Below are 72,089 nucleotides of genomic sequence, written 5' to 3'. Positions count from 1 at the left end.
CGCCTTTGACTATTCAATATTAATTGACTAACCAATATCAATGTCACCCACAATAGCGTTTCTTTTAAATAATAATTACTTTCCAACGCAAATATGAAGGAACATGTACGTTTCAGTAAAGTCCAATCAATTAATCTATTTCGTTGATTACATTCTTCAGTTCTTCTAATCAATAATGGAAAAGATTAACAATTATTTGCCTTTGCCTAATTCAATCTAACTATTCCCAGCACAGAGGAGATTATACCGAGTTGTATCTGCCAAAACAATTATTGAAGATGAGGAGTTCATGAGAAAAAAGGAAACAGAAACCCCAGTTCAGCATCACAAACATATCTGAACAGAAGTCAACTGCAGATTTTTTTTTAAAAAAACTAATCACTTGGATCCCTCTGATTTGATGGGTAACCGTATCAGTTTTGCTTTTCTCACATTCCTTTTTTTAAACAAAAATCTTAGGCTAAGGTTGGCTGGAGGTTTTTCAACATAAGTCCCAAAAATTTGCATCAGAAAAACCTTTAATATATGTAGACACATGGAATGCTTTTAAACCATATTTCTGCAGCTTGCAACTTTATTGTTGGTTAACATGGTTAGCTCCTATGTGTTTTTGGTGTAGCTAAAAACCTCATACTCCCAAGATGGAAAGAAAAATGTTCACCATCCATCATTCCATGGTTAGAAGATCTTACATCTTTAGCCACACATGGATGTATGTCCATATAGATGCCTACTTCACATAAATGTATTTTGGGACATATTATCTACTTACCTTAATGTGTACACAAAGCCCATGTTCTGTCATTTCTATTTCTTCCTGCCTTTTTGTATGTGTCAGGAACGACTTGAGAAACTGCAAGTGGCTTCCGGTGTGAGAGAATTGGCCGTTTGCAAGGACATTGCCCAGGGGATGCTCAGATGTTTGATGTTTTACCATCCTTGTGGGAGGTTTCTCTCATATCCCCTCATGGGGAGCTGGAGCTGACAGAGGGAGCTTGACCACTCTCAAAACACCAACCTACTGGTCAGCAGTCCTGCCGGCACAAGGGTTTAACCCAGTTTGGACTGGATGAAATGATCCAACCCCCACCCATTTAGCCCTAGTAATTGGGATGTGAGATAGGAATTAACAGTTGGCCGCAGTTAAGAACTAGGTTTTTTTTTTTGCATGGATTTTTGGCATCTCCAGCTAAATAAACTAAAGTAGCAAAGCTCAACCAATGCCAGACAGACTATTGGAGGCTTCCCATATAGCATAGCCATATGTCCTCTTTCCCAATGCACTCTCAGTTTGAAGTACTGTCAACTCCAAGATGGGTTGAATGATCAAGAACCAGAAGAATGGAGAGAAAGATCCCTGAAGCTGGCTGTTATCATTGAGTGTCTGGACTGAGCAGGCGCTCAGGTCATATCACCTGGTTGAGGTTTTCTCTCTTATGGTAAAGTGGATTCAGTTTCTATATAGCTAAAAGCCATAATTGCTAACCTTGCACCTTTATATGCACACCTCAGTTACTAGACCCTCTGACAGTGAAGCTCTTATTTGCACCTGCACAGAACCCCCCTTTCATCCTCTGGATTTCTGGGAGTTAAAGGCCAAAACATCTGGGGACCCATAGGTTGAGAACCACTGCCCTAGAAACTCATCAGAGATCAGCAATCAGTAACTCAGAGATCAGCAGCAGTTTGTGAACCATTGCTTGGGCCACCCATCTAACCTATCTTCCCAAGGAGCTGTGGTGGCACAATCAGTTAAGTTGAGTGGTTCTCAACCTTCAACTCCCAGAAATGCTAACAGCTGGTAAACTGGCTGGGATTTCTGGGAGTTGTAATCCAAAACACCTGGGGACCCACAGGTTGAGAACCACAGGGTCAAGCCCTTGTACCAACTGCTGCCCTGAAGGTTGTTGGTTTGAATGTACAAGGTGGGGTGAGCTCCTGTCTGTCAGCTCTAGCTTGCAGACATGAGAGAAGGCTCCGAGCTAATACATCCGAGCATCCCCTGGGCAATGTCTCAGTAGATGGCCAATTCTCTCACACCAAAAGCGACTTGCAGTATGTTCTCAAGTCACTTCTGATATGATTTTAAAAATCTATTTTCCCAATTTAGCCTTCATGTCCTTTGGAAAATAAGCAGCATACATGCAAACCAGGCACCATCATATAACTTGGGTGAGCAAGTGATGTTTATGAAATCTTATAGCTTCCGTAAAAATCCAGTAAGATTTTGGGTTGCTGTGCGTTTTCCAGGCTGTATGGCCATATTCCAGAAACATTCTCTCCTGATGCTCAGCCCACATCTATGGCATGCATCCTCAGAGGTTGTGAGGTCTGTTGGAATCTAGGCAAGGGAGGTTTATATATCTGTAGAATAATGTCCAGGGTGGGAGAGAGAACTCTTGTCTGCTTGAGGCAAGTGTTACTGTACCAATTAACCACCTTGAGTTCTTTCTTTTCTGTTGGAAACTGCTTAGCTTCCAACAAACTTCACAACCCCTGAGGATGCCTGTCATAGATGTGGGTGAAACATCAGGAGAGAATGCTTCTGGAACATGGCCATACAGCCCGGGAAAACTCACAGCAACATAGTTACAGCCCTCTAAACTGCAAAGGGCAGAATAAATGTTGTGGGTACCCATGAGCATGCTTAACCTTATAACCTGATTGTTTCATAGTAAAACTAGAACAATTTGGGGGAGAAACCCTCAAGACCACCCTTTTCTTTTGGAAATGGCATCATTTCTCCCAGACTGACCAGTAGGTGGCACTCCCCACCCGCAAATCAGACTGAACTGCATTACATGTTCAATATCACCAGAAATCATTGCTGTTGATAGAGATAAATGGGTAACACACTACCTATGTAACAATAGTTTTTTTTTCCAAAAAAAATTGAACTTTTCATCAGCTGCTAATCATGATTTTTTTTAATGCTTTGCTTTGCATTTTCTGGGGAATAAAACCTCAGGGGAGCCCACTCTTTTGTAGCAAATGAAAGGGCATTACAAAAAAAATGAATGTACATGGATTCTAAATATTTCAGGTTGTATGACTTTGTGTTTGACCTTAGCAGAAGATGAACTAATCCTGCAATATAATAGACTTTCATAGAGATATGGAAAATGGCTGCTTTTTTATCTCTGTTGCCATGGGAACCATCAGGGAGAAGGCCTAGCCGAGATGCAATAGAAGGTTATTAAATGTGCGCTTGTGTATATTGGAAAAATACAGCTTTTTGTCATCCTGTGTCACTCATAGGTCTTTAATACGTAATGTTTAGGTTATTAATAAACGAACACAGGTCCATTTTTAGAGGGAACAACGGGGAATTTAGCTGTACAAAAAAAATTAGTTCAAGTTGAACATTTGCAAAACTCTTTTAATAGGGAATGAAAGGTGTTTAGGTCCCCCCTCCTTTCCTTTCATTCTTTCTTTCTGAACTGCACTTAGGCGCTTTCTCCCATAAGTTTTTCCCCCTCCAATCTTCTCCTGTGATTAAAGTAAAGACTAAAAGATAATTTAAGGTAACGCAAACACAGCCTCACTTTCCTAGTGTAGGAGACAGTAGCTAAGGCAATGTTTTCTGTCTCTTCTTGCATATCCGCCCCAGAGATGGGGACACACTTGGAGAGCTCTGTGTGGCATCTGGAGTTTTGTTTCACCTTTGTTCTGAAAGAGCTTATTTGTAACTGTTATGTGGCTTATTTATCCAGGTCACGGTTTAGTAACCCACTTTCTCCTTGCTCCCTGCCTTTTTCTAGACCAGTACACCTTGGGCATGCTTTATGTGAAATACTCCAACATCCAAAACTGTCCTAGGCATTGGCAAACTTGGGCCCTTCGGGTGTTTTGGACTTCAACTCCCACCATTCCTAACAGCCTCAGGCTCCTTCCTGAGGGCCTGAGGCTGTTAGGAATGGTGGGAGTTGGTCCAAAACACCTAGAGGGCCCAACTTTGCCCATGCTTGGTCTAGATAAGTGATCGCTACCGCCCCCTGTTGGGCGTTGCAGCAATCCAGGGGGCCGGTGATGGCACCTATAAGGACACGGGGTGGTGCCAGGGGAGGGGTGGGGCTTCTTCCCAAGAGCCCGAGACAGGGCTGAGAATCTATACCTCTCCTGAGGCCTTGTTGGGACACAGAGGGCTGAGCTAGGGAAGGGGGTGGGGCCTCCTTCCAAGAGCCCGAGACAGGGCTGAGCCTCTATATCTCTCCTGAGAGGCCTTTTAGGACTAAAGGGCAGGGCTGAGGCAGGGGCAGGGCCTCTTCCCAAGAGCACCGCTTGTTAGAACATGAGGGCAGGGTATAGAGGTTCAGCTCCTTCAGGCACTTGGTAAGAGGCCCCGCCCCCTCCTCTAGCCCCGCCCCCTGTGTCCTGGCAGGAGCTGCAGGACAGGGATAGAAGCTCAGCCCTGCCTCAGAACTCATAACTTCTCCCATCCCCCTCCCAGCCCTGCCTCTTGGACTACATTATGTAGATGCAAATAGTTCAAAATGCAAAAGGAACACTTCTGTTCCTAAGCATTGTGAATAAGGTATACTCAACCAATAATTAATCTGGAAACGAGGATTTCTGATCAATTTGGATAATTTGTATGTGTGTGTGTGGGTCATGTCCTGTCTCTCTCCGCAAGTCAAAATGGCCACATCTGCCCTGTAATAGTATTACTTGTCCAAGGCTTTCATGGCCTGAATCACTGGGTTGCTGTGAGTTTTCCGGGCTGTATAGCCAGTTTCCAGAAGCATTCTCTCCTGATGTTTTCTCACATCTATGGCAAGCATCCTCAGAGGTTGTTGACGTCTGTTTGAAACTAGGCAAATGAGGTTTATTTATCTGTGGAAGGTCCAGGGTGGGAGAGAAAACTCTTGTCTGTTGGAGGCAAGTGTGAATGTTTCCATTACTAGTTTTCCGGGCTGTATGGCCATGTTCCAGAAGCATTCTCTCCTGATGTTTTGCTCACATTTATGGCAGGCATCCTCAGAGGTTGTTGAGGTCTGTTTCAAACTAGGCAAGTGAGTTTTATTTATCTGTGGAAGGTCCAGGGTGGGAGAGAAAACTCTTGTCTGTTGGAGGAAAGTGTGAAAGTTTCAATTAATCGCCTTGATTAGCATTAGTAATTTCAACATTAAGATGTAAATCATGAAAATGAATAAAATCTCGTTATCAGTATTTTAAAAACTCTAATTCAGGACAGTAAATAAAAAACAACACTCTAAAAACAGGGGAATTCCAGAAATGAAATAATCCGGGCCAGCTATTTCCCCAGCTATTTCCCCAGGCAGGAATCAGCCAAACTTTGAAGCTGTAAGGCTTTTCAGTGCTAATCAAAGTGATTAGCATTCACACTTGTCTGCAACAGACAAGAGTTCTTTTTCCCACCCTGGATCTTCTACAAATATATAAACTTCACTTTCCTAGTTTCAAACAGACCTCAACAACCTCTGAGGATGCCTGCCATAGATGTGGGTGAAACTTCAGAGGAGATAATGCTTTTGGAATATGGCCATACAGCCTGGAAAACTCACAGCAACCCAGTATTATTTTAACTGCCATGGCTCAATGTTATGGAATCCTGGGCATGGTAATTTGGTGAGGCACCAACCACACTCTTTGGCAGAAAAGTCTAAAAGTCTTTGTAAAGCTATACCTCTCATGATGCGTGGAGTCACAGAGTTGGGAGAGACCACAAGGGCCACCTGTCCAACCCCACAGCATTAGACTATGACAGTTCAAAGTGATAGATGGGGAAGATAGGAGTCCGATTCAGAGCCATGTTCAAGAAGCATTCTTTCCTGTCATTTCACCCACATCTATGGCAGGCTTCTTCAGAGGAAATGAGGTATGTTGGAAACTAGTCAAGTGGGGTTTATATATTTATGGAATGCTCAGGGTGGGAGCAAGAACTTTTTGTCTGCTTGAGGTAGGAGTGAATGTTTCAATTGGCCACCTTGATTAGCATTGCATAGCCTTTCAGATTCAAGGTCTGGCTGCTTCCTGCCTAGGGGAATCCTTTCTTGGGAGGTGTTAGCTGGCCCTGATTGATTCATGTCTGGAATTGCCCTGTTTTCAGGGTGCTGTTTTTTTTATTTACTGCCCTGATTTTAGAATTCTTTTAAATACTGGTGGCCAGATTTTGTTCATTTTCATAGTTTACTCCGTTCTGTTGAAATTGCCCACCCTGAGCTATCCAAAGAGGTTCAGAAGCTCCAAAAAGGGAAAGAGAATCAATTCAGCTTGGTGGGTGGCGGTCCCTCTCATTTCCTAACAAGGGACCCTGATCTCTGCCCCCTTGAACACAGTCTTCTGGAGGAGTAGAAAGAATGCTGTATTCAGGCCTGGCCTGCCTGTCTTACTTTTTTCCCTTCCAGCCTTGCTTGACCAAGCCAAGCCAGCCCAGCTTCCCTCCCTCTTGGCTATGGGGCCTTCTACACAGCTCTGTATCCCAGAATATCAAGGCAGAAAATCCCACATTATCCACGCTCAGATAACCCAGTTCAAAGCAGATATGGTGGGATTTTCTGCCTTGATATTCTGGGATATAGGGCTGTGTGGAAGGGCCCTAACACCCCCTTGGATTTATTTGGACACCCAGGAGTGGCTCCAGGTCCATATTTCTTGGCCAGGTTCCCTCCTACAAATAGAATGGGAAAGACACACTGAATGCTTGGCACCACTTGGCCCCATGCTCTGGAATCAAGAGTGTTGTACTTTCACAAAATCTTCTCTGGCAGTGAATGGGGTGTCAAACAGCATTCATACAACAGAGTGAATGGAGTTTCACAGTCCCTTTTTTCGGCTCCAAATGCCTATGTCTTTCTCCTCAAGATCTCTGGAGAAGAGGAGGAGGAGGAGGAGATGTTGATGATGTTGATTGTGATTATTTTGATGATGATGATGATTGGGGTGGTGTTGGGGGAAAATGGGGTATCTTAGAGGAAGAAGAAGCCATCCCAGAACAGCTGCTGAGCCTTACCAGACCCACGCAAAGGCGCCAACACGCGTGGGCGCCTCCACTGATTCCATGTGCACGCGATATCACGCGCAAAACACGCCAACGCACCTCTGCACTTGGTAGAAACGAAGCGTCCGCCATGAAAAAAGGATGATGATATATTATTATTAGTATTAGTATTAGTAATAATAATAATAATAATAATAATAATAATAATAATAATAATAATAATAATAATTTTATAATAATGTGATCCTTCTTTCTCCTGACCCCTCCCCTCTCTACTTCACCCCCCCTTCCTCCCCCCTCCCCCCCCACCCACCCACCCGGCGTGTGCCTATCTGCCGATCAAACGCGCGGGGATCTGCTCTGGTAAATGATGCATTAGATGCGGTGCCTGTATTTGTTGTGCGAGTTTTGAAAGGGTCCCGATAATCTGGAAGCGAGAGATAAGGAACAGCATTTATTCAGCAGCACTTTGGAACCAATTTTCAACCCTGTTCAACCCCATTCTCCTGCAGCCTCCAGGAGCCCGGGAGATAAGGATTGGACTATTCATTATCTTCACAAGGAACAAAGATTAGCTAGCAGAGATGAAAAATTACTCCTGGATAGTAATAATAAGGCAGAGAACCTCGGGAGCTGCTGCTGAGCCCAGAGTCTCCAGGCTTCTGGAGGAATATATATATATATATATATATATATATATATATATATATTCATCACCTAACCCTCCCCAATATCGTCTTTTATAAAATAGAATAAAACCAGGATTGGAAAAGGTTGCTCTGCCTTTAAAAATCATAATAAGAAAACCTTCGCCAGTCAGTGTCTCCCTACATCTCTCAATATGTACAATGCGATGGCGAGCTGCAGGAAAGAGAGGAAGAAGGAGGTGGGTTTGATTCTCTCTCTCTCTCATTCTCTCTCCCTTCCCTAATTGTCATCTGACATATTTAGTGGGAAATCTAAGCAAAACATCCACGGATAGTAAAACATCATTATTCTACAATGGGAGAATTCCGAGGTGAGAAATTAGGGGCAAGGAATCAAAAGTTGGGTGATTTTGGAATTGGGAAGGTAGAGGGTGGGAAAGATTCCAGGCATGTAGCACCCCATCAGGAAGTGCAGAATCATAATAGCAATAGTAATAATAATAATAATAATAATAATAATAATAATAATAATAATAATATAGGACTATAATAATATATTATTAGTAGTGGTATTAGTATTGGAATTCGGAAGGTAGAGGGTGGGAAATATTCCAAGCATTTCTAACCCCATCAGGATGTGCAGACTAATAATAGCAGAAATAATAATAATAATATAGGCCTATATTATTATTATTATTATTAGTAGTAGTAGTAGTAGTAGTAGTAGGTGTATTAGTATTGGAATTCGGAAGGTAGAGGGTGGGAAATATTCCAAGCATTTCTAACCCCATCAGGAAGTGCAGACTAATAATAGCAGAAATAATAATAATAATAATAATAATAATAATAATAATAATATAGGCCTATATTATTATTATTAGTAGTAGTAGTAGTAGTAGTAGTAGGTGTATTAGTATTGGAATTCGGAAGGTAAAGGGTGGGAAATATTCCAAGCATTTCTAACCTAATCAGTAAGTGCGGAATAATAATAGCAATAATAATAAGAATATAGGGCTATATTAATTTATTATTATTATTATTATTATTATTGGAATTCAGAAGGTAGAGAATGGGAAATATTCCAAACATTTATAACCCCATCAGGAAGTGCAGAATAATAATAGCAATAATAATAATAAGATATAATAATAATAATAATAATAATAATAATAATAATAATAATAATAATAATAATATATAATAATATTGTATAGCCTTAAAACACCTGAACCCCTTCCAGAGGGGTATTTCCCCCAAGGTCTCCAGATTCAAGTCTCTCTACGGATTAACACACTTTCGACCCTTTCCTTAACCCCCCAGCCCCCCCCCCCCCACACACACACACACACATACACACAAAGCCTTGCAAATCATTCCCTGTGCTCCCAATTGTTCAAGGGGGAGAATGCTTTGCTCTTTCCTCCCCTTCCGATTCCTGTACCTGGAATGGCCAAAGGGAGGGAAGACGGGGACGGGGTGGATTTAAACCCTACTTGAATAAATCTGGTTATGTATCTCATCTCCCCGAATGAAGAGAGTGATACAGGAGGGTAATTAAACCAGTTACTTTGGCAATGGGCTGCTTCGGACTGATAAGAATTATCTGCAGCATATCAAGGGGCCCTTTCCCCTCCTGAACCGTCTCACAAAGGCAGACAGAAAATGCCAGCAAAATGGGATTTCTCTCTCTCTCTCTCGTTGCTATTGCTCTCGGGTGTGTGTGTTTTTAAAGAAAACCCCAACATACCATTATGATGATAATTCTTTTCCATTGAAACGCTCCCCTCCCCCGTCTTTCCCCCTTTTCATCATGTTTGTGAAGTTACCCTGTTCGATGTTGTGAATATACCGGTACGCATAAATATATACACACACAGTAATTTACTTCGGATTCAAAATAGGAAGCTGCCCATCCAGAGACGGATCCCATTGAACTCAGTGGGACGTGGGTTGCAAACTGCTGGCTTGGTTAAAGTGCGCCTCGCCTCTGGAATCAGCGTGACTTTGGCTGCATCTACACTGCTGTATAATGCAGATTGGAACTGCATTATATGGTCAGTGTAGACCCATGTATATGCATATATGTAAGTAGATAGGTATGAATATGCAATGACTGCTTGGATAACTATGGACACATATTCTCATAGACAATGTACATTCCTAGAGGGAATATATGTACTGTGTGTGTATATTATAATATACTTACTATACAATGGTATATATAATGGTATATCTAATGGTCTATCTATCTATCTATACAGATACATACACATGGGATTCAGCCTATTGCTTACATTCCGAGTCAAAAGGATCAATAAGGTTTGGAGGATTTGGCAAGATATTTTCATGCCCCTGGAATGATTCCTCGAATATTAACGTTGTGGTTCACGTCCCTTTCACGTCCACCTTCCTAAGGTTGCGCTTTTCACCCTCCTCCTCCTCTTCCTTGAATCAAAAAATAAAATAGGATACAAATGGACAACTGCCTGGTCTGTATTTCTAATGTTAAAGGGACCAAGCCCATTATTGGATTATATGCGATCTGGGCTGGTGGTGGGAGTCTTTTATTATTATTATTATTATTATTATTATTATTATTATTATTATTATTAATAATGTTTCGGAAGCATTATCTCCTGACGTTTCGCTCACATCTATAGCAGGCAGCCTGAGTTTTTGAGGTCTGTTGGAAACTATGCAAGTGGACCTGTGGAAGGTCCAGGGTGGGAGAAGGAACTCTTGTCTGTTTGAGGCAAGCGTGAATGTTTTAGTTAATCACCTTGATTAACATTGAAAAGCCTTGTAGTTTCAAAGCCTGGTTGCTTCCTGCCTGGAGGAATCTTTTGTTGGGAGGTGTTAGCTGGCCTGATTGTTTCTTGTCTGGAATTCCTCTGTTTTTGAGTGCTGTTCTTTATTTAGTGTTCTGATTTTAGAGTTTTTTAAATACAAGTAACCAGATTTTGTTCATTTTCATAGTTTCTTCCTTTCTGTTGAAATTGTCCACATGCTTGCGGATTTCAGTGGCTTCTCTGTGTAGTCTGACGTGATGGTTGTGAGAGTGGTCCAGTATTTCTGTGTTCTCAAATAATATGCTGTGTCCAGGTTGGTTCCCCAAGTGCTCTGCTATGGCTGACTTCTCTGGTTGAGTTAGTAGTCTGTAATTCCTTTCTTGTTCCTTGATTCGTGTCTGGGCAATGCTCCTATGTAGACTTTTTCCACAGCTGCGTGGTAAACGGTATATTTGTGCAGAGGTGAGAGGATACCTCTTGTCCTGAACGTAGCATGTGTAGGATTTTCTTAGTGGGTCTGTAGATAGTTTGTAGATTAAATAAAGAACAACACGCAGAAAACAGGGGAATTCCAGACATGAAACAATCAGGGCCAGCTAACACTTCCCAACAAAGGATTCCCCCAGGCAGAAATCAGCTAGGCTTTGAAGCTGCAAGGATTTTCAATACTTATCAAGGTGATTAATTGCAACATTGACACCGGCCTCGAACAGACAAGAGCTCTTTCTCCCATCCTGGACATTATTCCACGGATATATAAACCCCTCTTGCCTCGTTTCCAAAAGACCTCACAACCTCTGAGGATGCCTGCCATAGATGTAAGCGAAAGGTCAGGAGAGAATGCTTCTGGAACATGGCCATAAAGTCCGGAAAACTCACAGCAACCCAGTGGTTCCGGCCATGAAAGCCTTCAACAACACGTTGTTTGTTTGTTTGTTTGTTTGTTTGTTGTTGTTCCGAGATCTACCTGGCTTCATCCAGAGAGTGGAGGCGGTGGCTTGCCAACCCCTTTCCCAACTAAGCTATTAGTTCCGGCTGACTGGCCTAATGGACCAAGAATTTATGAACCTCAAGATTCCTCCCCTTCCTCCCTTTTTTCGTTTGGGTAACAATGGCTGGCCTTTTCCGATTATCAAGACTAGAAGAAAAGACGTCGACCTTTCCCACCCCGCAAGGAAACCCTCAAGGAAGAAGTTAATACCAGAACTCTTGGGGGAGAAGGAGAGCGATTTTAAGATTGGGGAAGACTGTGAAGGGGATAGCGCTCTTCTTTCCCCCAATTTAAATCATAGGGGGGCCTGAGGAGGGGGTCTTCAAAGACTTGGGAGTTGTCTTGACACTCCCAAGTCTTTGGAGGAGCGGGGGGGGGCTTTTCTCTTTCTTTCTTTCTTTCTTTCTTTCTTTCTTTCTTTCTTTCTTTCTTTCTTTCTTTCTTTCTCCCTCCCTTTCTTTCTTTCTCTTTTTCGGCCTCCCTCCCTCCCCGGCGCGGGTGTCATATCAGTTCCTTGGAAAATATGAAAGTCAAGTCGCGTCGCCCGTGACAGGGGAGGCAACAAAAGGTGCAAGGCGCAGACAATGCGCGGGGCTTGTCGAGATATTGTAATGATGCAAATGAAGGCGAGCGGACGAGGTACACAAATACAGAGCGAAGACAGAGAAAGAGAGAGAGGAGGAGGAGGAGGAGGAGGGAGGGCTCTCCTGTGCCATCTCTGCGTGGCGGGGGAAGGGGAGGGGAGGGGGAGAAGGCGCTGCCAGGTTTAAGGAGGCTCCCCCCACCAGCCCGCCAGACAGCCACCCACCAAACCCACCCTCTCCTCTCCTCTCCTGGCAGCCCTTCTTCCTCGCTCTCTGCCCGCCTCTGGCTCCAGTCCTCCTCCGCGGAAGGGAGAGCAGAGGGAGAGCGGGAAAGGGAGGCCGGCATCCAGCCCTCCTGCCTGCCTGCCTGACCCACGGACAGAGCTCCCCGCTGGGACCGCTTTGGAAGAGGAGGCGCCATCAAGAGGCAAAAGGGACTCAGAGGAAAGGTAAGAGCTGCGCGGAAATGTGGGGAAGGGGGCCATGGAAATGTGGGGCTCTTTGGGGCTGGAAAGGGTCCGGCGAGGTGTGTGTATGTGTGAGGGGGTTTCCGCCCCAAAGGCACCTGCCTGGCATTGCCACCTGAAGCGCTCCCAAGAAGGGAGACCCAGCAGCAGCCTCTTTGTTCCTCTCCCATTCTCTCTCTCTTTCTCTCAAAGACCCTTGATACTCCTACCAGGTTGGCAAATCCAAGGCGCCCAGTCCTAAGGGAAGAAGCTCCGTCCCTTCCCAGCCCTTCCTTGTGTGCTTGTGTGTCTCCAAACGAGTCTCTAAGGAAAGGACCATTCCACAGCAGCCCTTGCTCTTTCTTCCCATTCTTCTCTCCACCCGTGTTTTCAGGTTTGCAGGGAAAAGGCGGGCATTGACCCCTTAAAGGTGATGGAACTTGGACTTTGTGTTGTAGAAGGCTCTCATGGCCAGAATGACTGGGTTGCTGTGACTTTTCCGGGCTGTATGGCCATGTTCCAGAAGCATTCTCTCCTGACGTTTCGCCCACATATATGGCAGAACATCCTCAGAGGTTGTGAGGTTTGTTCGAAACTAAACTGTGGAATGCCCAGGGTGGAGGAAAGAACCTTCCACAGATATATAAACCTCCCTTGCTTAGTTTTCCAATATACCTCACAACCTCTGAGGATGCCTGCCATAGATGTGGGCGAAACTTCAGGAGAAAATGCTTCTGGAACCCATACAGCCCGGAAAATGCACAACAGCCCAGTGATTCCGGCCATGAAAACCTTCGACTACACATAGAATTCTTGTTTGTTTGAGGCAGGTGTGAATGTAGCAAGTAGCATTGAATAGCCTTTTAGCTTCAAGGGCTGTCTGCTTCCTGCCAGGGGGAATCCTTTGTTGGGATGTGTTGGCTGGCCCTGATTGAAGAATGCTTTTGGAACATTGCCATACAGCCCGGAAAACTCACAGCAACGCAATGACTCCGGCCACGAAAGCCTTGGACAACACCTTCGTTGTGTGCTTGTGTGTCTCCAAAAAGAGCCTCTAAGGAAAGGACCATTCAGTAGGAGTCCTTGCCCTTCCTTCCCATTCTTCTATCCACCCGTGTTTTCAGATTTGCAGGGAAACGGTGGGCATTGGCCCCTTAAAGGTGATGGGACTTGGACTCTTTCTCTCTCTTTACATTCCCTCCCCTGTGAATGGGACTCTCCACGTGTTGGTGTCTGCACCTTCAAACAGGGCCCCCCTAAGATGCTCTCTCAAAAAAAAACTATAGGAAACTCTGCCACAGACTTGGTGCGTTTTCTATGAGTACATGTGTGTCTCTATTTTTATTCTCCTGTAAATGTTGATGCCGATGATGACAGTGAGCCAAAGAGGATGGGGAGAAGAGGGGAGATGCCCACCAGGTAGTTTCTGCTGTCAAGGGGAGCGTTAACAAATAGAGACAAAGGTGACGGTGGCTTTGGAGCCAGAGCGCGGCCAGAAGAGAGCTTCTCATGAGCAGCGTTTTCAAAGAAATCAGAAAAGGGCTTAAAGGACAGGCAACACACATAATAAATATTGTTCCCAGCCGGAAACAGACACACGTAGGTATATATACCCCCAGACATATCTAAACATCCGTCTTATACGTGTGTGTATTTATATGCATGTACACACATATATTCTCTCTATATTTACACACATATTCATTCTTTCTCTCTCTATATATATATATATCTATTCGCGCTCACACACATGTATATTATCTATTTACCTTTACCTATATTCATTATCTCTTTTTATATATTCGCGCTCTCATACATATATATTCTCTATTTACACACACATATATTCATTCTCTATCTATCTATATATGTATTCAGGCTCACACACATATATTCTCTGCTCTCACATATTCATTCTCTCTCTCTCTCTCTCTCCATATATATTATATATATATGTATGTATTCGCGCTCTCACACATATATTCTGTATTTACACACACACATATTCTCTCTCTCTCTCTATATATATATATATATATATATTCATTCTCTCTCTCTCTATATATATATATATATGTCTATATTTGCGCTCTCACACATATATATTCTCTATTACACACATATATTCATTCTCTTTCTACATATCTGTATCCAAATATTCGCAGGCATAAACATGTATTCTTTCTCTCTATTTACACACATACTCTCTATACATATGTATATCTATCTATACCTATATTCGCGCGCACACATATATTATCTCTCTCTCTATATATGTATATGTGTGTATGTGTATATGTATATGTGTGTATGTGTGTATATATGTATATTCATGCACACACTGCTCTGAAAGCACATCTCCTCTTCTAAATGGGAAGAAAACCCCACAGCACCCGCACTTCCACACACATTGGCTTTTCAGTAGAGATTTTGAAAACAAAGCCAGGCAAGGCCGGGACTCTCCTTTAACAAAGCGACAAGTCTCCAACTGGGGAGAATGTCTCCCCTTTGATTCCTCCGAGGGCAAGATGAGAAGACAAGAAAAGAATGGTTGACCAAGCGACCGGTCCTTTTAAAGGTTGTTCCTACAAGTTCCTGTGTGAGAATGTATATGAACAGACACACACATCGAGATATATTCAGAACCCAGTCTCACGGGTTTTCAGAAAAATATAAAGCATTTCCCTCGGCTCTCTCTTTCTCTTTTCCCCCCTCTCCCAAACACAGACACACTTCCCCATTGTTCTGAGATTTGTGCCTTTGAAAGGGGGTCCGAGGCGTGCGGGTTTTGCGCGGGTTTCCTCCCCGAAGAGCCCTCGGTTGGGGCCGCTCTTGCACCTGCCTGCCCGGGGAGCCTGGCCGGCCCAGTCCCGTGCCTGAGATTGGCAGGGCTTTGCATGTGTTAAGCAGCCCCCTCCCGCCCCCCTTGCCCCCCTCACTTCTTCCCTTCTTCCTCTTCTTCCAGCACCAGCTCGCCAAGTATTATTATTATTATTATTATTATTATTATTATTATTATTATCCCCTCTCCTATTATGGGAGGCAGAGATCGGGTGAAAACGCCACTCGCGGGAGGCAAGGGCTGCCAGGGTCACTTGGACGGGGTTTCAGGGAGATTTAGGATGGGGAGTCCCGATTAAAAAAAACAAAACCAGATGATTTCATCAAACAGAACCTCGGAGAGATCTTCCCTCGCCATTTCCTCTGAGAAAGATAGGAGAAGTTAAGGCAAGACACGTGCGAGTGTGCCTCCATAGACTTAGCCAAGCAACCGCGGCATTGATATTTCCCCAATAAGAATATATAAACACGAGAATGTGTCTATATTTTCCTCTGAGAACTTATATATTTGAGACTGTGTCTATATTTTCCTCTCGGTGTGTGTGTGTGTGTGTGTGTGTGTGTGTGTGTGTGTGTGTGTATGTATATATATATATATATATATATATATATATATATATATTCCCCTATACTAGAGATATATATCCTCTAGGAAAATGTAGGCACACATTTTTATATATATATATATATGAGAGAATGTGTCTTTATATTTTCCTCTAGGTGTGTGTGTATGTATATGTATGTATGTGTGCATATATATATATATATATATAGAGAGAGAGAGAGAGAGAGAGAGAGAGAGACTGTGTGTCCATATTTATCCAAGCATATAGCTTTTCCTCTAGGAATACACATCCACACACACATATATATGAATGTGAATCCATAATTATCCAAGCAGCCACCACACACACACACGTATATGCATATGTATGTAGGTAGGTATGAATATGCAATGGCTGCATTCCTAGAGGAAATATATACAGTATATGTACATATACTATATATGATATACACACACACACTATACTTTTTCCTCTAAGAACAATCACAATCTCGCCTTGACAATGTAAGGCAAAGCGTTCTTTAAAAAGAAGCCATGCTCACAATATAATTCTGTTTAAAAAAAAAAGGTAACCGAGGAGGCAGGAAATGCAAGTCAGGAAGACTCGCAAATAATGGGAAGGCTTGAATTGGGGCAGAATGGCTCTTTTGTCTGGAGCCTCCCGGTGCCCATCCATCGCGCACTCCGCTCAGCCCAGGCCGCCCTTCCAAGACCAGGGAAAGCGAGTCACGTCTGGACGCAGAGAGGAGTCCAATTCTTCCTCCAATCTAATCTCACTAGTGCACAAGTGACACATTTAAAACTGGACTCTGTAAAAAAATTAAAAATATAACCTAAACGTCGTCATTGGGTCCAGGGACATATTTTAACGAACAATTCTTAAAAAATAAATTCAGGTAAGCCACCCAATAGTTCGTCTCGCCCTCTTAAAGGTTCTTGATTCATTTGTGATCAGTACTACATACATAAAACGTCGTTTTCCAATCCATCTCTGCGGGGCGCTAGGGTCTGTTTAGGACCTTCAAGCTCCTCCGGACTTGTTCCTTGCTCAACCTTCTCTGTCTCCTTGGAACCGTCTCCTTTTTGAAACTTGAAATTTCAGAACTAGCCGAGAGAAAGCGACAAGAATTGTGCTTCGGGTCCCCCGACTCGAAGGAAGAATAGGGCGGGAGGAGAGCCTTGGAGTGGATTTACACTGGGGCATGAATACAGCTTGATGAATGCCACTGTAATTGCCATGGCTCAAGGCTAGGGAACCGTGGGAGTTGTAGTCTGGCAAGGTCTTGAGCCTTCTCTGCCCAAGAAGGCTGCTGCCTCGACGAACTATAGCTCCCAGGATTCCCATAGCATTGCGCCATGGCACTTAAAGAGGGGTCAAGCTGCACTTATTCTCCCCTAGAGATGTATAAAATACTCACAAAAATAACCATGAAAATATTCACAAAAATAATCATGAAAATATTCACAAAAATAATAAGGAAAATATTTACAAAAATATTCACAAAAATAATCATGAAAATAATCACTGATTCTCCCCAAAGATGTATAAAATATTCACAACAATAATAACGAAAGTATTCACAGAAATAATAATGAAAATATTCACAAACATAATAATGAAAATATTCACTGATTCTCCCCTATAGATGTATAAAATAGTGACTAAATATTCACAAAGTAATCATGTAAATATTTACAAAAATATTCAAAAAACGATCATGAAAATATTCACAAAAATATTCACAAAATGATCATGAAAACATTCAGAAAAATAAGCATGAAAATATTTACAAAAATAATCATAAAAATGTTCACAAAACTAATCATGAAACTATTCACCAAAAGCATCATGAAAATATTCACAAAAACAATCATGAAAATATTGACAAAATTATTCACCCAAACTATTCACAAACAGAGCAGCAAATTTATTTATTTAAAAACGGTCAGGTGTATCTGCCGGTCAGGGTTTGAGAAAGGCGGAGGGGAGAGAGGATCAAACCCAAAAGGCAGGGCGACCCACGAATGGAGGAGAGCCTGTCTGTTGTTGTTTTTTCCTTCAAAAAGCTAAGACAGTCTGGACTTCTTTAGCCGCCTTTCTCCTTTCCTTGGGAAGGCTTTATCCTGCCTCCCCAAAAGAGGCCAGGCACAGGTTCATTTCCATCGTGTTAAAGCCAAAGGGAGCCCCCTTGGGGTCACCCGGGAGAAAGTTATGGGATGCGTGGCGAAGGGAAGGGCATTGGCAAGCTGGCGAGAGGCTGGATCCACAGTGCCACAGAGTGCAGCTTGAACTGCATGATAGTGTGGATCAGGCATGGGCCAACTTGGGCCCTCCTCCCTCCAGGACTTCAACTCTCGCCATTCCTCACAGCCTCAGGCCCTTTCCTTTTCCCCCTCAGCCGCTTAAGGAAGGGACCTGAGGCTGTGAGGAATGGTGGGAGTTGACGTCCAAAACCCCTGGAGGGCCCAAGTTGGCTCATGCGTGGTGTAAACTCCTGTCATTCAGCCTGGTGGAGAGAGAGATTTTTTACATCCAAGCCAATACATTGGAGGTCTATGGGGCACCGACAGCAGCCCTCACCCGGAAGGCAAAGAGTGGGGGAAAGAAGGGGGGAGCGCTGTGTACGTTTCTGACGCCACCTCTCTCTGCCTGCCTCCCTTCCTGTACCTGCCTTGGCGGGCTTCTGGGCTGGAGCGCAGCGAGGGGAAGGGAGGCGGACGGAGCAGCCCCGGCTTGGCCCTTCCCTCAGCCAACCCCTCTCTCCCTCCTTCCCTCCCTCTCTGGCCCTTCCTCTCCGTCTCTTTCCTTCGCCCTTTGCTGCTGGCATTGAGGAACTGCCTCGGTGTTACCGCTTCAGGGGAGACCACCCTCCGGCGCCGTGAGTACTATTGGGCTAGTGATAAAAATACGCAGCGAAGACATCTATCTCCTTTGCTGACTTATCGGAGGCGCTTTAGGACTCGGGATAAGACACGCTTGGGGGGGGGGGGGGGGGCTGCTGCTTGGCTTCTTGCCTCCCCCCCACTCTCTCTCATACACACACAACAGGGATCCCTTCCGCTTCTCTTTCTCGAGGCTCGGCAATGCGGATCCAGGATGGCAGAGACAAAAGCGTCGAAACGGCGCTGCGTCTGGGGGTTGAATAAGTGGCTCCAAGAGCAGGGGAGATGGCAAAGTTAGCTTCCTGTGTTGGCGAGCGAGGAAGGAAGGGTCTTTGCTGAGTCTTGGGGGTGTTTTGTCTTGAAACGAGGCGAAAGGACGTCCTTTTCCAAAGCAGGGAAGATATTAGATAGAAGCCTCCAAAGCCTGGCTGGAGATTTGTCCTGGGAGGCCTCTCTTGCTCTAAAACACTATATTAGACTATACTTTCCGAGGCAGGTTTTGGGAGGGAGGAAAGACATATAAGAACCACAGGGGTCTATACCCTGCCTTCCTTAGCAATATCTGCAAATACATGGCGCTACTATTTGCTGGAGGAATAGCCCAGGCAAGGAGCGCTCCCTTGGACCAGACTTTTAAGGATGGCGCCAGGATATATTCCTGCTTCTTGGGAAATCTAAGCTTTTAGGCTCAAAAATAACCTTCAGTTGGGGTGATTTCACTATAAATATACCATATAACCTCAACCTCCAAGGCATCAAAACAAACAAACAAACAAACCTGGACTTCAAGACTACATACCTCCTTCTCTTTGTCTTGTTCTGTTCTGTCCTGTCTCCAAACGGCATTTGAATGCTTACCTGTTTGCCGTGTATGTGTACTGTGATCCTCCCTGAGTCAGGGCACAATATAAATATAGTGTTATTATTATTATTGTTATTATTATTATTGTTATACCAGAGTACCAGCTTCTGCCAACCTAGCTGTTCGAAAACATGCAAATGTGAGTAAATCAATAGGTACCGCTCCGGCGGGAAGGGAACGACACTCCATGACCTTGGAGGTGTCTACGGACAAGGCCGGCTCTTCGGCTTAGAAAGGGAGATGAGCACCAACCCCAGAGTCGGACACGACTGGACTTAATGTCAGGGGGAAACCTTTACCTTTTAACCTACCAGAAGTAAACTTCATAACCAGCAGAAACTTACCCGTGGTGAGCTGGGATAAGCTTCAATGTTTTAGGATGGCAAGAGACTGTGCAGTTCAGGGATTAAACCCAACACTGCCCATGAATGATTTGCAAAGTCTCTAAAACGGAAGGTACATCTCTATACTATAGGCTCAGGCTGCATCTACATTGCCTTATTATTATTATTATTATTATTATTATTATTATTATTATTATTATTATTACTACTACTGTATTAATACCCAGCTTTTTCTCTCCACAAAGAGACTCCTATGCAGTTTGAGCTGTATTGTGCCGTCACTGTAGTGTAGACCCATATAATGCTGTTCAAACTGCCAACCTAACTGCAATGTGAACTCAACTCTAACTGCCATGGCTCATTGCTATGGAGTCCCGAGAGTTGTAGTTTTACAAAGTCTTGAGCTTTCTCTACTAAGTTGCTGTGAGTTTTCCGGACTGTATGGCCATGTTCCAGAAGCATTCTTTACTGATGTTTCGCCTTCATCTGTGGCAGGCTTCCTCAGAGGTTGTGGGGTATGCTGGAAACTAGTCAAATGGAATTTATATATTCCAGGTTGGGAGAAAGAACTCTTGTCTGTCTGAGGCAGGTGATATTGTTTCAATTGGCCACCTTGATTAGCATTGAACAGGCTTTCTGCGTCAAGGTCTGGCTGCTTACTGCCTGGGGGAATGCTTTGTTGGGAAGTGTTGGCTGGCCTTTTCTCTACTAAAGAGGACTAGTGCTTCACCAAATCACAACACCCAGGATCCCACACCATTGAGCCATAGCAGTTAAATCAGTGTCAAACTGAATTCATTCTCCAATGTAGATGCGTCCTTGAGATGGCTATAAAATCCGTGTATGTTTGTGCTATTTGCAGGAAGACGTCACGCTAGATAGCTCCGGGATATGTCTACCTTCCTGCTCAGGGATTATTTGTAAAGTCTTTGAAGCTGTGATAAATCAGGAGGAAGGCTCTTGTCTGAGGCTGGGAAGAGAAAAGGGAGCCCATGTCCTTTGCCTGGGTGTTGTGTCGCCCCTTCCCCACCGCAGGTGTTTTGAGAGCGCCATAGGTCCCAGCCACACAGTTGCGAGTGTGCTCTGTCTGGGTGTTCGTGTGAGTGTGTTTCTCTGCGTGTATTCTCCGTGCAAATACAGAGGGAGGCGGGGTGGGGGGGCTCAACTCACCGGGAGGGCATCACGTGCCCGTCGCAAACAAACAAAGAAAATAGCCGAGAATGGCCAGGCGCCGAAGGGCTCTTTCGACCGAGCTTGCTCACGATGCTCTTTCTGGCGCCTGACACACAAAGTGCGTCACACAGAGTGCCTTTTAAAAGGTGACACAGGCTACGTCCACCCCACAAAGTCCTGAATGTATTAGGAACAAGGCTTTTGCAACTCGGGGTCAAGAAAGAGGAGGGGAAACACGCCTGTGCATCTCGTACCCCTTCCCTCAAACTATAACATCCGTAAATCAACCTGCCTGGTAGGAGGCAGGAGACACGCAGGTAGTGAGTGGGGCAATCGAGAATGCCTTCCTCACCGCCTCCGCGGGGGCATTGACGCTGCAGAATGAATGCTGTTTGACACTCCTTTCACTGCCTTGAAATAATGGAAGTTACATGTGTCGTTGAAGGCTTTCATGGCCGGAACCACTGGGTTGCTGTGAGTTTTCCGGGCTATATGGCCATGCTCCAGAATCATACTTTCCTGACGTTTCGCCTGCATCTATGGAAGGCATCCTCAGAGGTTGTGACTACACAGAGAAGCCCTTGAAATCCACAGGCATGTGGACAATTTCAGCAGAAAGGAGGAAATCGTGAAAATGAACAAAATCTGGCTAGCAGTATCAAAAAAACTCTCTCAAATCAGGACAGTAAATAAAGAACAACACTCCGAAAGCAGAGGAATTCCAGGCCACCTAACACCTCCCAAAAACGGATTATGCACGGCAGTAAGCAGCCAGGCCTTGAAGCTGCAAGGCTATTCAATACTAATCAGGCTGGCCAATTGCAACATTCGCACCTGCCTCAAACAGACAAGAGTTCTTTCTCCCATCCTGAACATCCCCAATTGCCTAGTTTCCAACAGACCTCACACCTCTGAGGATGCCTGTCATAGAAGTGGGTGAAATGTCAGGAAAGAATGCTTCTGGAACATGGCCATACAGCCCGGAAAACTCACAACAACCCAATGGAAGTTATAATTTCACAAGAAGAGAGGCGGGTAAGAAATAATAATAATAATACACTACACTGTGTAACAAAATTTGAAACAAAATTTGTTCCTGGTTTGAAAATGTTATTTCCTGTTTAATTGTGCGGTATTTACTTTGAACGTAGTTGTAATACTCCAAAAATGTCGTTTTTGTGGCTGCCACAAACTATGTTGAATTGGTTGAGACTCCAGCGAAAAACTATAGCAAAATGTGCTGCAGGATGTCCCCCTAAAACAAGTTTTTTTTTCAATTTAATATAACCATGTTTATGATACAACCAATTAGGAAATGACATTATAACCCAGGAACAAAAATCGTGTTACATTGGGCTTTCTCTCCCTCACGAAATTACAACTCCTAGGACTGATAGCATTGAGCCCTGGCAGTTCAAGCAGTGCCAAACTGAATTAATTGCCCCGTGTAAATGCACTCTGAGCGCCCACTGTTCAATGCCCTTCGATTCCGTTTGTCCCAAGCCTACAAAGCCTGCTGACTTTTTTTTCCTCGTCGCAAGACAGTGTGTTTGGAGCCCTCTTTCTCTCTCTCTCTCTCTCTCCCTCGGCCTCCCCTTGACCCATATCCTTCTCCTACAAATAAATAAACAAACCTCGCCGTCCTCCTCCGACCAGGAGCCACTTCCGAGGCTCCCCGGGGAGGACTTGGCGGGCAATGGGCCCTCTCCGTGTTTAACCAGCTATGTGTGAAGCGACTTGAAACTCAGCCACGGGGAAAAGGGGACACGAGAAGGATTAAACCCGGGAAACAAACAGGCTTCCCGGCGAAGGCTAAAGAGCTGCAGATTCCTCCGAGGAAGGAAGGAAGGACGGGCAGGAAGGCTAGGAAAGAATGGCGGAGAAAGGAGGCCCAGGATAGACACGTGTACACGCGCTCACACGCGGCGCTTCTTCCCAAGAATGCCAAGAAACAAGGAACTACCCGGGGAAGAAGGCAGGAAAAGAAGGGGTGGAAGGTTTGGAGGAAGATTGTTTTTGAATCAGAACACTGGTTGACACACATTTTGGTGCCTCAGATGTTAGCCCTGTTTCTGGGGATAGCTGATCTGCTGAGTCCAAAAATGTCTCCAATTTCCTCCTATCAGCTCTAGTTTTTGATATACAGTACCACTTACTCTGCGCTAACAATATTTAAGAAACTAGAGCTGATGCAGTCTATCCAATGCAATATTCTGATTCAGCGTCTCAAAGTCTCAAATAACACCAGGAAGGCGTCTAAAAACCAAAACACCAAGAATTGGTTTGTTGTTGGGCTGTGTAATAATAATAATAATAATAATAATAATAATAATAATAATAATAATAATAATAATAATATAAATAATAAATGCTGGACCACGCTAATAATCACCATGTTAGACTACACAGAGAAGCCACTGAAATCCACAAGCATGGACAATTTCAACAGAAAGCAGGAAACCACGAAAATGAACAAAACCTGGCTACCAGTATTTTTTTAAAAACCATCTAAAATCAGGACAGTAAATAAAGAGCAATACTCTGAAAACAGGGCAATTCCAGGCATGAATCAATCAGGGCCAGCTAACACCTCCCAACAAAGGAGTCCCCCAGGCAGTAATCAGTCAGATCTTGAAGCTGAAAGGCTATTCAATGCTAATCAAGGTGATGAATTGAAACATTCACACTTGCCTCAAACAGGCAAGAGTTCTTTCTCCCACCCTGGACAGAGAAATATAAAACCCATTTGATTACTTTACAACAGACCCCCTCAACCTCTGAGGATGGCTGCCATAAATGCAGGCGAAACATCAGGAGAGAATGCTTCTGGAATATGGCCATACAGCCCGGAAAACTCACAGCAATCCAGTTATTCCAGCCATGAAAGCCTTCGAAACACAATAATAATAATAATAATAATAATAATAATAATAATAATAATAATAATAATAATAATAATAATAATACAGTAATAATAAAATAGGGCCCAGGCTGGATCTATAGTGCCATGTAATACTGTTTTAGCCGCATTATAGAAGAGTAGGCGCCTATAAGGCAGTTCAGTGGTGTTCTCTCCGGGTAACCTGACTAGGAAGGCTTCGGGGGGAGTGAGTTTCCTCCTCGGCCGCCTTCTTAGGGTCTCTCTTTCTCGGTCCATAAATCAAGCCGCTTTGATTAATCTTTACCATTTGTCTTTTCAAACAAACAAGGGCGAATTATCAGCTCGTTAACTGCGATTTTATCACCGGTTTGTAAGCAAACGCCTCCCCCCCTCCCCACCATCCCCACCTCACCCCCTAAAAGCAGGGGGGTCAAGCTCTGATGCAGAGCAGAATTCAGGGCGAATTTATATTTTGTTCCCGGCTTCGTGGGGCGCTGAAACCCACCTCTGCCTTCGTCCTTGGCGAAATTTCCAGCGTGTTTGGTTTCCCTCTTGGATTGACTGTTGCCGAGGCCTCTTTCTTTCATAGAAACGTTTTCTCACTGCGGTTGAAGGCGGAAAGGCTGGACGGAGGAGGGACAGAAATGTGCTGAGCTTGGATCCTGAGCTCGCTTTCTGTCTCCCGCGAAAGAAAGCCTCCCGCGTGGAAAGGCCCTTCCGTTGTATAGCTGCTTCCCCCAGAAAAGAAAACAAAAGGACATTTCCTCTGCTTTTCTTTCCGCGCTTCTCTTGTCCCCTTGACCTTTGGTGTCTGGGAGGGGACGGACACCCTTTCGAGGCGGCGGTTTCCCACTCTGTCCCCGGCGTGTGAAGAGCAGAAGGCAGAAAGCGAGTCCACGCAATCTCCTTCCCTTCCCAATGTTGCTGGAAGCCTTCTATCCCGCTCGCCGTGCCGTTCCCCCCCACCTTCCTTATTGTATTATTATTTTTTATTGTGCTTGAAAGCCCTTTGTGTGTTTGGATGAGACGCGGCAGCTTTCTTCGAAACCCAAACCTGGGGTTGGGAAGGGGATTCCGAAAGGCCCGGGAGAAGAAGCACACAGAGGCGGGTCTGCCCGGTGCTACACCGGGATGCCACTTTCCTTGTCCCCAGGCGGAGACTGACCCTGGAGGACGAGAGAGGCGCCTGCCAGGCCCGGGCCAGACTCCGCGGAGGTCTCAGCTCTGGCGGGGGGGGGGGGGGGATTTCGGGTGTGTGTCTGTGTACGTGTGTGTGTGTGTGTGTGTGTGTGTGGGGGGGGGGTGATGGTGTTGTGGTCTCAGGAGCCCGTCTCCCCCATCCCACCCAGGAGACCTGAAGCCAGGCAGGAAGGAAGGCTCAGAGCCCAAGGAAATGGACCCAAGCCCCGCTGCTTCTTCTTCTTCCTCATTACTTTCTTCTTCTTTTTCTTCTTCTTCTTCTTCTCCTCTTCTTCTCTGCTGCTTCTTCTTCTTCTCCTCCTCCTCCTCCTCCTCCACCTCCTCCTCTCTTTCACCTATTACTTCTCCTTCCTCTTTCTCTCCTCGTCGCTCTTCTCCTTCTCCTCTTGCTCTTTTTCTTCCCCTCCTCCTCCTTTCTCTCGTTTTCTCCCTCTTCTCCTCTCTTTCACCTTCTTCTATCCCTTCTCCTTTCTCTCCCTGTCCTCCTCCATCCCTCTTCTTCTTCCCTTCCTCCTTCCTCCTCTGTAGCTCTTCTCCTTCTCCTTCCCCCTCCTCCTTCCTCTTTTTCTTCCTCTTCTCCTCTCTTTCACCTTCTTCTATCACCTCTCTTTCCCTCTCCCTACCCCTCCTCCTCTTCTTCTCTTCCTCCGTCGCTCTCGTCCTTCTCCTGCTTTTCTTCTTCCCATCCTCTTTCTTCTTTTTCTTCCTCTTCTCTTTCACCTTCTTCTATCCCTTCTCCTTCCTCTTCCTGTCCTCCTCCTCCTCCTCTTCCCTTTCTCCTTCCTCCCCCCTCGCTCTCCTCTTCCTTTCTTCCTCTTTTTCTTCCTCTTCTTCTCTCTTTCACCTTCTTCTATCCCTTCTCCTTCCTCTCCCCCCTCCTCCTCCTCTTCCCTTTCTCCTCCATCGCTCTCCTCCTCCTCTTCTCTTCCTCCTCTTCTTCTTCCCCCCTTCAGGAAGGGGCCTGAGGCTATTAGGAACGGTTGCAGTTGGAATCCAGGACACACGGAGGGCCCATGTTGGCCCATGCCTGTGTAGATGCGCCTTTCTTCAGTTAGGGCCACAAGGGTTGTATGTACAAATCCCGCGAGAGTTGGGGGTGCCCTGTATGTCTTGGGGGGTCTCCTTGCCCCTCTCGCCCTTCTTCAAGAGCAGGGGAGGCTTGACAGCCGGTAATTGGGCGACGGAGGCTGCTTTCTCCCCAGCCGGGCGGGCGGGCGGGCGGCCTCCGCCTCTGAGACGCCGGGCTTCTGACGTCACCCGCCGCGGCCAAATTCGCCAGGAAATGAACTTTTTAATCAGAAGCCTTCCCCCGCTCGCGCTCTCCCAGGCGGGCCCACTTCGGGGGAAGAGGCTCCCCTCCAACCCCGCCGTTGCCAGGCCAGACAAAACAACCCCGGCTTCCACAACAGCGAGGCAGAGCGGGTCTTCCTTGCGGGTCGTCTAGGCGGGGGTCCTGCCCTCTCTCTCCCTCTCCAACTGCGCTGCTTGGATCTCTATGCTGACCATACCGAGCCGGTTCAATGGGCATCATTTGGAAGCCTGTCCAGATCCAGGCATACACCACAAGGCACTGGGGCGCATCAAGGGCTCGTGGGGGTTTGTTGCATGGCCGGCCTCACCTGGAAGGAAGCTATGGAGCCCCCAGTGGCGCAGTGGATTAAACCAGTGGTCCTCCACCTATGGGTCCCCAGATGTTTTGGCCCTCGGGAGTTGTGTGACAAGTACAAAAGCAACAAAATAGCTGTTTGGAGGCAAGCAATTGTTGGAGAAGTCCACTGTGACGTTAGAACAGTAGTGGGTCCCCATATGTTTTGGCCTTCAACTCTCAGAAATCCTAACAGCTGGTAAACTCGCTGGGATTTCTGGGAGTTGAAGGCCAAAACACCCGGGGACCCACAGGTTGCGAACCACTGGGTTAAACCCTTGTTCTGGCAGGACTGCTGACCCAATGGTTCGCGGTTCGAATGCGGGCAGTGGGATGAGCTCCCCTCTGTCAGCTCTAGCTCCCTCTGCGGGACATGAGAGGGAAGCCTCCCACAAATATGATAAAACATCAAACATCCGTCTCCTGGGCCCTGGGTAACGTCCCTGCAGACGGCCAATTCTCTCACACCAGAAGCGACTTGCAGTTTCTCAGGTCGGTCCTGAGGGCATCAAATAGTCAGTGAAGATGAGGTCTTAGAGCAGTGGTTCTCAACCTGTGGGTCCCAGGTGTTTTGGCCTACAACTGCCAGAAATTTCAGCCAGTTTACGAGCTGTTAGGATTTCTGGGAGTTGAAGGCCAAAACATCTGGGGACCCACAGGCTGAGAACCACGGCTTTAGAACGAGGTAGAGGGAAACAAGAAACCGATAGGAGGAAAGTGACAGATAGGGGGAGGACGCTAAAGGAAGAGAAAAGGGGGAAAAAAGAGGGAGAAGGATAGAAGGAGGTGAAGAGAGAGAAGAGGAAGAAGATGGGTAAGAAAGAAGAGGGGAAGAAGGAGAGGAGGAGGAAAAGGGAAGGGCCTGAGGCTGTTAGGAATGGTGGGAGTTGAAGTCCAAAACACCTGGAGGACCCAAGTTGGTCCATGCCTGCTGTAGAATGAATTCATTTCGATTTCCATTGATTGGGGGAGTTGGCAGTTCACCAGGCCTGGAGCCTTCTCTGTCAAAGAATCCTAGTGCCTCACCAAACTGCAATTCCAATTATTCCAAAGCATTCAGCCATGTCAGTTGAAGTGGTTTCAGACTGTATTAATTTGACTGCACATTTGCATAGTATATCTCCAGGTATCATCTGGCCAACTTTCTCACTCACTCTCTCACATACAAATCTGAAGACAGTTGACGTTTCATTACCTTAAACTCTGTGTGTAGGCAGGTAAGCCTGCACCACTGTATGGTTATCAAAAGCTGGTGCCAATCCATAAATCCCGTTCCACCTTAAGAGGCGCTTTGAAAAGTATCTGGGCCCCTATTCCTGATGTCTGGCGCTGGATCGACATTGCCATATAAGGAATTGCATTATATAGTCAGTGTATACTCATATAACATAGTTCAATCTGAATTATATAAGTCAATATATTAACCAGATGATGCAGCATAGATCCAAACAGATAAGGCGGGAAGACACTTCTGCCCCAAGTCTATTAAGTAACAGAATTTCTGTTGTCAAAGTCTTTTATGGCCGGAATCATTGGGCTGCTGTGAGTTTTCAAGGCTGTATGGTCATGTTCCAGAAGCATTCTCTCCTGAGGTTTCGCTCACATCTATGGCAGGCATCCTCAGAGGTAGTGAAGTCTGTTGGAAACTCAGTAAGGGAGGTTTATATATCTGTGGAAGGTCCAGGGTGGGAGAAAGAACTCTTGTCTGTTGGAGGCAAGTGTGAATGCTGAAATTAATCACCTTGATTAGCATTGAAAAGCCTTGCAGTTTCAAGGCCTGGCTGATTCCTGATTTTCTGGCTGCACAAAACTTGTCCTTTTCTAGAAGCAAAAAGAAAGAAGGACGGTGTTCTGCATAGTTGGAAAGCTTGCAAGTTGAAAGCCAACTATCTGGGATGTTTGGAAGGCTGCCTCTTTGCTGTCACAGATTGCATGGGAGCCATATACACTGTAGAATTAATGCAGTTTGACACCACTTTAATTGCCCTGGCTCAATGCTATGGGTTCTTGGAAGTTGTAGTTAAACTATAGTATTGAGCCAGGGCAGTCCAAGTGGCGTCAAACTGCATTAATGTTGTAGCATAAATTCATCCATGCAGACACCATCTGCATTTTATAATTGTGGCTGCTTAGCAAGGGACTTGGACCAGCCTTACTAAATCCTCTCCTTCCACCAAATGTCGAGGGATCGCCCCTCCACCATCCCAGTAAATCCGTTGTCAATAAAAGCACAAAATCACACTACATGTCTGGAGCATAATAACTTCCGGGTCAATCCCAGGCCCACTTGTTGAGCATTTCCTTCCTTCCCCGACCCCAGCCATAGTCTGCTAAGGCTGGAGTTCACATCTGGAACTCGAGGGAAAGTGGCTTCTTTCCTCTTTTTTATTTGTGTTGATGGTGTCAATTCCTACATAGTATGGGAGGGTTAACAAATAAAATAAAATCAGGATATTTTTTGAAGCTGCCACTTCAATTGATAGCCAGCCCGGTTTAATAGTTTATAGGAGACCATGGTTCATATTCAGTCATGGAAAACCACAGGGTGACCTTGGTCAAGTCATTGGGTGCAACTATACTAAAAAAATTAATGCGGTTTGACACTGCTTTAACTACCATGAGTGTTCTCTTTGGCAGAGAAGACAAAGGGCCTTGGAAAACAACAACTCCAATTATGTTATTGAAGGTTTTTATGGCCAGAATCACTGGGTTGCTGTGAGTTTTCCGGGCTGTATGGCCATGTTCCAGAAGCATTCTCTCCTGACCTTTTGCCCACATCTATGGCAGGCATCCTCAGAGGTGTTGTTGTCTGTTGGAAACTAGGAGAATGGGGTTTATATATCTGTGGAAGCTCCAGGGTAGGAGAAAGAACTCTTGTCTGTTGGAGGCAAGTGTGAATGTTGCAATTGATCACCTTGGTTAGCAGCCAGACCTTGAAGCTGCAAGGCTATTCAATGCCAATTAAGGTGGCCAATTGAAACATTCACCCTTTCCTCAAACAGACAAGAGTTCTTTCTGCCACCCTGAACATTCCACAGATATATAACTCACTTGACTAGTTTCCAACAGACCTCACAACCTGTGACTATGCCTGCCATAGATGCAGGCGAAGCTTCAGGAAAGAATGCTTCTGGAACATGGCCATACTGCCCGGAAAGCTCAAAGAAACCCAGTGATTCCGACCATGAAAGCTTTGGACAACAAAAAGAAAGATACAGTAGTTTGAAATAAAGCAGCTACACTTTTGCCAACTTCCAGTCGCCCTGGGATGTTTCGTTTGAGCCGCTTCTTGAATCCTACTAAGAAGGCGATATCGGGATATCTCGGGAAATGTCTTTAGAACAGCATTTTTAAAAACTTGCAGTTTGAAAAAGGGGCCTTCCACACGGCCATAGAACCCAGTATATCAAGGCAGATCCACAATATCTGCTTTGAACTGGGCTATTTGAGCCCTATAATCCAGTTCAATGTGGATTTTATACATCTGTGTGGAAGGGGCCTCCGCGTTCCTAAATCGAAGTGACAAAGTTGATTTATATTGGATTTTTTTGCCGAATATATAACCAAGAGAGCCCTCGTGATGTTGTTGTTTAAGGTTGGCCTACAACTCGAGATCAGGTGTATCTATACTGTAAAATTAATTCAGTTTGACATCATTTTTACTGTCATAGCTGAGGACCCTTCCACGGGGCTGAATAAAATCCCACATTATCTGCTTTGAACTGGAATATATGGCAGTGTGGACTCAGATAACCCAGTTCAAAGCAGATCTGCCTTGATATTCTGGGTTATATGGCTGTGTGGAAGGGCCCTGTGTGGTACGGAATCCAGGGAATTGTAGTTTGGCGAGGCACCAGCAATCTTTGGCAGAGAAGGCTCAAGACCTTGTGAAAAATGCAGGATTCCATTGCATCCAGCCATGGCAGCTACAGTGGTGTCAAGCTGCATTAATTCTACTGTGCAGATGCAATCCAAGGACCCTTCCAGACTGGCCCTATATCCCAGAATCTGATCCCAGGTTTTCTATTTATCCCAGGGTCCTTCCACACAGCCCTATATCCCAGAATATCAAGGCAGAAAATCCCACAATATCTGCTTTAAACTGGGTTATCTGAGTCCATACTCAGATAATGTGGGATTTTCCGCCTTGATATTCTGGGATATAGGACGGTGTGGAAGGGCCCCCAGATTATCTGGCAATGTGGACTCATATAATCCAGTTTAAAGCAGAAAAGCTGGTATCAGATCCTGGGATATAAGGGCCTGTCTGGAAAGGCCCCAAGGTTTGAGGCCAAGGAAACCAACAGATCACACTAGAAATTTGTGGACTGAAGGAGAATGTTATGGACCCGGGAACAAATATTAGGCAAAGAAGGCGCTTGTTGGGATTTTGAACTAGATCTGTCACACTATGCACACATTGACCTGGAAATAAACAACATTGCAGGGCTGATTTCCTCCCAAGTTTGCCTGCCACCCTCTCTTATCTGTGTCTGTGAAGACGCCCGTCTCTTCTGTTGTATCAGATCAAAAGGTGGCCGGGACACTTGAAAGGAGCCATCAGTAAACAAGGACATAAATAAGAGGAGAGGGAGGGGAAGAGGAAAATAAACCTGGCTTTGGTGCTTTTGAGAAGCAAGGAAAAATTCATTCTAGGCGTCGAGAAATCAAATCGGCGGGAGGGTCCTTTGCAGCCGAGGTGGGACATTTCTGGGCGCCTTATTCCGGCCCCAGAGATGAAAGTGGCTTAAGCTCCAGGGAGAGCAAGGCGGGTTTCTCATTAACCGGGCCTTGGAATTAGACGGAAAATGACGCGTTCTGCTCCTTCAATGGAGGCAGACGTCACTTTCCCCGCTGGTGCGGTGCCCATAGGGGAAAGAAAACAGAGCCCGGTCAGCGCTGAGATGACGGCCGCTTTCTGCTTGGGGTATTTTTTTATTTTGGGACGGAATAAAAGAGGAGGCGGTGAGGAGGCCACTTAGCATCCCTGGAAAGGCGCTTAAGCGGCTGAGGGGGAAAAGGAAGGGGCCCGAGGCTGTGAGGAATGGTGGGAGTTCAAGTCCCAAACACTTAGAGGGCCCAAGTTTGCCCACGCCTAATCTATGCAATTTGACACCACTTTGCCTGCCAGGGCTTCATGGTTTCCCCAAGTCTTCTCTCTCTGACCAGGAGTGTTGGTGTCTCACCAATTACACCCCAGGATGCTGTTGTCACATGGCAGTTACAGCTGTCACAAACTGCATTGATTCTGCAGTCTAGATTCACCCTGACCCCTTCTACACTGCCCTTATATCCCAGGATCTCTGTTTATCCCAGATTATCTGGCAGTGGAGGTTCATACCATGCAATTCAAAGCCGATAACCTGGGATCAAATGCTGGGATAGCAGGACAGCGTGGAAGTAAGAGGCCCCGGAGAGTGATTTCCTGCCAAACACATTGAGAGGATTGGGCTGCTCCAAGGCAGAAGGCAAAACTGTATGGAAAGGGGAGCAAAATAGTAGGGTACCACCACAATGTGCCCTATTGTGACCCCTCTGTCTCATACCTTGTGGTGTCCGTGGCCGCAGAATAGAGGCCCGGAAATATAAAGGTCTTTTCCTGCCTTGCTGTAAAAATGCTTTCCAATAAAGGCGACCTGATTTGAGGATTTTCTTGGTCAGAGTTCTTATGGGAGAGTTCATGCCTGCCTTCCTCTGAGGCCAAGAGAGGGTCTTGTCTGAGGTCGCCCAGAGGCTTTCCATGGCTGAGTGTAAACATAGTTGTTGTTGGGTTGCTGTGAGTTTTCTGGGCTGTATATGTGCCAGAAGCATTCATTCCTGACGTTTCACCTGCATCTATGGCAGGCATCCTCAGAGGTGTGAGGTCTGTTAGAAACTTGCCAATTGGGGATGTTCAGGGTGGGAGAAAGAACTCTTGTCTGTTTGAGGCAGGTGTGAATGTTTCAATTGGCCACCTTGATTAGCATTGAATAGCCTTTTAGCTTCAAGGTTTAGCTGCTTAGTACCTGGGGGAATCTTTTGTTGGGAGGTGTTAGCTGGCCCTGATTGTTTCCTGTCTGGAATTCCTCTGTTTTCTGAGTGTCGTTCTTTATTTACTGTCCTGATTTTTGAGTTTTTTTTATTACTGGTAGCCAGATTTTGTTCATTTTCATGGTTTCCTCTGTTCTGTTGAAATTGCCCACATGCTTGTGGATTTCAATGGCGTCTCTGTGTAGCCTGACATGTATTGTCCACACTTGCCTCAAACAGACAAGTGTTCTTTCTGAACATTTCACCCTGAACATTTTACAGATATATAAATCCCACTTGCCTAGTTTCCAACAAACCAGACAACCTCTAAGAATGCCTGCCACGGGTATGGTGAAATGTCAGGAGAGAATGCTTCCGGAACCTGGCCATACAGCCCGGAAAACTCACAACAACCCAGTGATTCCGGCCATGAAAACCTTAGACAACACGTTGTTGTTGTTGTTGTTGTTGTTGTTGTCATATTTCTTACCCTCTTTTCTCTCCACAAGGAGACTCAAAGTGGCTACAGTTGTAGTCTAGAACTTAAGCCACTAGGTCACGCTGGCTCTTTTACTAATTAGAGCAAGAGAAGGCAGTGTGGACTCATACAAGCCAGTTCAATGCAGTTAAATTGCATTCTGAAACTGCATTATATGGCAGTGTAGTTACAGCCCTGGGGGTGGTTTGGCCTTCACAAGCTGCCTTAAACTGAACCCATATTAACTTGTGTGTGGAAGAAGTCTTTCACAAGTATGGCATCTCCTGTCTGATAGATTAAACTAAAGCGAACTAAATTCTGAATTGAGGAGGGCCTTCTTTTGGAGAGCATAATTGAAAGGAAAAAGAGATGGCGGGAAGAGAAACGATGTACAATATGGGTCTAAATACCTTAAAAGCGCTGGATTTTGATCTTAGAAACCGTGTCCCCTTCCCACATCTGCTTTGAACATATGGCAGTGTGGACTCAGATATCCCAGTTCAAAGCAGATAATATTGTGGGATTTTCTGCCTTGATATTCTGGGTTATATGGCTGTGCAGGGTCAACGGCCAACGAATCCCAAGTAGTGTAGGGCCCCTTATACACTGCCATATAAAATCCAGATTATCTGCTTTGAACCGGATTATATTAGTCTACACTCCCATATAACCCAGTTCAGAGCAGATTATCTGGATGGCAGTGTAGAAGGGGCCTAGGATGTATTTCAGAGGAAAGGACTGGCCAATCCTGCTCTGATTATTCCTTGCCTAAGAGAAACCTATGAAATGCATGGGGTCCACCAATCCAGAGGCGACTTGAAAGGATATTAGCACACAAAAACAAAAGTAGAATTATTTCCACCGGGCGTTAAAACGTAAAGATGAGGTTACATTTCAGAGGCAGGTTCTGGCCAAGTCACCTCTTGAGTCTTCCTTGCCTAAGAAAACCCTATGAAACATATGCATGGGGTCGCCCTAAGTCAACAGGCGACTTGGAGGCATACTGTCACACACCAGGATTGAAATGATCCGCGTTAAAATGGGATTAAAAACAGCCTCCACCTTGAGGAAAGAGATCAAAACTTTTCCCCAACTCAAGCGGCCTTGTCGGCCGGAATGGCCAGCGTGGCAGGGATCAATCCGGGCGGGCATCTTTCCATCTAAACGTCCACTGGCATCCAGAAGTGAGAGACAAGCAGATCAGCCCAAGCGGAGGGCGGGCGTGCGGACGGGGAATTCGGGGCTCCCTTCCTTGGTGAGGAAGAGGGGGCGAGGACGGACGAGGGCTTATTTCTACGGTGGAAAAGACTCCCAGAAAAGGCGCTTCACAATCCAATACAAGCCTGATGGAGAAAAAGGCAGATTGAAAGAGCCGCCCGTCGAAGGAGAGAAAAACAGAGAGAGAGGGGTTGATTTAAGGGTTAGATTTCCAAAATGGGAGCAGAGAAGCTCTGTGTGTTGTCGAAGGCTGTGTGTTGTCAAAACATTGGGTTGCTGTGAGTTTTCTGGGCTGTATGGCCGTTTTCCAGAAGCATTCTCGCCTGACGTTTCGCCCACATCTATGGCAGGCATCTTCAGAGGTTGTGAGGTTTGTTGGAAACTACAAACTAGTGGGAGAAAGAACTCTTGTCTGTTGGAAGTGTGAATGTTGCAGTTAATCACCTTGATTAGCATCGAAAAGCCGAGCAGCTTCAAATCCTGGCTGATTCCTTCCTTGGGGAATCCTTTGTTGGGAAGTGTTAGCTGGCCCTGATGGTTTCCTGTCTGGAATTTCTTTGCTTTCAGAGTGTGGTTCAGAGGCAGGAATCAGCCAGGCTTTGAAGCTGCAAGGCTTTTCAATGCTGATCAAGGTGATTAATTGCAATATTCACACTTCTAACGGACGGAAGTTCTTAATTTTCTGTTGGAAACTGCTTAGTTTCCAACAAACCTCACAACCTCTGCGGATGCCTGCCATAGATATGGGCGAAACAAAAAGGAGAGAATGCTCCTGGAACATGGCAATGCAGCCCGGAAAACTCACAACAACCCAGGCCCCTTCCACACAGCAGAATAAAATCTCACATTTTCTGCTTTGAACTTGAATATATGGCAGTGTGGACTCAGATATCCCAGTTCAAAGAAGATATTGTGGGATTTTCTGCCTTGATGTTCTGGGTTATATGGCTGTGTGGAAGGGCCCCCGAGAAGCTCTGATCCGGAATAAACCAAGGCGCCAAAACTGTAAATGGGGAATATTAGCCAGCCTCAGATGCATGACACTTCCAAGGAAAGGGGACATTGTAAAATAGGCCAAAAGAAAGGGAAATAAATAAAGCTCAAATAAAGAAAGGCGGCAAGGAGGAATGGGGGGGGGGGCGCAGTTGCCTCCCCAGATTGTGGGATTCAGCTATTTTAAGTGCAATGTTTGATAGGGGAAGCGAAGTATTTCAATCTCCGGGGCTGAGGGGAGAATCCCCCCTTTTTTCTATCCAGGGAGGGAGAAGTGCTGAGCAAGCGAGTCCAAGCCTTTTCAGCCCGAGACTTGAAAGCCTTTGGTAGCTGGCTTCAGAAGGAGAGAAATCGTCTTCTCTCAGAAACAGGACTGGGAAGAGAGAAAGGAAACAGCCCGAGTTGTGGTTTTAGACACAAAGCGAAGCACGCGTCGAGGCTGAGAATTATGGCTGTGGGCTGGTTTTATGTAAGGAATGAAAATGAGACGCAGCCCTGGTTGGGTTTCTCTTCAGATGGCGTTGGGCTGGGAAGAGTCTCCCTCCCTCCAGGAATGCGAGGCTGGCACCGGATTCAAGGGATCTCTGTCCTTTTCCCGGGAAAAGCCGCTCGGAAACGAGGCCTCCTCTCGGCAGGACTCCTATATGATGCTTCAGGACCCAATATCCACCTTTCCTGTTCCAACCAGCTTTAGGACGCTTCATAATTCTAGCATAGGTCTTTTTCGCTCACTTCAAGACGACTTGAAATGAAAACAAAAACGCTTTTCGCTTTTCGAACTAGACTAGACTGACGTTTCCAACGTTCCAAGCTGTGAATACAAAGACATGTTTCTTTTCTTCTATTTTAAAGTAATCTGGAGCATTGCTTTGGTTATTATTAATAATCTGCCTTGGTGTACATGTTCGGGGTGGGGGGAAAATACGTGATCGGTTCCGGTTTGGAATACATTTGCTTCTAAGGAGGACAACTGATTCGTGCCTCACCGCTGCGAAGGGAATGGACGCAGGAGGTGGTTTCATAGGAGAGGAAAGAATTAAGCACTCAGTGCAAGGATTTATTAAGTTTGGATTCACAGACTCTCGCATTAGCGCCCACTCTTAATTTTCTCGTCAAGGGTTTTTCTTTCTTTCTGGGCTGCTAAAATCGGATCCCCTGAAGTACTTACTTAATGACCCAAATGAAAGTCCAGCCACTCTTTGCTCCTATTTTTTAAACATCGCCTATCCTGTTGTCGAAGGCTTTCAAGGCCGGAATTGCTGTGAATTTTCTGGGCTGTATGGCCACGGTCTAGAAGCATTCTCTCCTAATGTTTCGCCACATCTATGGCAGGTATCCTCAGAGGTTGTGAGGTTTGTTGGAAACTAGGCAAGTGGGTTTTGTATATCTGTGGAAGGTCCACAAGCATGTGGACAATTTCAACAGAAAGGAAGAGATCATGAAAATAAACAAAATCTGCCTAGCAGTATTTAAAAAACCCTCTAAAACCAGGACAGTAAATAAGTATAACAGAAAACAGAGGAATTCCACAGACAGGAAACCATTAGGGCCAGCTAACACGTCCTAACAAAGGATCCCCCAGGTAGGAATCAGCCAGGCCTTGAAGCCGCAAGGCTATTCAATGCTAATCAAGGTGATTAATTGCAACATTCGCACTTTTCTCAAACAGAAAAGAGTTCTTTCTCCCACCCTGGACTTTCCACAGAAATATAAACCCCACTTGCCTAGTTTCCAACAGACCTCGCAACCTCTGAGGATGCCTGCCATAGATGTGGGCGAAACGTCAGGAGAGAATGCTTCTAGAACATTGCCATACAGCCCGGAAAAATCACACCAACCTATGCCTGTCCTGTTTCCCAAGTGAGCATTGGTCTTCCCAAGGAGGACCATCCTGGGCTTCTTTATTCGGCCTCGGTATAAAATATAATCTATACACATATAAATAATTATATAATAACTATAAAACAAAATATATCCTCTCAAAGCTGTTTGAAGTCCCCCTGCCCGATTTGTGCTTCTTTGAAGCACAAGAAGCAAGCGCTGCTCCTTCGGACAGCCCACAAGCAACTGGATCAGAAACGAGACAACTTGATTGAAAGGAAGAAGTTGGGTTGCTGTGAGTTTTCCGAGCTGTATGGCCATGTTCTAGAAGCATTCTCTCCTGACGTTTCTCCCACATCTATGGCAGGCATCCTCAGAGGTTGTGAGGTCTGTTGGAAACTAGGCAAGGGATTTTATATTTCTGTGGAAGGTTCAGAGTGGGAGAAAGAACTCTTGTTTGTTGGAGGCAAATGTGAATGTTGAAATTAATCACCTTGATTAGCATTGAAAAGCTTTTCAGTTTCAAAGCCTGGCTGCTTTCTACCTGGGGGAAATCCTTTGTTGGGAGAGATTAGCTGGCCCTGATTGTGTCATGTCTGGAATTATCTTGTTTTCAGAGTGTTGTTCTTTATTCACTGTTTTTTTTAAATACAGTACTGGTAGCCAGGTTTTGTTCATTTTCATGGTTTCTTCCTTTCTTTTGAAATTGCCCGCATGCTTGTGGATTACAAGAAGAAGTTGTATGAAGGGAATGAAAGCAGGAAAGACAAAAGAAGGAGGGGGGAAGGAGAGAAGAAGAGAGCACGCACGCGCGCGCCCGCGGGCGGGGCCGGGCGCGCGACTCTCTCTCCCTTTCTCTGTCTGTGTCTCTGCCTGCGCGCGGAGGAGTAAATGAGGGGCCCGCGGGCCCGGCTGGGCCAATGGCGAGGCGAGGTTGGAGGCGGCGGCGCTGATTGGCCGGGCGGAGGTTCTTAGCCCGCGCGACGCCCCTCGCCCCTTGTCTACTGAACTGAGTCCAGCTGGCGCCAGGGCTGACATAGGATGCTTTGGGGATGTTGCAAAAAAGGAGGCCAGCCTTCTAAGTGGAGCTCGCCCGCGGAGGAGCTAGGGCCCTTCCCCTCCCTCCCGCCCTCTCTCCCTCCCGCCGCATCATCTCGCGCTCTCTTTCCAAACAATCTCCCGCCGCCCCCACTTTTAACAGACCCTTAAAGAAAACTTTGCAAACATTTTGGGAGCTTTGGTTCAGTCCGCTTGGAAGAGCCCCTCCGTAAGTATGTTGGTGAGCCGGACGCGGCGGGAGGAGGAGGAGGAGGAAAGGGAAGAGCTTGAAATGTTTGCGAATACTGTACTTTGATATATTTTTTTTAAAAATCTGTTTTTTCTTCAAAGAGTTGTTAGTCCTTTTTTGTACAGAGAAAATAGACGGAGGGAGGGGAGAATGAGTGGAAAGGGGAGATATGATTCAAAGCAGGAGCCCTCTTGGCTTCTTACCTGCAAGAGACAAAATGCTTTCTAATTGTTGGATATTTTATTATTATTATTTGAAAAAAAGATTGCGAGTTGTTGTTTTAAAATGATCTCAGCTTGAACTCTTAATTAATTAGCAAAGAAAGTGGGGCGATGGGTCACATTGGGAATCAAGGCTCTTCCGGACTCTTGGGCCAGTTTTTAAACAGCTTCTGGAATGAGCTTCGTGTATTCCAAGGAGACTAGAAAAAAGTTCACCCCCATCTATTCCTTTACAAAAATGCATTCTTACTTAGGAAATCTAAGTGGGCCACCACAATAGCTTTACTGTAAATAAATAAAAATAAATAAATAGCTTTCATATTGTTATTTATAAATGCGTATGCTGTTTGTCGTTGGTTTGGCAGCCACATAGTCCTAATCCTTTTTGTTGGATGTGTTGCAATAGCAAATTTCCAGATTAGTTTAGTATTTACACCTTATTTTTGTTATTTAATGTTTATTGGACTTCTGTGATATTTGTCTTTACTGTTCTAATGTAGCACAAATCCTATGTATTATTGATATTAATATTGAAATCTGAAATATATTCAGAAAGGCGTTATTTTCCCTCCCCCTTTCCTTACTGTTAGAGATGAGTATTTGTAGGAAAATTGTGCACTTCATTTGGTACAGAGGAAACAGACGAGGGAAAAACAGAATGAGGCCTCTTCCACACAGCTGAAAAAAAATATCCCACATTATCTCCTATGAATCGGAATATATGGCAGTGTGGACTCATAACCGAGTTCAAAGCAGATATTGTGGGATTTTCTGCCTTGATATTCTGGATTATATGGCTGTGTGGAAGGAGGGGGGTACACTGGGCAAAACAGGACTTTTCCTGGCTTCTTATCCCTATTCTCCCTTTCCGTAGGTTTCAAAGGTTTCTGCTTTTGCGATAATAATAATAATTAATAATAATAAGTGGAAGAGGGAGATGCCATGGTTAAACAGAAATTTATCATCCTCCCCTTCAGGTTTCTAGGAGTAACTTTTGCAAAGTGGAAGGGGGTAAAAGAGATATTTTCTTGGCTTCTCATTCCCCCCTTTTTTAAGGTTTCTGGGGGCCCTTCCACACAGCCATATAACACATAATATCAAGGCAGAAAATCTCACAAAATACCTGCTTTTAATTGGGTTGTCTGAGTTCACACTGTCATATATTCAAAATAGGTAATGTGGGATTTCATCAGCTGTGTGGAAGGGGCCTGAGAGTAACTTTTGCCAAACTTCTCGACTTCTCCTTCCCCGCCTTCCTGGAAAAACTTTGGCAAAACTATGCAGAAACTCCACTTCCTTGGCTTCTCAGTCCCCTTTCCCTCCTTGGAGCCTGCCTTTTTCTCCCCAAGGTGTGTGCTAACCCTTCCTTCCTTCTTGCAGGTATCCTGGTTTAGCCCTTTGAAAGAGGGAAGGCGGTTTCGTCGCGCGTTAACCCTCCCTCCCTTCGGAGGTCGACCTGCCTCCGCCATGGAGGTGGCCACGGACCAGCCCCGCTGGATGGCCCACCACGCCGCCGTGCTCAACGGGCAGCACCCGGAGGCCCACCACCCGGGCCTGGCCCACAACTACATGGAGCCGGCGCAGCTCCTGCCCCCGGACGAGGTGGACGTCTTCTTCAACCACCTGGACTCCCAGGGCAACCCCTACTACGCCAACTCGGCCCACGCCCGCGCCGCCGCCCGCGTCTCCTACAGCCAGGCCCACGGTAGGTTTATGCACACTCAAACTTCAGAAAGGAAAGGTTTCATGTAGACCAGGCATGGGCAAACTTGAGCCCTCCAGGTGTTTTTGGACTTCCACTCCCACCATTCCTCACAGCCTCAGGCCCTTTCCTTTCCCCCCTCAGCCACTTAAGCGCTTAAGCGGCTGAGGGGGGAAAGGAAAGGGCCTGAGGCTGTGAGGAATGGTGGGAGTGGAAGTCCAAAAACACCTGGAGGGCTCAAGTTTGCCTAGATCCTTTCTGTGTGAAGGGCTGAATGTCCCAAGTGGGGTGTGTGGACCCCCAAGGCTTGGGAAAAACGAATGCAGTTGAGCGCAGCTTGAACTGCTGTAGCTCAATGCTGTGGAGCAATGGGAGCTGTAGTTTTCCATAGCCTTTCTTCTTCGCTGCCAAAGAGTGATGGTGCCTCACCAAACAACAAACTCCCAGGATTCCATAGCACTGAGCCTTGGCAGTTAAGTTGATGTTAGACTGCATTGATTCTATAGTGTGGATGCATCTTCTGTGGCCATGTGTGTATATGGGGGTGGGTCATGGTTAGGGCTGTGTGGCCCATTGACTTCCCTCATGGTTGCTCTCTCTGCCTTCCCTAACAGTCGCCTCACTTAGTTTCTCTAAGGGTAGACTTACACTGCCACATAATGCAGTTTGGAACTGCATTCTATGATCATTGCAGACTTCTATAATGCAGTTCAGTTGCATTGTTTAGCATATAATACAGTTCAAACTGAATTGAACCAGGGTTGTTGTATGTTTTCCGGGCTGTATGCATGCCATAGATGTGGGCAAAACGTCAGGAGAGAATACTTCTGGAACATGGCCATACAACCCAGAAAACATACAACAACCCTGTGATCCTGGCCATGAAAGCCTTCAACAACACATTGAATTGAACCTCATTAAATGCATGACATGGCAGTGTAGATGGGTCTACAAAGACTGTTACAGTAACACAGAATTTTTTTGAATGTCATTAAACTTATTTAGTTCAATGCATCAATATGAACACAAAAACGAATAAAGCCATTGCTGTACAGTAGAACATAAGACCGTTACATTCATAGTGAAAGGAATATTGTTCTCTGGAAAGATGAATTGACTCCTATTTTCATACATAAATAACAGTTACTAAGAAATAGTAGACTCCAAATTTACAACCAGTTTTAACTCAAGAGAGTCTTCATCAGGTGGAATGTAGTCTATGATCTGTGTTGTTTTTCTGAGTTGTTTTTCTGGATCCTATAGGGAACATATACCTTGGCTAAAGGTTATTTAAACTGTATTATATGCATGGCATGGCAGTGTAGATGGGACTCCAGGTAATGCAGTTTGAATTGAATTGAACTGCACTAAAAACATGACCTGGCAGTATATATGGGACCCTATATAGTGCAGTTTGAACTCAATAATATGGCAGTGCAGATGGGGCCCCATATAATGTAGTTCAAATGGCAAAATATGCATGACCTGGTAGTGTAGATGGGGCCCCATATATTCTGTAGCGGTGTCTTTCCAGCCTCTGCTCCTTGTCTAACGGTGTCCTTCCCTGGTCCCCTTTTTTCTTTCTCGTCCCCTTCTTCCCGCTCCTCAGCGCGCCTGACGGGGGGCCAGATGTGCCGCCCGCACTTGCTGCACAGCCCGGGCCTTCCGTGGCTGGACAGCGGCAAGGCGGCCCTCTCGGCGGCCCACCACCACAACCCGTGGGCGGTGAGCCCCTTCGCCAAGGCGCCGCCGCTGCACCCCTCCGCGGCCGGGGCTCCGCCGGGCTCGGCGCTGTACTCGGGCGGCGGGGGCGGCGGGGGCGGCAACGGCTCCTCCCCGGCCTCGCACGCGGGGCCCCCGCACCTCTTCGGCTTCCCGCCCACGCCGCCCAAGGAGGTCTCGCCCGACCCCAGCGCCGGGGGCAGCAGCAGCAGCGCCGCCTCGCCCGCCTCGGCCGCCGGCGGAGACGCCAAGGAGTCGCTCAAGTACCAGGTCTCCCTGGCCGAGGGCATGAAGATGGAGAGCGCCAGCCCGCTCCGGAGCAGCCTGGCCGCCTCCATGGGCGCCCAGCCCGCCACCCACCACCCCATCCCCACCTACCCGCCCTACGTGCCCGCCGCCCACGACTACGGAGGGAGCCTCTTCCACCCGGGCAGCTTCCTCGGCGGGCCCGCCTCCAGCTTCACGCCCAAGCAGCGCAGCAAGGCCCGCTCCTGCTCAGGTGAGCAACGCAAGCCCTTCTAGTGTTTAGGAAAGCCCACCCCCCTTCCCATCTCTGGAGCTTGTCAGGCAGAGGCTGGGTGGCCATCTGTCGGGAGGGCTTCGATTGTGTCTTCCTGCAGGGCCCTTGGGATCTCTTCCAAGTCGAGGATTCTATGACTTCACAAGGAAAATAATGTTTTCATTCCCTATCTTCATAGCATAAGGGCCCCTTTTCCACACAGCTGAATAAAATCCCACATTATCTGCTTTGAACTTGGATATATTTATTACAGTAGAGTCTCACTTATCCAAGCTAAATGGGTCGGCAGAAGCTTGGATAAGTGAATATCTTGGATAATAAGGAGGGATTAAGGAAAAACCTATTAAACATCAAATTAGGTTATGATTTTACAAATTAAGCACTAAAACATCATGTTTTACAACATATTTGACAGAAAAAGCAGTTCAATACGCAGTAATGTTATATTGTAATTACTGTATTTACGAATTTAGCACCAAAATATCACGATATATTGAAAACATTGACTACAAAAATGCATTGGATAATCCAGAACCTTGGATAAGCGAGTCTTGGATAAGTGAGACTCTACTGTAATAATGTTTTTATTCCCTATCTTCATAGCATAAGGGCCCCTTTTCCACACAGCTGAATAAAATCCCACATGATCTGCTTTGAACTGGGATATATTTATTATTTACTTACTATATTTCTACAGTTTATAATTTTTTTGTACCCCACCTCCATTCCCCAGAAGGGACTTGTGGCAGCTTACATATGACACAAGGTGCCGAAAACAAATCAAATAAACACACCATACAATACAAAATAAAACCACTAGTATATAAAACAGTTTGAACTCAGAACAGTTTGGCCGTTTCAGTGCCACATAACAAATACACAGTGTATAAATATGTTACAATACAAATCAAAGCACCTTTCAACATAAAATACAAGACAAAAATCATGCAAAGCACCATAACGCCCAGAAATAAGAGATCAATAAATATTAATCATTTAAAAACATTTAAAAACCAATTACAATGATTGTGGAGACTCGTCCATTAAATAGTATATTTCCGCTAAGCTCAGTCATCAGTAATAAACATCAGCCATTGAGAATATTAAGAGAAGTCTCTGCAAAATAAATAAATAAATAAAAATCTGAAAACAAAGCAAATATATGGCAGTGTGGACTCAGATAACCCAGTTCAAAGCAGATAATGTGGGATATTCTACTTTGATATTCTGGGATATATAGGGCTTTGTGTGGAAGGGCCCCAGGTCACAGGCTGGGGGGGGGGGCTTTGATTGTTAGATGGCCCTTGGGGTCTCTTCCAACTCTATTGTTTGTTAATTATACTATGTAACAAAATTTGAAAAAATCTGTTCCTGGTTTGAAAGTGTTATTTCCTTTTTAATTGTGCTGTACTTGCTTTGAAAGTAGTTGTTGTACTCCAGAAACTTTGGTTTTTGTGGCTGCCACCAACTATATTGAATTGGTTGAGATTTTGTGAGATACACATTGAAAAACTATAGCAAAATGTGCTGCAGGATGTCCCACAAAAACAACAGTTTTTGCAGTTTAATAAACTTTCCCCATGTTTTTATGATAGAACCAATTAGGAAACAACCTTTATAACCCAGGAACAAAAATTGTGTTACATAGTGTTATCTGTCCACAACAGGATCATTTTAGGCTCATTTTATAAGCCTGTTTTTAGTGTCTTGTATCTAAATGTGAGATCATAGCGGGATGGCCATCTTTTGGGAGGGCTTTGATTGTGCATTCCTGAATGGACTGGATCGCCCTTGGAGTGCCTTCCCAATCTAGGATTCTATAATCCATTGGCTATGAGGCTTCGGAGGAGGGTGCAATGAGCCTTTTCGCTTGCCAACCTCTTTGGGTATACTTCTTGCAAAGGCTGGTTAGACATAAAGTGAAATTAATTTTAACTGGAGCCTTATAAATGGGGATGCCAAGGGATTAGGAGGAAGCTGGAGGAATGTGTTGGGTTACAGTTTCATTTTGAAGTGGGATTTATGCCACAGAGTTGTTACTGAAATAATTGCAATAGGTCACTGTGCCAACAGAATCTCAGTAAGCCCTCAGTAGTAACAACTGAAGTACAGGTTGAGCATCCCTTGTCCATAATTCTAAGTCCAAAATACTCTCAAATCCTCAATAATAATACTTAAGCACAGGTTAGGCTAATAGAATCCTAGAGTTGGAAGAGACCACAAGGGCCATCCAGTCCAACCGCATTCTGTCATGCAGGAATACACCATCAAAGCAATCCCCACAGATGACCATCCAGCCTCTGTTAAAAACCTCCAGAGGAGGAGATGCCCCCACAGTCTGAGGCAGCATATTCCACTGCCAAGGGTTATAATGTATAGAGAAATTATTTTTAATTGGAGCCTTATAAATGAGGATGCCAGGGGATTAGGAGGGAGCCAGATGAATGTGTTGGGCTACAGTTTTCATTCTGAAATGCAATGGTTAGGATTTATGCCATGGAGTTGTTAATGAAATAATTCTGATAGGTTACAGTGCCAACAGAATTGCAGACAGATCTTAATAATAACTGAAGTACAGGTTGAGCATCCTGTATCTGAAATTCTGAAATCCAAAATACTCCCAAGTCAATAATAATAATAATAATAATAATAATAATAATAATAACAACAACAGCAACCATAACCATCTGTCGGCTGCAAAAGGCCACCCTACTTGGACCTGCACGCATTATTCACTGATACATCACATAGTCCTAGACACTTGGGAAATGTCTGACGTGTGATCCAATACAACAGCCAGCTGCTTGCTGTGTATTAATCTTGTTGTGTATCAAATAATAGTAATAGTAATAATAATACAGGTTAAGATCCCTTGTTTCAAATTTTAAAATAATCCCATACTCTCAATAATAACAACAGCAACAACAAGTGAAGTACAGGTTGAACATTCCTTCTCCAGAATTTTGTAATCTGAAATTGTCCAGACCCTGAGTTAGCAGCACCTTTACTTTGTGGCAGTTCAATGTACATAAGCTTTGTCTCATGTACAACATTATTTTAAAATATTTTGGATAAGATTATCTTCTGCATGTGTATATGAAATGAATTTTGTGTTTAGACGTGGGTTCCAGCTTCACGCTATCTCATTATATATATATCCCAAAATCCAAAACTCTTCTGGTCCCAAACATTTTGGAAGAGGGATACTTAATCAATATTTGCTTGTTCTATATTATCTTTTTTTGCTTACAAAGGCTAAATTACAAATGCTGATTAATTTAAGTTTAATTGTTTAAAGAGTTAAACGAATGCAGGAAATGTGTTTCTTTTCCTATTAATTCTAGCTAAATTTACCAGCCCTTTGATTTTCTAATTGCAATAATCAAACCAGATGAGAATCACTGTTCCATGTAGGAACATACATTGAAAGCTGGGACAATTAAAGAAACCTCCTCAAATCCCCTGATCTTGTGTGTAAAGGGACTGTAGTTAAATGTGTGAAGGAGTAAATCAATAATCTGGATTAAGTGATCTTGAGTGTCATAGGACATTTTTAAAAATGCCTTCCTCCGACCTGAATGGATTCATACCACTGAGTTTCAATGAGAATATATACCAAATTGAACTAATTTGCACTGTTTTATGAGACGGGCAAAACAGCAGGGGCATCTCCAGCTTTCCAAAGTTTAGTTTGTCATTGCTAATTGGTTGTTCGCAAGATGTCTCTCTCTTCAAGCCCCAGCCCCTGGTCTCTGCAGTATTTGGTCACCGCTGGGCCCAAGGGAGGCAGTAATCCCTCTTTAAAAAAACCTGGCAGATTTGAATTATGCAAATCAGGGTTTATATTGGAAAATCTCTTAATGTAGCCACATAAAGGCCTAGGCCAGCTGTATTCAGTGGAAATGCCTGGCAAGAGCCTGTTTTTCCTTTGCCTCCTTTTGGGGGGTTTCTACTCAGTTGCTTTTGTTAACTTGCACTCAAGTTCATCTTTATGAAGCAGCGCGGCCGTGTCACTGTTTAGGGGAGAAATTTACAAGGGCTGTTTCTTAAAACTTCCAGAGAGCCTTATTTCCTTCGCATTGTACAAAGAGCAAAAGTTCAAATATAGTTTACGTACTAGCGCCAACTATTAAGGTACCTTGTAAATACTAGTTTAAATGAATTCAATAAAACTGGAGGGAGGGAAATAAGGCCCACTTATCTTAATTCATACTCCTCCTTCCTTGTTAACTAAGAATCTTTTAATACTGTATTTGCCTATATGTATTTATCCCTACATATAAAATCTCAAAAACAGAGAGGTACTTTTTACTTCAGTCCTTTTTAAAATACATTCATTTTCAGATGTACAACACTTTCCTGCATTCATGTCATTTTTACAACATTCATATTCCCATTTTCGAAAAGAAAATGTCAAATGTTTGTGTTTCTGTATCTCTTGTGTGTGGAATTTAATGTGGCTTGAAAGAAAAATAAAACAGGATATACAAATCTACACACATCTCTTTTCAAAGCGACTAGTAATTCCCAGCCCTTTTATGAGCACTGCAATGAAAATATCACATGTTTTTACTATCTCATGATCTCCAGCTCAAATCGGTTTCTTTAGAAAGTTGGGAGGGGTGGTGGGAGAAAATGAAATTTCACACTTTGCTCGGTACCTGAAACACTGCTGTTGTGCTGGAAACAAAGTCAGTTTTTGTAAAACCAAAACAAAACCCTTGCGCTAGTTTTTAAAAAGGCCCCAGAGTGGATAAACAATTACCTTTGGAAGTTAGTTAGCTCCACAACCCCTGTCGCCTATTTCCCACAGTATAAAGCTTTTTATGAGATCTGAGTTTCCCTATGTTTTGTAATGGAGACCCTGTCCTGCCGCTGGAACTGGGCAGAGTTCGTGACTATTTTATGTTTTTGTAGGAAAAGCGAGGCTCACGACAAGGCGACTCCTGCAGCTTCCTGCCTAAGGAGGGACAAAAGCAAGGAGCTCGGCTTCACAACCGAGCTCCCTCATTTTTCACTCCAGCCTGTACTGCTTTAAAACCACCCACTCCATACATTAAAGGAGACATCGCGCAGCTGAACTCAGCATGGCCTGCTTGAATTACTGGCCAAAGTGCGTTTCCGCTGCATTAAATACTGTATGATTTGCATAAACTATGTTAGAAGAATTTCCTCTGTTAACCAGACTTTCCCTCAAACTAATAAACTTCTAGTAAATATCCTCTCGCCCCTCATCCACCCACCCACCCACCCATTCACCTTCCTTTAAAAAAGAAAATAAAGAAGCAGCCGCCGTATATCACAGACTGTAGAGTTAGAATATCCAACAATATTTAGTCAGTATAACTGTGGGTAATGCGATCAAGCCAGTAATGGAGGAAATACAGTATTAATGACAACATTCACTTGAATGTGATGGGTATGTAAATTATAAATGTCAATTTTGGGAAGACTTTTAAAAACACATTTCCTCCCCTGCCTTCAGATCCCTTGTTCACTTACTTAGGATCCCTATCTTTTGTCTAATGCTCTGCTTTATTTTCAGAGCAGTTAAGCATTCACAGGGAAAAAGTTGGGGGCCATCGCTAGGGAAGTTGACATTTTATCTGTCTAACAGTTCTCAATTGGCACTGTATAGAGTTCTTCTGCTCCTGTTTTTCTTAGGAGATGTTGGGGGGGCAAAGGGAGGGAGGGACAGCCTAAAATACAGGGCTTTTGGAGAAATGGAGCATAATATTTTGTGCCACACTTCTGGCTCAAGCATTATTAATTATGCTGGAGGTTATTATCTGATCATCGTATAAGAAATAGCTGCTTCGGATCTGTTGTTCTTTTGGGGGAATTTAGACAGCTTATTGCATGCTCTGCTGATGTTTGTTACTGATGTCTCCCCCTCCCCAAATATACATTGAATGATGTTATGTATTGATTTCTGAACTCTGCCTAAAAGGACATTGCAAAACGCTTTTGTGAATTTGTTTTTAAAGAAAGAAATCCGGTTTCTTCGTGTTTCCATTTAGAAGGCAGAGAGTGTGTCAACTGTGGAGCTACTGCCACCCCTCTCTGGAGAAGAGACGGTACTGGGCATTACCTGTGTAACGCCTGCGGGCTCTACCACAAAATGAACGGTCAAAACCGACCTCTCATTAAACCTAAACGAAGGCTGGTAGGTGTCTTTTCTCCCTTTTCCAGGATCGGGGCTAAATGATTTAATGGGACCACACACAGGCATAATGACGGCACGAGGGCGGCATGACCCATCTTGGTGCTTCAGAGCCTGTGTGCAATCGAGATGATGTTGTGCTGCACCTAAGATCTGTGTCACTCAGGGGTCACAATGTAGCCTGGGGACAGATTTCATGGGCTCCACCCAGAGCAATGTATGTGCCAAGATATAGAGCAATTGTAATTGTGTGCGTGTATACATACACACAATGCTGAGAGTGTATGAACTTTGTCAAATCTATTATTTTGTTACAACTTGTACAACAATACAATGTGGTAGGTCAGTACTTTGCATAGATAAAACAGTATATGTGTTGTGGGTGCAAGGGGAGTGAGACTGAGACAGAGGGCTGTTTTGGCTCTCTAGTGAGTCCATAGTCCTGGGGTGCCTCTATAGTGTAGAAATAATGCAGTTTGACACTACTTTAACTGCCACTGGCTCATTGCAGTGGAATCATGGGAATTGTGGTTTCATGAGGCACCAGCACTCTTTGGCAGAGACAGCTAAAGATCTTATAAAACTACAGTTCTTGTAATTGCATAGCATTGAGCCATGGCAGTCAAATTGCGGGCATTCAACAGTGTAGATGTTCTCCAGATGACTTTCAGACCAGAGAGAGTTTCTCACTTGCAGCTCAGTTCAGTAGCTTGTGTGCCTTCTCACACATATTTACTGGGTGTAATTTCTCCAAAATGTTATCTAGCTGAGGGATACATGACCAGTTATCCCTCCCTATTTGTTCCTGCGGCTTAATTAATTTGATCCAGAGAGGAAAGGTTTAATGCATTTAACCACTTGAACTATTTTAAAAATACCATGGAACTGAAAGTGTTAGTCATGTAGACCTTCTCATCCTAAAAATATATTTAAAATGAACCAGAAAGTATAATACACATACTTCTGTGTGTGTACATATAAAAATCTGTTGAGTCGGTGCCATTGCTGTTTGCTCAATAACTGTTTTGATAAAGCTGTGCTGTAGTCATAGATTCCATGGCAAAACTAACATTAGTCCTCTTCTTGGGCAATTCTCTAATTGCCCTTTTAAAGCGCTGATTATTTTTCCATGGAGTCACCTATGCTTTGTATTTTCATTTGACTGATTTTTTTTTAAAAAAAATTCTAAGCTCCTGGTAGTAGTTTCCTATCCGGATATCTGTCCTCTGAAGATAAGGAAACTTTGTGTATCTGTTTCCTGACTCTAAAAGCTTTAAAGAGTTTCTATAGGCAAGCCATGCCAGTCAGGCTGTCTGTTTTGAAATTGCAAATATGCTCCCTTTGCTTGTTAAAAAAGAAATGTGAATAATAATGTTGTTTCTTTCTTGGGCCAGCATAATTTTGGTAAGGGGGCTGGGGTGTCTAAACATCTTGCTATTTGTGGGGGGTATTTTTTGTCAAAGCAAGAATCGGGAGATAGAAATGATCTAATGCTGGGACAGGATACAAAGGATTTCGGCTCTGAGTCAGAATTTCAACGGGGCAAGCTTCTTAATGGCTTTCTTTCCTTCTGAAGTGACTGACACGTCTAGAAAAATGTTAAGACAACAGTGTAACATTATCGTCTCTCTCGCAGGCTGAACTCCATGCCAGACTAAATGGGGACAGGCCGTTAGAGTTAAGCAGCAGAGTCTAGTATCAATAAACCATCTCAAATATGCAAACAGAGCTCTCTGCTTTCAAATGCTTGATGGGAGTCTCTGGATGTTAAACCCCCCGGGAGGTAGGGGCTGGTGAGGATTGGGGTGAAGAGTCTCGGTCGAGTTTTTGTTTTTTAAGAAAGTTATGGGATCAGGAAATGCAAACAGGAGGGTCATCTAAATTTCAGAAGTGAAATTATTATAATCCCTACATGTTGACAAGTCCTCACTCTTGTCTAGCAATAACTGGGTTTAAAAAATGTAATTTTGTAAAACAATTGGTAGCACTGCCAAAACCTAATCAAAATGGGGAAATGCAAATAAAGCAGTGTTTCTAAATTGTGCCAAAAAAACTTAGTCTAGAAAGAGATAAATTATCCTGATCCAGCAATACAGATCTGCACGCTGCTTTCTAGCAATGGATGCCGCTGTTGGAGCTCAGTGGTTGGGGTTTTTTTTTTGGTGTTGGCGCTGTTCAGTTGCCAGTTACCTTCAATGCCCAGCATTATGTCAGTAATGATAAAGAAGAGGGGGGTTCTTGGAGATCTTCTGCCAACAGCAGCTCCATGGTTGACTTCATTGCATGAATCAATTGATTGTCAGAGAAGGATATGCACTGTTTGGGGAAGAGACTTGAATCTGGAGATATTTGTGTGTTGTAGTCCAGCCTTCTTTGGAGATTCTGAGTTGCAGACCTTTTCTCCTCCCCCTGTATACTTAATTAGTCAGAAGTACCAGTGATCTGACCTTGTGGCCCAGTGCAGGAAGGGAGTCCTGTTGTTGTATCTAGACAGCCTCAATGCTTGTGCCTGGGGTTGTGAGGGCCTTCGGCATCTCAGCCATTGCGGCCTTCTGAGAGCTTGGAAATTCAGGAGGTTGAGTTTCTGCTCTTTCATTCAGTGGATCAAACTCCGAGAACTCTATTGAATGAGAGGAGCTGTAGTTAGTGGTAGAGCTTTTGATTTGTATGTCCCTGACATCGCCAGTTAGGGCAGGGATTAGGCGCCATATGCTCTGAAGGACTGTGGTCTAAGATTGCAAAATTTCTTTTAGAAGAAACTAGGGCAATAAACATACCCTGATCTGTTACATGGAGGATTCAGAAAATAGATCCTGTTATGAGATTTGTGCTATCATCAGCATGAGTTGAAGATACATGTTTAAGAAAATTCAAGCAGTACTCCTGGTTTTGGTACCATGCTTTTGTATACAGCTTTGGTTCCTTTCCATTCATCTGGTTCAAGAAAACACAAAGGAGGGATATGTGCTATTGGTCAGATGCTTCTCCTTTCCTCCCACAGTGCCTGCATTATGTTCCTCTAAAGTAGCTGATTCCCTTTGCAGCAGGTAGATTTGCCTCAAATTTAAATTGAGTATTTGGAAGGTGCTTTGTTTACCAGAAAGTGTATATGAAACAAGGTCATTTATTTCTTTTTCTTTTTTTTTAGTTTTGTCATCCAACTATATCAGATTGGATCTTGGTGCTGTTAGTCACACTTCAGTCTAGTAGTAGACATTATGAACATTAACAAATAGGTCACTGTCTCCATATGCGCTTAAAGAAAGAGACTTCAAGACTCATGATACAATTGTGGAAATCATGAAATACAGCACTGTCTTTTGGTATACATTGAAACATAGCAAAGGCTTGGAGAATCCGTGTGTATAGTCAATTTGGTTGGGACATTGATCCTTCTATTTAGGAGCAGTACTTGTGTTTTGGGTGTACTTAACCTTGCCCTATCTTGAAGCTGAAATAAGGTAAAACACTCTTGGCACTCTGTGTACTTACGTTTGCGTGTGCCTTCAATTTACCTGCCAACTAATAGCAACCCCATGAATGTTATAAGGTTTTCTTAGGCTGTGAATACTCAAGAGGTGGTTTTGCTAGTTATTTCCTCTAAAATATAGCCTATAGCATCTGGTATTTGGTAGCAGCCTCTTATCCAAGTACTAACTGGAGGTTTCCCTGTTGAGCTTCCAAGTTCAGATAGAATCTGGTGCCTTTAGGATATTTAGGTCTCTCCCCGCTTTCACTAATCCAAAAGATACATAACACAGGTCTGTTCTATACTCTTCCATAGTGGTAAAAAGTGGGACGGGTGATGGCTTCTTATTGCACCATTTTTCTGAGACTTGAGAAGCTGGTGTGGAAGCTGTAGAAACTTGACTCAGCCCAAGACACTGTTCACATCCTGCTTTGATAACATAACATGAATTGAACTTTTTGAGAATTACATTGCTTATGCTTTATACTAGCGCCTCCCCCCCCCCCCCCCCCCGGGCCGCGCGGTTAGGCTGTTTGGTTCATATTGGTGTTGTGGAAATGAGATCAATGATACAAACCTATCAAATTCACCCAACTGTACCAAATGGACCATATGAATAGTATGTCCTGAAGTGGCATACTTTTCAAGCCTTTTGTATAAAGACCTTTTCCCTTCAAATTGAGAATACCTTTCCTCCTACTCTGGAATGACCCTGTTTCAGGGGTTTGGATCATTCAGCATAGTGTCAATGTAGACCTTTCTTGATTTCATGATGTGGAGTTCAGTGGTGCACCCATCCTTTCTTAGAACCAAACAAAATTAAACTGGAAGTTTTGCCTTTGGGTTTTAGTCACAGACGACTAAGCAGTACATAATTATTTGTACTCCTAGATCCATAGTGCTTTTCGGTTACTTGACTGATTGTCCAGTACAGTATGCTGAAGCTTTAGCAAATTGTGAGGACAAGCTTCTTTTAAAGTGAAACGTGTTAGGTTCTTTACCAAATAGTATTTAGTGAAAACCATGATAAATGCTGCAGCATTGATCTTTTGACCTCAAAGACAGAGCGTGCCAGCAACTTCACAGGTTTTATATTGAGTGTTATTCCTGTGCAGCACAACGTATTGTGAGATTACACCAGTGTTGTAGGCAGAGTTTTCGGGGCAGCGTGTTAAATAAAACAATGACTGGCTTAAATACACAAAACCCGTTAAGTGCTAAATTATAATGAAATAAATAGTGGTTGTCCTGGGTAGAACTAAATGCACCTTTGCTGCAGTTAACACATGATCCAGAGAACAGTACAAACTCATTTATTCAAATGACCTGGTTGTTCAGGATCCTGGTTAACTGACATTTATAAAGGGCTGCAGTGACATTGTGCTTCAAGAGGGATTGGTAGAGATGGCGTGTGTCCATTACTGTAATACAAATCTTGCAAATCTTGGGTTTTTGATACATCTTAAGTGGATTCTATTATAAAATGGCAGTCAGAAGGACATGTTGATGGCAATGCATTGTTTACTGTATCACAAAGTCCTGTGTCTGCATGTGTAAGGATCCAAGTGGATTTTACAAGGCTGACATCATTATGTATTTACAATATTTGCACAGAACTCAAAAGTGACTGATGTGTGTTTTTGGGGGAACTCTTTAAATAAAAAGGAGTACAGGGGTATGTTAAGCATGAGAATCACCTTTCTCCCAGTTTGCATTTCTGTTCAGTTAAATCTCAGTCTGGTAATGGAAGTGAACTGGGTTTGGGGAAAACTACTCATATGTGTTTGTGTGTAAATAGGGTGGGGGAGTGCCCATTCCCTGTTCATAGTTTTTTTTTTTAATGGAAAGAGTAACTTCTTTTTATTGCTTTATATCAGAGGTGGGAAGATGCAGCCCTCCAGTTGATAGTGATCTGTCACTCAACATTCCTCCCCACTGGGCTATGATGGCTGGGGATTATGGGAACTATAGTTCCATGGCATCTAGAGGGCCTGTTTAATTTGCAGTCTGTATGTTACTGCTCATCCCACCTTTCCTTTCACGAGTTTTTGGCATTGGGGGCCTTAAGTTCATTCTTCCCCACTTTCATCTTCACAATAATCCTATGAAACGGATCAGGGCCAACATTCTGTTAGCAAGATAAACTGGTGTAATTCTAGCAACTCTTTTTTATCATTGTGAGAGAGATGACTGCAACAACCCCCTTCCTGCAATGACATCACCCATGTGCCTTCCATGTTCTTTCCCCACAACATGGCCCTTTAGTGGTCAGTGGAGAGCAGGGGGCTGTCAAGGAGTGGTTGGCTATGTCCCTGTAGCCAGGTACACAACTTTATCCTATGAGCCACAGTCAGCCCAGGATGAATGCCTTTGCCATTTTGAGCCTGGTTACAGAGCCCATAGGCAGATGTTCCTTTGACAGTTCCCCCTCCCAAAGCTCTCTGCTATCCATTAAATGGATGTGCTGGGGTGAGGCAGCAGGAAGTGAAAGGGAAGACAGTACATATAGTTCTACCAGGAGTCTCAGCATTAGGATCTCCGCCCAAGTTGAGAGAAAGAGAAAACATATATTAGTGGCCAAATGAATCTGAAGAGTAGAGTATACTGAAATAAAGCCACATATTGTTTCTTGAGTGTATTTTGTCTGCTAGCACTATATTCGGGGGGCCCAGTGGCACAGCAGGTTAAACTGCTGAGCTGCTGAACTTGCTGACCAAAAGGTTGGTGGTTCGAATCCAGGAAGTGGGGTGAGCTCTCACTGTTAGCCCCATTCTCTGCCAACCTAGCTTTTCGAAAACATGCAAATATGAGTAGATCAATAGGTACCGCTCTGGTGGGAAGCCATGCAGCCATGCCGGCCACATGATTTTAGAGGTGTCTATGGACAATGCTGGCTCTTCAGCTTAGAAATTAAGATGAGTACCAACCCCAGAGTCAGACATGACTAGACTTAATGTCAGGGGAAAACCTTTACTTTACCTTTAGCACTATATTCAAGTTAATATTTTAAAAAGGGAAAATGCTTAAGTTTTGCAAAACTGGGTGTGGGGAAATAGAAAGAAATTTGGAGGGACAGTTTTGTTTGTTTGATATATAATGATGTTTTTTAATGTTTAGGTTATATTACAGTTTTTTTATTCACACATACATGTATTTACACACACATATCTTTTTTCCTTAATTAGTCGGCAGCTAGGAGAGCAGGAACTTGTTGTGCCAATTGCCAGACCACCACTACTACCTTATGGCGGCGTAATGCAAATGGAGACCCAGTTTGTAATGCCTGTGGACTTTACTATAAATTGCACAATGTGAGTATTTGCTTTCCTCGAGTTTTCCTTCTGCTTGCTTAACTGAGCTGGGATTGATGCCTTAACTGCATGGCGTCTGCTAGCCCCTGTATTCATTGCAGAGAGTCTTTTTTCTTTAAAAAAAGCTCTTTAAGGCTCCCCCGGGAAGTCATAGCCATTCTTTGCTGGCATAATGATGCCGGGTTCAGTGACATTACAATGTATTAGCTTGGCTTCCAAAGCGTGGGTAATTTAGGCAACATAGAGTTACAGCTCTTGGTTTATAATGAAAGCATTTGGGGTTCCTTGCCTCTCTAAAAAATTAAGGGGATGTTTCAAATGGATTCATATAAAAGTTAATCCCAGTTGGGTTTCTTTATAAAAGTTTAGAAGTTAAATAGTGTAGGGGAGGGTTCTTGTAAAAAGTCCAGATCAGTTCCATGGAATAAACTTGGATATAACTGAATATATAAATAGTTTGAGATAGAGAGCTTTTTCCCCTTTTGTTAAAACTCCAAATGCACCAGTATTAGGAGGAAATTTAGAGTTATGCTCACTAGTCATATATTTATATATCTTAAATTTGGAAGTGAATGAAGGTCAAGGATGAAGGCCAGAAAAAGGAGCGGGGAAGCTGACAGAATCTGTCCCAACTTGCTTTTAATGTCTAATGGTTTTCCAGCGTGGTTTCATTAAACAAATCAAATTTATAAACAAAACTGCACGGCAGAAGGAGGAGAGGGAGCTTGGCTTGAAAATGGTTTTTGTTTGGGAAACATCCAGTGTCTGTTTAAATACAATTTTGTGTGTGTGTGTGTGTGTTTAAACTGTTTCACAAGAAGGTCACTTTGCTTGCATGAGCTTGATTTTCTCATTTCTTGCAGGTGAACAGGCCTCTGACCATGAAGAAGGAAGGAATTCAGACCAGGAATAGGAAAATGTCCAACAAGTCCAAGAAGAGCAAGAAAGGCTCTGAATGCTTTGAGGAACTATCCAAGTGCATGCAGGAGAAGTCCTCTCCATTCAGCGCGGCTGCCCTTGCCAGCCACATGGCCCCGATGGGCCACTTGCCCCCCTTCAGCCACTCTGGACACATCCTCCCGACACCTACCCCCATCCACCCATCGTCCAGCATCTCATTTGGACATCCGCATCCATCCAGCATGGTCACCGCCATGGGATAGAATTGGGAGATCCTAACCAAGACTGCAAAAACTGGGCTTTGCCTAAAGGTGACATCAAGGATTGATTCTGCCCAGAAGCGAGACATAGAGGGAAGGAAGGAAGGAAAAAAGGAAATCTCATTCCAGTGTGGTTCAACTCCTAGTGCTAGACTAAAACTTGGGAATGACGGATCTTCAGCAGAAATGCTTTTTAATGGTGCCTGTTATGCACTTTCCCCCCTCAGGTAAAAAGAGAAAGAGGAACTCACCTGTTTGATATGTTGCCTGCTCTCGTCCCAGCAGAAAGTAAAGATGGCTGAAGCAGTAGAAGAAGCTGGAGCCAACTTTCCTTTCTCTTTGTTAATTACTGTGAATATTGTAAAGAGATTAGCTGCCTCCTGAAACAGAGGAAATGCAGTGGTAGCCACCCGTGCTGGATTTCTATCACAGACTTGTGTTCTTGGGGGAGGGAAAAACTTTATAAAATCTACTTTTTAAGGAAATAAATCAGACACAGAAAAAAGAAAAAGAAAAATCATTATTTATTTTCCTTTTGTGTTCTAGAAAGAGCTTCAAAACTCTTGCATGAATTTGTGGATCTTTTTATTTAAAGAAACATCCAGCCTGGTAACAAACAAGTTTTTAAAAAAGTGTTGTTATTGCTTAATGGCCACACTTTTGGATCTTTACATTGATTGCTGTTAGACTTAAATAAATCTACTAGGCAAGGGGATGTGTGTGTGAAAGCGGACACATTTAGCTATAAGATATAAGGCTACAATAGCTCGAGGTGTGGATTATTTCTGATATAACATCTGTATTCTCTTCCTCAATGTGAAGATTGTTGGTCAAAAGCATGTCTTCCTGGGAGAATACAGATAACACGAGACAAATGGCTCAAGGGTTCTCCTTAGGGAAACAAACTTGCTTTGGCTGAAGGGCAACCTATAGGGTGTCCATAGGTATTTCAAGTGTATTCCTAGGCCAACTCTCTGAATTACCCCTGGCCACTGTCTTTTCCATTGGCAGAGCTGTGCCATATGCTCTCCCATAGAGGACTGCAGTGCCTTAAGCCAGGCTTCTACAACTTTAAGGCGCTGGAGAAAGACTTCCACCAACCTATAACCAGGCTTACTGGGGATGATGGGAACGATGCCACAACACCTCTAGAGGTACACTAGGCTAGCAGCATCTTTTCCTTTGCCCAGGTTTCATGATACTGCAGGTTCTCCACTGACTAGCTGCCTTGTTTTGCTCAGTTTCTGTGTTCCATTCTTTGTGGTCCTCCACATCTGTGCAGAGTTTCCTCCAACTTCTTTCTCTGCTCACCTCTGTGTCTTCTCCCAGCCCTTCCCCTCATGTATCTGACAGAAGCACTGACATATGGCCTTCTGTAATACAGGTGCTGAATATCTCCACTATAAGTCTGACCTGGAAACCATAGATCTTAACAAACACTCTCACACAGGCAAACATTCCTTATATACTCTCCGCTAGCCATTTTGCTGGCTCTTGTGCCAACTGTCTGGTGCCATCCCTCCTTTGCTTGCCTATTTAGAAGTCGGTCCCATAGAATACAGAAGGACCTATTCCTAGGAAGACATCTAAAATGTATCCTGTCACCACTTTACATAGATCCAGATCTTTGGTCCATGCTGCCCATCCTGAATGTTGGAAGTGGCAGTGGCTGGTTTCTCAGGTTTTCTTGGCTTCCTCATAATTGTTTTAGCAGCAGGTACCACATTTTGAACCTTCTGATACCTCTGACTTCAAAGCATTTATCTTGCCACACAGCCATAGATTTTCCTTCAGCAAAAGGAAATGAGGAACCCGAGGCCCTGTTGCCAAGTCTGGGCTGCCTGTGGTCCCAGTCTAGCTGTTTAGCTTTCCCTCTAATAACCTCACTTCTTTCCATGTAGCAGTCCTTCCATGTGGTCTCCTGGCTTTGCTATAACCTTTTCCCCTCCCATGCCAAAAGGCTGGAACTCCTGAAATGACTTGTGGAAAGTGTTAACCTGAAATTTACTAGGATGTAATGGTGGGATAGCCTCTGGCTGCACCAACCAACCCACCCACAAATCCTCTCTGAAACATGATTTGGCCATCAAGGTGAAACGTAGTGGTCCATCCTTGTCAGAATGTATTCATGGCTCTAACTTGCTGTTTCATTTGAGAGCAGAAGAAAGAATGGCTCTTTAAACTGGAAGGGTCCCTCATGATAGTTTGGGTTTTGCCACCTTCATTTAGCAGATGTTGCCCAAGAGCACTGCAATGTTGAGTAGCTATTGTCCTATTATATTTGTCATGTGTCTATGTAGAGGTGGAGTTTGCTCTCTGTCAGATGCAAGTTTTTTACTTGGGAAGGGATGAAGGCACCTACAAAACATAACGGGGAAAGAGCAGTGGTGAATGTCATATCCTTCCATGGGTTCAGGCGAGGCAGCAGTAGCTGCCGGAAAGTAGGGGCTGATGAAGTGGTCGATCAAGGGGTACTTGGCTGTTTCCTATAACACATTTTCTATTTTTAAGGAAAATCATGAGTGTTGAGAGAAAAATAATAATCATCTCCCATTCTAAAACCATATTGTACGTTTTTTAAAAGCTGAAAAAAATAAAGCTCTTGCCAGTGTGATGTGTATTCTCTTGATTGTTATGATCTGATGACTTTCATGGTCACAAAGTCCAGTATAACATATGATGTACATATTTAGCTATATTTCTGATGAAAAAAGCCCCTGTGAGACTTGGGGTTTGGTAATGTAAACCGCATAAGCTTAACTCTGTGACAAACTTTTTAAAACTGTTTTTCTTTAATATTTTAAATCAAGCCAATTGTATCTTAACTGCAAAAGTCTGCTTAAAACCAAGGCAAAGGTGTACGTTGGTTTTGTTGGTAATTCAGCTGTCTGGTAAAGAACAAAGGACCAAGCATCCAAAACAACATCGCTTTCCTCCCTTTTCTGGTCTGTGTTGGCTATCCTTCTCCAGCCTGGTGCCTTCCAAATGTGCTGTTTCTTATTGTAAGCCCCAGTTTTACTGGTTGTGGGATTAAGTAAATTGTAATCCAACACATCTGCAAGACACTAGTTTAGGGAAGGCTGATGATGAAGGCATATATAGCTGCACTTTGTGAAGAAGCAAAAAATAATCAGATACCAAAATATAAGACACTTCAAAATAAGCAAATTGTTTTCAATTGACCAAGACAAACTATTTACTCCTTTATTTAGGGGGGTGTGTGTGAGAGGGAGAGAGAGGGAGGGGTGACCTTTAAAAAAAAATGGTACCGTGATATATTATTTCTAACGAAGTCAAATTCCTTAAGGGTTGGGAGCGACTGGGTGAGAGAATGAAGAAATTTATGATGTTGGGGAGCAACCCTTGGCCCCAGCGCTATTGCTGATGCACAGACTATTTGTCTCAGTGGCTTGAGCTCTGCAAAACCCCACTTGGACAAATAGGGCTGCAATCAGAAGTGCTTGCTGGGTGAGATCCACAGATGTCAAAGTGCAATATATTGTCAGTCACTGCAGCGTAGGAGAACCGCAGTCAGGATTTAAATTATTTTGTACTTGTATCAGCATAAGGATTTGGCAGTATTTTCTGTTGTTTTTTTTTTAAAAAATGCTTAATTTTTGGATTAGTGAACTAAGTTATTGTTAATTATGTACAACATGTTTATATATTGTCTGTAAAAAAGTGTATGCTTCCCTCATATTCCTTCAAGGTGAATACTGCTAAGAATAATAAAAAACCACCCTTTTTGTGAAAGCAGTTTTTCCTCCATTATATACAATCCAGTTACTGTTGCTTTACAGGGGTTAGCAGTTCCTAGATGATGTGTGTCTGAAGTCACATACATCAGGCTTGCATCAGTTATTGCTGAAATAATGGGATTTGGGGTTGGGTTTGATTGTAATGCTCTGTACAGACAAAGGCAGTAGGAAAAAAGGAAGACTACAACACTGGTTGATTGACTCAATCAAAGAAATCACGACCCCGAGTTTACAAGACATGACCAGTTCTGTTGAAGACCAAAACACTTAAAAATCCCTTACTCACAGGATCACCATAACTTGAAGCTGACCCAACAGCAAGTAACAACAATTTGAAAGGTGGAACACTATTTGCTGATCTGTTGCAGGCATCAAAATGTCTTGGAGGAGCGCAGTAAGGATTTTATTCCTCAGGCATGGCTACAATGCAAATGGCTCTTTAGGTGCTGAGCACTGCATCCACTTGAATTTTCAAGCCTCCGGATGTTGTCCATCACATAACTGTCACTTGGTGACCATATCTATCTGCAATAAACAGGTATGCAAAGGATCCCAGGTTAGGGAAGACGTACTGAGCAGCTAGGGCACTACATTTTGAAGGAGATGGTACAAAACAACCATGGCACCTGTCCTAACTCTAGTTTGAAGCCTAGATGAAGAAGCTAAGAAATACTGCCTTGGGGACAACACAGTGGCAAATGTGAATCAATCTATGTGCAGGTGTGGTGGAAAACTGACTAGTTTTCTAACCCAGTGTAAGCAGCTCTTGCACATTAATTTGAAAAGTATGACTGTGTTCTATATGCATGTTGTATTTTAGGTGTTTAGTGGATACATTTGTAAAATAAAATATAGATAGACCTTAATTGTTTTAGTGTTCATATTCATTTTAAGTTAGGATGTTTAAAAAGTAATTGACAATTGTGTTTACTAGCACACCTTCCTGAAATATGTTGTTATTTGATATGAACTTGGACATACTGTATGATGATCTATTAATGAGAGACTGAAACCCCAGTCATCAGCTGTATTGCTCAGGTCTTCCAAATGCAGGGCTTTGGCTGCATTACTCAACCAATCCAACTATAAAATGGTCTTCCTCTTTTCCTAGTGCCTTCCATTTTGCTGAGCATTATCATGTTTTCTTAGGCCAGTGGTCCATGGGCCGCATGCAACTCACCAATTCATTTTTGTTGGCTCTTGCCCTTCTTACTGGAAAAATATTTTAATTTAACATTTGGAAAAAAATTGTTTACCCTTCCTACTGCTTTACGTTTTTAAGAAAAAAATATTTCTGGAATGTTTCTGGCCCGCACATTCCTATACTAAAGTTTGATTTGCCCTTGGGTAACTAAAGGTTGGACCACACTGTCTTAGGCTATGAAAACTCAAAAGTGGTTTTGCTGTTGTCTTACTAAGAAACATAGCCAAAAGCTCCTGTCATGAATTGGGAATCTCCAATTCATGTACTAACTAGGGTTCACCCTGCTTAGTTTCCAAGATCAGCTAGGATCTGTTTGTCTTTAGTGTTTTTACCCTGATTGTTGCTGGTAGGACCCCCAAATCCAGACAGACCTTTGCTGAAAAGCCAGACTAAATGTACGTAAGAGATATTGGGCAGAAGCAGTAGTGGAGGATGACATTAGTAATGGCATCGTAGCTAACTCTGAAAGAATTAGTACTGCTCGGAAAAAGATAATGGTAAACAATTCCTGAATGGCTTTTGCCTTGAAAGCCCCATGATGAAACTATCCTAAACAGGACATTGAAAAGACCAGTGGGATTTTATAGAATGATTAATGCAAGAATACATTCTTGGGCTAAAAATCTTTGTGAAGGGAGCTTTTGGGGGCCTCAAGCGGATGAAAGATTTACAGATGTTGAGGTAGAAAAATAACCAAGCATTTCCCCATGTATAAGGAAACCACATACATTATGATTCTTCGCTGTACCCAATAAGTTAAGGGCAAGCAGCAAAGTGTCTAAACAGGACAAGTTGATTTGCCTGAGTGTTTTGAAAAAGAGTGCCCTGGGAGACATATTTAGCCTGAAGGCTATTCGTTGGTGGTTCTTTTCTTAGGCCACAGAAGTCGTCTGGACCATTTCAGTGTATGATTGTTTTCATTTATACAACACAAAGGCATTTAAAGCCTTTATTGCACTATTTTTATTTGGTATGAATGGTCTTAGTGCAAGATAGGATGAGCATTCTAAAATCAGATGCACATTCCAGCTGACAACAAATACAGATCAAGCAATACAGCGTCTTTTGTAAAAATATTCTACAGTTGTTTATATTCTTATGTCCTTGATGTCATTGGTCTACAAATAAATTAATTTGCAAATCTACACATAGTTACCAGGCTTCACGTGATGGTAAGCCAGGCTGTGGTAAATGAAATTATTTTCTCTTTTTTTCTGAACCCACCCCAGCAAATAAAGCACAGCTTCTTAGTCAGCTAGAAATCAAAATTAGAAGCATGGGTTGTTGCTTGTTTATAATAGTTTAGATTAAACTATGACCTATGATTTGTGCCTCATTGTTTTGCTAGTTGTGTCCCCTAATATATAGGAACTGATAAAAAGAATGGAAGAGAAACAAACCAAAATTTGAGAAAATAAATCGTGTGCCATTTTCTTGGGTTCTCTAGTACCAATTATATGAATATGCAAACACAATCACAGTGACTTAAGAAATTTACAGCCTGAATCATTTTAAAAACAGCAATACAATGTATTATATATTAAATTCAACAAATATCAAATATCCCAAAGTTCAGAGCATCAAATGAAATGCCAGTGTAGGGCCTGCTTGTAAAAACCTTCTAGATATGCTGCTCAACAATTATTTCAGCTCCAGTTCAAGGTGGCAAGAGCTTGATTGTTATCCATGACCATCACAGCCCTCTCATTAATTTGAAAGTTTCATCCCATACTGGGCTAAAGCAAAAAAACCTCACATGGGTCATATTTGATCATGTGCATGACAATTTGTGACAATATCAAGAAACCATGGTTAATATAAAACATGGTTTAACATGATAATGTGGCAAATGTCTCTAACTCAATTAACAACATGGAACATTACAAATACAACCACATATACCCAATGACCCCAGTATCCATGAGAAATACAATCCAAAAGCCCTTGTTAACCTGAAACTGCAGGTTATAGCGGAACCTGTATCATAGAGTAGAAGTGGAGAGCCTAGAGAGGCCCACAGACACTTCTTAGGAGTGTAGATAAGTGGAACCATAGCTATTGAGTCTATGAATAATGGGGCCATACTGCAGCTATCTTAATTAAAATAACAACTGCTGACAGAGTTAAAAACCAGATAAAACATTAATTTGAAGGTATAGAATAAAATGGTACTGCTCTAAAATGGAAAACCCAATTATAATCGGCCCTCCACAAGATCAGGACCCCTGGGAAAGTGGGGAAACTGCAAATGAATTGTCTTTGCTATTTTTTGATCTGAGAGAATACCTCAGCATGACTCTATGGCAAAGTTCTGATGGACATTGTCTATGGCAGGGGTCCCCAAACTTTTAAAACAGGGGGCCAGTTCACGATCCTTCAGACTGTTGGAGGGCCGGACTATAGTTGGCCACTGAGCAATAATAATATTTAATAATAATAACAATAATAATAGTAACAATAATAATAATAATAATAATAATAATAATAATAATAATAATAATATGATGTTTGGCCATTGGGCATATTTATGCCCTCACTTTCAAAGAAGGGAAAAATCATTGAAAGTGAGGGCATAAATATGCCCAATGGCCAAACAATAAAGTGTCACCAGCCAGAGGCCTATAAATATCTGGGCATACTACAGCTGGACAACATCAAGCATGAACATGTGAAAACTGTGGTCAGCAAAGAATACACACAAAGGGTCAGAAAAATTCTCAAAAGCAAGCTCAATGGAGGCAACACCATCAAGGCCATAAACACCTGGGCCATACCTGTCATAAGATATACTGCTGGCATTATAAATTGGACACAGGTGGAACTGGACAATTTGGACAGAAAAACAAGAAAACTCATGACCATTCATCATTCCCTGCACCCTCGCAGTGATGTTGACCGGCTATATCTGCCAAGAAGATCAGGGGACAGAGGACTCTTGCAAGTAAAACAAGCAGTCAAAGAAGAAGAACATGCCCTGGCAGAATATGTAAAGCAAAGTGAAGAACCTGCTTTGATTGAAGTCAAAAATCAGAAACTCCTCAAAGCACAGCAGACAAAAAACCAGTACAAGAAAACCGCACTACAAACTAGAGCTGACAGCTGGCACAACAAAACACTGCATGGAAAGTTCCTTGACAAAATTGAAGGAAAAGCTGATAAGGAGAAGACCTGGCTCTGGCTCACGAATGGGACCCTGAAGAAGGAGACAGAAGGCCTGATCCTTGCAGCCCAGGAGCAAGCCATCAGAACAAATGCAATTAAGGCCAAGATTGAAAAATCAGCTGATGACCCAAAATGCAGACTGTGCAAGGAAACCGACGAAACCATTGATCATATCCTCAGCTGCTGTAAGAAAATCGCACAGACAGACTACAAACAGAGGCACAACTATGTGGCCCAAATGATTCATTGGAACTTATGCCTCAAGTACCACCTGCCAGCAGCAAAGAACTGGTGGGATCACAAACCTGCAAAAGTATTGGAAAATGAGCACGCAAAGATACTGTGGGACTTCCGAATCCAGACTGACAAGTTCTGGAACACAACACACCAGACATCACAGTTGTGGAAAAGAACAAGGTTTGGATCATTGATGTTGCCATCCCAGGTGACAGTCGCATAGATGAAAAACAACAGAAAAAACTCAGCCGCTATCAGGACCTCAAGATTGAAATTCAAAGACTCTGGCAAAAACCAGTACAGGTGGTCCCGGTGGTGATGGGCACACTGGGTGCTGTGCCAAAAGATCTCAGCCGGCATTTGGAAACAATAGACATTGACAAAATCACCATCTGCCAACTGCAAAAGGCCACCCTACTGGGCTCTGCACACATCATCAGAAAATACATCACACAGTCCTAGACACTTGGGAAGTGTTCGACTTGTGGTTTTGCGAAACGAAATCCAGCATATCTATCTTGTTTGCTGTGCCATACAACGTCGTTGTGTTGATAATAATAATAATAAAAAGAGGTTTGGAAGAGACCCCTTGGGCCATTTAGTCCAACCCCCTTCTGCCTCTGCGCAGCAAAAGCACAAGCAAAGCATCCCTGACAGATGGCCACCTAGCCTCAATGTTAATAATAATAATAATAATAATACTAATAATAATAATAATAATACCCCCCCGCAGGTGCCACCTTGACGTGGTGGGGGGGGGGCTTAGCTGCTCCAATGATGACTGAGGGCTGTGCTGGCGGTAGTGTAACTACCGGCAGGTCCAACCAAGCCAGAGAGGCCTCAGCTGAGGAGTACAACCAAGAGCACCTAACCCATTAGCATTATGGAGAATCAAACCCCAACGAAGTCTATACTGGCTCGGTCGTCGCCCAGGATAAAAAGGACCGCGGTGGATGCTGCTGATTCTGGACATCCATCGACAAGTGGGCTACGGAATCATCAAAACCCAAATGAACAGTCACAGAAGCGGCAAAAATATACAATGCCAGAAAACCGCACAATTATGAAATGCTACTACAAATCTGAACCTCAAAGGCGTGGCTACCAAAAAAGGATGCATCAGCTATGGAAACAAGAGTACCCTGACTCACAGATAACAGAACCCTGACTGGCTGACCAACGAAGATTCATAATCAGAAACAAAGTGTTCAGTGAAGTTGAACTCGAAGAAATCCAGAAAATTTGCAAAGTAAATTACCATCAGACCACAGCACAGACAGCAGCAGAGACTCCAGCAACACTTGGAATGGTGGAACAGATTGAACCAGAAGAAAGTGTGGCGCTTTTGCAAGAATTTGAGGAACCAGCACTTGAAACATCTGTTGAACCACCAGGAACCTTGACAGCAAGACAACAAGAGCTCAAGGATAAGATCATGGCTCATGCTGCAGCAAATGCAATAAGACAGCGGCTCCCAACTCTAAAAACAGTGCCCAAGAGACACCTGGCGCCTCTCATGAAAGATGTGAATGCAGCACTCTCCACTGTCCAAATAACATCAATTGAACAAACAAACCAGTTTGCCTACAGTGCAGCAGTGATAGTAACAGAAGAACTTGGGCTCCTACAACCAAGGCAGCTCCAAAGAAAATCGACTGGAAAACCAAAGTGGAAGGTCAGGCTAGAGTTGAAAATCAAGAAACTTAGATCAGATGCAAGTAACCTGAAAAATATGAAAGAGAGGAAACTGAAGAATGACAAAATCAAACAATACCTGATCCGAAAGTACTGGCTGAACACCAGAAAAATTGAAGAAGCTTTGGAAATCGTGAAAGAACAAATTACAGCAACAGCCAGAAAAATTGAAAGGTATGAAGCCAGAATCATCCAGTACAGACAAAATCAACTGTTTCAATCAGACCAAAGACGGTTCTACCAGAGTCTGAACCAAACAACAGACACAGTAACCATAAAGCCAGAGAAAACTGCAACAACAAAGTTCTGGAAAGAACTTTGGGAAAATAATAAAAACTACAACAAAAACGCTGGGTGGATAAAGGAGTTTGAAGGAAAATTCTCACAGAACAAAATGGAACTGATGGAAATAACAACTGAAATGATCAGCAAACGAGTGCAAAAAGTCAAGAACTGGACATCGCCTGGTAGTGATCAACTTCATGGATTTTGGCTCAAACATCTGATTAGTTTACATGGAAAAATGACCCAACAATTCAATGAGACGCTGCAGAAAGGAAGTATCAGTGAATGGCTAACAACTGGAAGAACATACCTGATACAAAAGGATCCAGCAAAAGGAGCAGCACCAGGAAACTACAGGCCAATAACGTGTCTGCCCACTATGTTTAAACTACTGACTGGCATCATAGCTGACAGAATTCAAGACTATCTTGAAGAAAAAAACATCTTGCCAGATGAACAGAAAGGCAACAAACGGAAAAGCAGGGGCACAAAAGACCAGTTATTGATTGACAAAATGATTCTGGAGAACTGTAAGAGCCGAAAAGCTAATCTTCACATGACGTGGATTGACTACAAAAAGGCCTTTGACTCACTCCCACACAGCTGGATCATCAAGTGCCTGGACACCATCGGGATTAGTAAAAACGTTGGCACCTTTATTGAAAACATGATGGAGCACTGGAAAACTGAACTGTTTGTTGGAAATGAAAGCTATGGACTTGTCAACATCAGGAGAGGAATTTTCCAGGGAGACTCATTGTCCCCTCTGCTTTTCATTATTGCCATGATCCCTCTGTCAACAATCTTACAAAAAACAAATCTCGGCTATCAAATATCTAAGAATTCTCACAAAATTTCACATTTGATGTACATGGATGACCTGAAGCTATATGGGAAAACGGAAACTGAAATCCAGTCTCTGACCAACACTGTCCGAATTTTTAGCACTGATATCAACATGGAGTTTGGTTTGGACAAATGTTCGACAGTGGCATTGAAGAAGGGAAAAATCATTGAAAGTGAGGGCATAAATATGCCCAATGGCCAAACAATAAAGTGTCACCAGCCAGAGGCCTATAAATATCTGGGCATACTACAGCTGGACAACATCAAGCATGAACATGTGAAAACTGTGGTCAGCAAAGAATACACACAAAGGGTCAGAAAAATTCTCAAAAGCAAGCTCAATGGAGGCAACACCATCAAGGCCATAAACACCTGGGCCATACCTGTCATAAGATATACTGCTGGCATTATAAATTGGACACAGGTGGAACTGGACAATTTGGACAGAAAAACAAGAAAACTCATGACCATTCATCATTCACTGCACCCTCGCAGTGATGTTGACCGGCTATATCTGCCTAGAAGGTCAGGGGGCAGAGGACTCTTACAAGTAAAGCAAGCAGTCAAAGAAGAAGAACATGCCCTGGCAGAATATGTCAAGCAAAGTGAAGAACCTGCTTTGATTGAAGTCAAAAATCAGAAACTCCTCAAAGCACAGCAGACAAAAAACCAGTACAAGAAAACCGCACTACAAACTAGAGCTGACAGCTGGCACAACAAAACACTGCATGGAAAGTTCCTTGACAAAATTGAAGGAAAAGCTGATAAGGAGAAGACCTGGCTCTGGCTCACGAATGGGACCCTGAAGAAGGAGACAGAAGGCCTGATCCTTGCAGCCCAGGAGCAAGCCATCAGAACAAATGCAATTAAGGCCAAGATTGAAAAATCAGCTGATGACCCAAAATGCAGACTGTGCAAGGAAACCGACGAAACCATTGATCATATCCTCAGCTGCTGTAAGAAAATCGCACAGACAGACTACAAACAGAGGCACAACTATGTGGCCCAAATGATTCATTGGAACTTATGCCTCAAGTACCACCTGCCAGCAGCAAAGAACTGGTGGGATCACAAACCTGCAAAAGTATTGGAAAATGAGCACGCAAAGATACTGTGGGACTTCCGAATCCAGACTGACAAGTTCTGGAACACAACACACCAGACATCACAGTTGTGGAAAAGAACAAGGTTTGGATCATTGATGTTGCCATCCCAGGTGACAGTCGCATAGATGAAAAACAACAGAAAAAACTCAGCCGCTATCAGGACCTCAAGATTGAAATTCAAAGACTCTGGCAAAAACCAGTACAGGTGGTCCCGGTGGTGATGGGCACACTGGGTGCTGTGCCAAAAGATCTCAGCCGGCATTTGGAAACAATAGACATTGACAAAATCACCATCTGCCAACTGCAAAAGGCCACCCTACTGGGCTCTGCACACATCATCAGAAAATACATCACACAGTCCTAGACACTTGGGAAGTGTTCGACTTGTGGTTTTGCGAAACGAAATCCAGCATATCTATCTTGTTTGCTGTGCCATACAACGTCGTTGTGTTGATAATAATAATAATAAAAAGAGGTTTGGAAGAGACCCCTTGGGCCATTTAGTCCAACCCCCTTCTGCCTCTGCGCAGCAAAAGCACAAGCAAAGCATCCCTGACAGATGGCCACCTAGCCTCAATGTTAATAATAATAATAATAATAATACTAATAATAATAATAATAATACCCCCCCGCAGGTGCCACCTTGACGTGGTGGGGGGGGGGCTTAGCTGCTCCAATGATGACTGAGGGCTGTGCTGGCGGTAGTGTAACTACCGGCAGGTCCAACCAAGCCAGAGAGGCCTCAGCTGAGGAGTACAACCAAGAGCACCTAACCCATTAGCATTATGGAGAATCAAACCCCAACGAAGTCTATACTGGCTCGGTCATCGCCCAGGATAAAAAGGACCGCGGTGGATGCTGCTGATTCTGGACATCCATCGACAAGTGGGCTACGGAATCATCAAAACCCAAATGAACAGTCACAGAAGCGGCAAAAATATACAATGCCAGAAAACCGCACAATTATGAAATGCTACTACAAATCTGAACCTCAAAGGCGTGGCTACCAAAAAAGGATGCATCAGCTATGGAAACAAGAGTACCCTGACTCACAGATAACAGAACCCTGACTGGCTGACCAACGAAGATTCATAATCAGAAACAAAGTGTTCAGTGAAGTTGAACTCGAAGAAATCCAGAAAATTTGCAAAGTAAATTACCATCAGACCACAGCACAGACAGCAGCAGAGACTCCAGCAACACTTGGAATGGTGGAACAGATTGAACCAGAAGAAAGTGTGGCGCTTTTGCAAGAATTTGAGGAACCAGCACTTGAAACATCTGTTGAACCACCAGGAACCTTGACAGCAAGACAACAAGAGCTCAAGGATAAGATCATGGCTCATGCTGCAGCAAATGCAATAAGACAGCGGCTCCCAACTCTAAAAACAGTGCCCAAGAGACACCTGGCGCCTCTCATGAAAGATGTGAATGCAGCACTCTCCACTGTCCAAATAACATCAATTGAACAAACAAACCAGTTTGCCTACAGTGCAGCAGTGATAGTAACAGAAGAACTTGGGCTCCTACAACCAAGGCAGCTCCAAAGAAAATCGACTGGAAAACCAAAGTGGAAGGTCAGGCTAGAGTTGAAAATCAAGAAACTTAGATCAGATGCAAGTAACCTGAAAAATATGAAAGAGAGGAAACTGAAGAATGACAAAATCAAACAATACCTGATCCGAAAGTACTGGCTGAACACCAGAAAAATTGAAGAAGCTTTGGAAATCGTGAAAGAACAAATTACAGCAACAGCCAGAAAAATTGAAAGGTATGAAGCCAGAATCATCCAGTACAGACAAAATCAACTGTTTCAATCAGACCAAAGACGGTTCTACCAGAGTCTGAACCAAACAACAGACACAGTAACCATAAAGCCAGAGAAAACTGCAACAACAAAGTTCTGGAAAGAACTTTGGGAAAATAATAAAAACTACAACAAAAACGCTGGGTGGATAAAGGAGTTTGAAGGAAAATTCTCACAGAACAAAATGGAACTGATGGAAATAACAACTGAAATGATCAGCAAACGAGTGCAAAAAGTCAAGAACTGGACATCGCCTGGTAGTGATCAACTTCATGGATTTTGGCTCAAACATCTGATTAGTTTACATGGAAAAATGACCCAACAATTCAATGAGACGCTGCAGAAAGGAAGTATCAGTGAATGGCTAACAACTGGAAGAACATACCTGATACAAAAGGATCCAGCAAAAGGAGCAGCACCAGGAAACTACAGGCCAATAACGTGTCTGCCCACTATGTTTAAACTACTGACTGGCATCATAGCTGACAGAATTCAAGACTATCTTGAAGAAAAAAACATCTTGCCAGATGAACAGAAAGGCAACAAACGGAAAAGCAGGGGCACAAAAGACCAGTTATTGATTGACAAAATGATTCTGGAGAACTGTAAGAGCCGAAAAGCTAATCTTCACATGACGTGGATTGACTACAAAAAGGCCTTTGACTCACTCCCACACAGCTGGATCATCAAGTGCCTGGACACCATCGGGATTAGTAAAAACGTTGGCACCTTTATTGAAAACATGATGGAGCACTGGAAAACTGAACTGTTTGTTGGAAATGAAAGCTATGGACTTGTCAACATCAGGAGAGGAATTTTCCAGGGAGACTCATTGTCCCCTCTGCTTTTCATTATTGCCATGATCCCTCTGTCAACAATCTTACAAAAAACAAATCTCGGCTATCAAATATCTAAGAATTCTCACAAAATTTCACATTTGATGTACATGGATGACCTGAAGCTATATGGGAAAACGGAAACTGAAATCCAGTCTCTGACCAACACTGTCCGAATTTTTAGCACTGATATCAACATGGAGTTTGGTTTGGACAAATGTTCGACAGTGGCATTGAAGAAGGGAAAAATCATTGAAAGTGAGGGC

The 72,089-nt window shown here is 43.8% G+C and overlaps 1 protein-coding gene across 4 annotated transcripts; it reads left to right on the top strand.

The window, feature by feature from the left end:
* The first annotated feature begins 12,117 nt into the window (after positions 1–12,117).
* On the top strand, positions 12,118–60,640 carry gata2 (GATA binding protein 2). Of its 4 annotated transcripts, none has more exons than XM_062969822.1 (6): positions 12,118–12,421; positions 40,221–40,545; positions 42,152–42,763; positions 48,772–48,950; positions 55,602–55,727; positions 56,591–60,640. In XM_062969822.1, exons 2-6 carry the CDS (start codon positions 40,308–40,310, stop codon positions 56,888–56,890), a joined length of 1,455 nt encoding a protein of 484 aa, XP_062825892.1. In that variant the 5' UTR covers positions 12,118–12,421; positions 40,221–40,307; the 3' UTR covers positions 56,891–60,640. The 4 variants fall into 4 exon arrangements, with proteins under 4 accessions (XP_062825892.1, XP_062825893.1, XP_062825891.1 ...); XM_062969823.1 differs by lacking the exon at positions 12,118–12,421 and adding an exon at positions 18,362–18,703; XM_062969821.1 differs by lacking the exon at positions 12,118–12,421 and adding an exon at positions 37,986–38,598.
* Positions 60,641–72,089: the final 11,449 nt, after the last annotated feature.

This window comes from Anolis carolinensis, chromosome 2, assembly GCF_035594765.1.
Source record: "Anolis carolinensis isolate JA03-04 chromosome 2, rAnoCar3.1.pri, whole genome shotgun sequence".
Taxonomy (NCBI): Eukaryota; Metazoa; Chordata; class Lepidosauria; order Squamata; family Dactyloidae; genus Anolis; species Anolis carolinensis.
The sequence above is the reverse complement of the archived record's forward strand: the minus strand, read 5'-3'. Positions and strand labels throughout refer to the sequence as shown.

Excerpts from the sequence above, each read along its gene's own strand:
- gata2 (XM_062969822.1), top strand. The coding sequence starts at position 40,308 with ATGGAGGTGGCCACGGACCAGCCCCGCTGGATGGCCCACCACGCCGCC. Across the intron at positions 40,546-42,151 it reads CTCCTACAGCCAGGCCCACG|CGCGCCTGACGGGGGGCCAG; the intron begins GTAGGTTTATGC and ends CCCGCTCCTCAG. Across the intron at positions 55,728-56,590 it reads TTTACTATAAATTGCACAAT|GTGAACAGGCCTCTGACCAT; the intron begins GTGAGTATTTGC and ends CATTTCTTGCAG.